At 40.3% G+C, this 59,446-nt stretch overlaps 1 protein-coding gene across 3 annotated transcripts; it reads right to left on the minus strand.

Annotated features, from left to right (window-relative positions):
* Positions 1–5,476: 5,476 nt before the first annotated feature.
* Positions 5,477–57,722, minus strand: LOC119744858 (Golgi apparatus protein 1-like). Of its 3 annotated transcripts, none has more exons than XM_038221047.1 (24): positions 56,954–57,722; positions 52,607–52,627; positions 37,812–37,844; positions 36,507–36,593; positions 35,621–35,839; positions 34,826–35,077; positions 33,624–33,807; positions 30,638–30,861; positions 25,389–25,510; positions 23,734–23,835; positions 23,106–23,247; positions 22,652–22,792; positions 21,826–21,975; positions 20,915–21,028; positions 18,710–18,798; positions 17,408–17,522; positions 15,787–16,017; positions 14,320–14,399; positions 12,715–12,913; positions 11,969–12,004; positions 10,746–10,922; positions 9,421–9,541; positions 7,465–7,571; positions 5,477–6,859 (listed from the first exon to the last, which is right to left on the minus strand). In XM_038221047.1, exons 1-24 carry the CDS (start codon positions 57,584–57,586, stop codon positions 6,692–6,694), a joined length of 3,747 nt encoding a protein of 1,248 aa, XP_038076975.1. In that variant the 5' UTR covers positions 57,587–57,722; the 3' UTR covers positions 5,477–6,691. The 3 variants fall into 3 exon arrangements, with proteins under 3 accessions (XP_038076975.1, XP_038076966.1, XP_038076983.1); XM_038221038.1 differs by having other exon boundaries at positions 52,607–52,630; XM_038221055.1 differs by lacking the exon at positions 52,607–52,627.
* Between the last annotated feature and the right edge of the window lie 1,724 nt (positions 57,723–59,446).

A 59,446-nucleotide genomic window follows, 5' to 3' on the forward strand; every position in this document is an offset into this window, starting at 1 on the left:
CCTTATTTCAAGGAGTGCATACTTCTGTGCGCTATTTGCCGTATGACTGGCTGCCAGTGAGCCTCGGCGGCATTATGACATGACTTGGTGTATCGTGAGTTTGAGTCCCCTTGTCAAACGAAATTCCGAGATTTTTTTGACATGGATGGAAACCTGGATGGTGTGGCTACATCCTTCGAGAGTCTGCAGTCTAGAGATCAAATTTAACTGGAACTAATGGGTTATAAGCGTCCATGTTTTGCTCGAGTTTATTGCTGTACGCTATTTCCCGTATGACTGGCTGTCAGCGGGCCTCGGCGGTCTATGACATGACTTGCTATACCTTGAGTTTGAGTCCTCTTGTCGAACAAAATTCCCAGATTTTTTGGCATTGATGGAGACCTGGATGGTGTGGTTACATTCTACGATAAGTTTGGAGTCTGCAGACTAAAATCAATAGGAGATAATGGGACACAATTGACCATGTTTTGCTGGAGTTTATTTCCGTGCGCTAATTCCCGTCAACGGGCCTCGGCGGTCTATGACATGACTTGCTATATCTTGAATTTCAGTCGCCTTGTAAAACGAAATTCCCAGATGTATTGACAAGAATAGAGACCTTGAAAGTGTGGCTAAATTCTACAATAGGTTTGGAGTCTGCAGACCACATTTTACTGGAGCTAATTGGACATAAGCGTCCATGTTTTGCTCGAGTATATTTCTGTGCGCTATTTCCCGTATGGCTGGCTATCACCAGGCGTCGGCGGTCTATGACATGACTTGCTATATCTTGAGTTTGAGTCCACTTGTCAAACGAACATCCCAGATTTTTTTGACATAGATAGAGGGCTGGATTTTGTGGCTACATTCTACAACTAGTTTGGAGTCTGCAGACCATATTTAACTAGAGATATTTTACATAAGCGTCCGTGTTTTGCTCGAGTTTATTTCTGTGCGCTATTTCCTGTATGACTGGCTCAGTCAGCGGGCCTCGGCGGCTGACACGACTTGGTATATCTTGAATGTCAGTCGCCTTGTCAAACGAAATTCCCAGATTTTTGACATTGATAGAGACCTGGACAGTGGGACTACATTCTGCAACAAGTTTGGAGTCTGCAGACCAAAGTTTACAGGAAACCATTGGATGTTTTGCTGGAGTTTGTTGATGTGCGCTATTTACCGTGTGACTGGCTGTCATTAAGCCTCGGCGGCATATGACATGACTTGCTATATCTTGACTTTCAGTCGCCTTGTAAAACGAAATTCCCTGATTTTTTGACATGAATAGAGGCCTTGATAGTGCGGCAACATTCTACAACAAAGTTGGAGTCTGCAGGCCAAATTAAGCTGGAGATAATTTAACATAAGTGTCCATGTTTTGCTCGACTTTATTTGTGTGCACTATTTCCCGTATGACATGGCTGTCAGCGGGCCTCGGCGGTCTATGACATGACTTGCTATATCTCGAGTTCGAGTCCTCTTGTCGAACAAAATTCCCAGATTTTTTGGCATTGATGGAGACCTAGATGGTGTGGCTACATTCTACGACAAGTTTGGCATCTGCAGACTAAAATCAACAGGAAATAATGGGACACAATTGACCATGTTTTGCTGGAGTTTATTTCCGTGCGCTAATTCCCGTATGACTGGCTGTCAGCGGCTCTCGGCGGTGTATGGCATGACTTGCAATATCTTGAGTTTGAGTCCCCTTGACAAACGAATTCCCAGATTTTTTGACATGGATGGAAACCTGGATGGTGTGGCTACATTCTTCAATAAGTCTGCATACTACAGTCCATACTACGTTCTAGCGGACGACAAGCGGACATGCATGTAAATACATTTCTCTTGCGCGCGGAGCATAAAATAAGATCGAACGTTTTCGACTTTTCCATTTCTGCTTTCCTGCCACCTGAAAAGCAGATTTTATTCAGGTACATTGCCGAAAAGAGGCCGCCTCCTTTTCACCTTTCAGAGAGGCAGAAAAGCCGATCGAGACAGCGACGCATGTCCGTGTGCGCGTTTTAAATAAGCGAATGTATGGAGGACGAAAACGTGAACACTCTACTTTTCGGTTTTCAGAATAGCAGAAAAGCAGACTGAACGTTTTCAAAGGTTCCCTTTGTCTGCTTTTCTGCCTATCTTCCACCAGAAAAGCGGAACAGAATCCTATTTCTGTGATTAACTACTGGACAAGACATTACACTCGAGTCGGCAAACAATTACAATTTGTGGAAACATCTTTTTTTTCCTTCTAACTCTACCATTGTGGATCACGACACATATTTTGTTGTTTTATTCCCCCTCCAATGTGTAGCGATAACAATCATGTACGAAATAATCTACAACGTGTTTAGTTTAAACATGTTAGACTTTCTTCCCTCAGAAAAGCTGTTTTGACAAGGAGAAAACAACCGACAAATAAAAATCACATGACGGGTTATCTCAATCACGGTGGATGAACACACAGAAGGCAACAGAACGTAGTCTAAAATTAGCTAAATACTTTTTTTTTCTACTAATGTCTACAAAGTAACCAATTACATCAAATACCGTAACACTTGAGACTTTTAGATAACTACATGCACCAGAATCTTTGAAGGAAGGTGGAGATATCCACTGGCACTCACAGCGTCTCAAAAAATTAGACTGAGATACCAACATTTAGCTTCCCCCCCCCAAAAAAAATCATTCGGTGCAACTACAGGAAATATTCCGCCAAACATAATTATACCATTAACAATTATGATACAGTCTTGGATTATGTATACCCCTCTTTTCAATCTGTTTTACAGTAAAAAATAACTAACATCATCAAATAATCAATATCAGGCTAGCAAAAATAAGTTCTTTTTAAAGTCCGTTACGGAAAAAACAACAAAAGATATGACTTCAGAATATTTTTAAAACATTCATTTCTAACACACCAAGAATAGAAAGAAAATGCGCGGCTTTGGAATTTAGTTTAAGTATGTGAAAAATGTCATTAACAATTTAAAGCAATAAACAAACGAGACAAAATCAAGACGAAATGACTATATATTTTGGGTCATCCTGCATGATAATATACAACAAAGTTCCAAAAAAAGGTGGGAGGGGTATGGAAAAAATGTTCTTTCTTTTTTTACAAAAACTCCATTGCCCATCTTTCCCAACCAATTTCCGATCATAGCAAGATTTTTTTTTTTTTTTTTTTAAATTTTCCACATTAATTTCTAAAACTTTTCCTTCTCAACTATAAAATGAATGTATAATGTATAAAAAAAGTTGACAACAAATTTCTACAAATGAGGGATCCACAAAAAAAAGCTGCAAGAATGACATTTGAGGTTGCTGTGTAGTTAAGGTCCGGCAAATATTTCCTGGGTATCGCTGCAAAAAAACACTGGCAAAAATTGTACCAAACTTTGACTGCAAAGCTACCCCAAAGGTTTTGCCTGAATGGCACATCCCGACTACAATCAAGAAAACTGACAAAAACTGCATTTACATTTCTAAAAAAATACCTCTTTAAAGAGAAAACATCTCAGTAGTAACAAAACCTCTCTGGACCCAAAAGCCCCGTCTTGCAAAACAAAACAAAAACACAAAATTAATCCGGAAAAACAATGCCTTGCCGATTTGAATACGAACCAGTTCTATTTCTTTGAAAGAGAAAAACATTACGTCATTTCTATTCTAATCCTTTGGCAGTTTGTCCTTATATTTGTCAGGAGCAGGTTGTTTTCCCCCAGGAATTCAACCACAGGTTTTCTCTGCACATTGGTACAAAAATATATGGCCTACAATGATTGCCGTGAATGATTTGGCACACTGCCGATTCAATTCGTAGGCAGAATAGCGCTTGTGTCTACTCCGTGCACTGAAGAACTCACAAATACCCTCTTATTTTAGATTGAAATACTCTAAATACACAACCAACTTTAATAGCGGAAAACTGCGTTTCAATCTAAATCCTTGTTCTCTTTGGAAATAAGAAAGTAAGCAAATAGTTTCCGTTTCTGACACCATTTCGTTGTTTTAGTCGAGTCCCTTACATGTCCATCAGTAGTCCTCCAGCCAAGTCACAAATAAACTATGACAAAGGCCTGTTGTAATATTGTTTAGCATTTGCTACCATGGGCGTCGTCGGGATTTTTTTCTAGAGGGGGGCAAAACATATTTTCCCCCAAAAGTTCCTGTATTTCTCAACAAATTCTCAATTTATCACTTTTTAGAGGGGGACAGGGACATTTTGCCCCTCCCCCAAACTCATTAAATTTACACCACTATGACTTCGCGCCTCCTTTTCTTTCCTTCTTTTCCTGGTTTTTTTGGCCCTCTTTTTTTTTTTGGGGGGGGGGGGGTTGCTTTTCCGCGGGGGAGAGGGGGGGGGGGGGGCAAGTGCCCCCTTCCCCCCCCCCCGCAACGCCCATGTTTGCTACTTGTGTGACTGGACTTGTAACTTGACTTGTAATTTAGTTTTGATGTGATCATGGTCTCGTGATGGTCTTGTGATGGTCCTGTGAGGGTCTCGTGAGGAACTTTCGATGGTTTTGTGATGGTCTTGCGATGGTCTTACGATGGCCTTGTAATGGTCTTGTGATGGCCTTGTAATGGCCTTGTGATAGTCTTGAGAGGTTCTGGTGATGGCCTTGTGATAGTCCTGTGAGGTTCTTGTGATGGCCTTGTGATGGCCTTGTAAGGTTCTTGTGATGGCCTTGTGATAGTCTTGTGAGGTTCTTGTGATGGCCTTGTGATGGTCTTTGATAGTCTTGTGAGGTTCTTGTGATGGCCTTGTGATGGCCTTGTAAGGTTCTTGTGATGGCCTTGTGATAGTCTTGTGAGGTTCTTGTGATGGCCTTGTGATGGCCTTGTAATGGCCTTGTGATGGCCTTGTAATGGCCTTGTGATAGTCTTGAGAGGTTCTGGTGATGGCCTTCTGATAGTCTTGTGAGGTTCTTGTGATGACCTAGTGATGCCTCATGATGGCCTTGTGAGATTCTTGTGATGGCCTCGTGATGGCCTTGTAAGGTTCTTGTGATGGCCTTGTGATGGCCTTGTAAGGTTCTTGTGATGGCCTTGTGATAGTCTTGTGAGGTTCTTGTGATGGCCTTGTGATGGTCTTTTGATAGTCTTGAGAGGTTCTTGTGATGGCCTTGTGATGGCCTTGTAAGGTTCTTGTGATGGCCTTGTGATAGTCTTGTGAGGTTCTTGTGATGGCCTTGTGATGGTCTTTTGATAGTCTTGTGAGGTTCTTGTGATGGCCTTGTGATGGACTCAGCTACATCTGAACCAATTCTATAATTTCAGTAATATTCGATTTCTAAGATTTGGAGAGACTTTTCCCAAGTATCCTTTATCCACTGGATTTTTCCCATAGATACAGATAAAAACTTATGGCCTTTCCATACCTTTTCCACGCTTATCCCGACACTTCCATTGCTTTTCTGTGACCGTGATGGCTTTTCCGTGATGCCCGACTGCCCATATTAAATACCCAGGACACTTCCTTGTGTATTTTTGTCACATTAAGTACATTGTTTCAACCCTTCCACCAAACCTTTCCCAAACAAAACTCTTCCGTCACACTTTATCCACGATAGCAGACAAATGCTCAAAAGAAAATCAACACAAACTACAATCTAAAACAAGTGGGAGGCACTAGACAATTAACAACTTAACAAATCTGAAATTAACTCCATCCGGTGGCCCAGAATTAACTACCATTAGTCTTTGGAGAAAAAAAAGAAGGTAAAATTAATTACTAATTTAAGATTTTACTCCGAGTATGCAGCAAAAACTTGCAAGAGCTGAAACAAAAGAGTATTAACACAAAAAGGTATTACTGAGCACAACGCATCACGGGCCGACTTCACAACAAAGGAATAGCAAACGGCAAAATTCTGTGTAATATTCAATTGAATTACTGATGCAAATATTTACAACTTGTTAAACTGCAATTCATTCAACTTATTAAAAAAAGTCAAAAAAAAAAAAAAAAGTCAAACAGTGCCGTCGAGGTAAGAAGAAAATAAAAATTGCATTATTAATGTTAGTATTTATTTCATTTTTGGGGGGGATCTGGATCCTGAGAATGACTGCAGCGATATTTTCCCCTCACATGCACGAATTTACTTTTTGTGAAGAGAAATAATCAAGTATGCAAATGAAATTTAGCTATGCCAAGCACAAAAAGTATATCATACTTCGTGCTTTCAAAGATTTCGTACAATGGAAACAAATTCAGTCTGAATAATAATACAGTCGACTCTCTTGTTCATACAAACTCATCCGGACTAAGCTAAAATGTTTGTTATATCAGAATTTTGTATTAAGCGGAGTGCCTGTCCATGTTTGCTATAACCAGAAATTGTATTAAAAGTGTTTACATTAACGAGAGTCGACTGTAATAATCTAACATATCAATAACTGAGTAGATTTCAAAGCACTCAACTCCTCTAAGAAATTTTAATTTCCAAATTTCAGACTGTATCTCTGGCAGGCATACTTTTGATCATTTTCAATTTTGCCTTTGACAAACTGCATGTGAATTCAGAACGCAAGCAGGCCGACAGCAATGACGGGAAAAAAAGCCCCTTCCCACAATGCATTGTGCTCCGGCTTTACTCATTGCAGATTATTACTTTAAAGTGGAAACAAAAAATACATAAAAAGAAAAGAAATGAATCTACAAAACCAAAGTATTTCCTTTTAAGAAAACCAAAAACGATCACTTATTCTTCAGTTCTGCTCTGATGCGCTTGGTCGCCCGTCCGCAACACAAGCCACCAAAGAAGAGAACGCCTATTATGACCAGCAGCACCGTGAGAAAGTAACCCCTGGCTTCTGAAGCATTGACCATGGCCGCGAGATCACTCAGCGAACCCGGTGGCGATTCCTGGAGTGAGGGGGTGGGGAGGGGTTAGGGGGAAACAAAGATGACGGTGAAAGAGTCAAGTCAATTGTTGGCGAGTATTAGTCCAAGTCTGGAGTTGTTTTTGATCCCCATCATATAGCCAGTGCCCAACATGACGAATGGAATCACGTCTTGGGAACTTCCGCAGGACCACCCAGGAAATAACGAGCATAACTCAAGCGCACTGTATTCAAAGCTAATTCATGTGTGTGAGGTTCACTCGAAATTTCCTGGGCAGCACTGCCAAAGTTCCCAAGACTGGAAGTAACTGATTCTGTGGAAATAGTTGGGCAGATAGAGGAAAGATTTGAAGAGATTGTTCACTTTTGGGATTTTTGACGGATTTTAAAAATACAAATTCTGGGCTATAAAACTTCTTAACTTGTATGAATACATTTACGTCAGGGGCACTTTGTCTGGTCAACTTTACAAAACAGCTCACATTTTTTTTATTTTCTATTTGGTAAAATGCTTTTTGGATTTTTCGATGGTTGATCGAATGTTTGAATATATTCGGTTTTTTTTTACAGCACTGCCCTAGATCAAGCCAGAAATTGTTGGAGGCAAGGCAGATAGGAGTTGCTTACTTTGACTGCGTAACTCCACGTTTCCTTTCGCTCGGCCAGCATTCGTCGGCAGTCGGGATGCAGCTTGATGGTGGTATCCTCTAACGCTTCCAGTATACACGACATCTCTGCTCCCGAGAAAAACAAACCCACACACATACAAAATAAACAGAAAAATGAATTATTTTGGAGAATCTTGCCTGACAATCCGAGATGCAGCAGCACAGAATGTTGACTCAAGCATTTTCGTGGACAAAAGTGTTTCAATTTATCAATACTACAAACCCCAATGGACCATTTGTGACCGGCTCCACAAAAAGGCTATTAAGTCGCACTGTGCGTTATTGTGTACTGGCCCGCTCAACATTGAGAGGGTGAAAATGTTGTCAAAATGTGATTTTCTTTTTTTGTCATGAATGACATCTTTAATACCTACAGTTTCAGGTTTCATTCACAGAAATTTTAATTTTGATGAACAAAGTGGAGGAAACAACATTTTTATGTGCATCGTTCTGTTGTTCAACAACAAAGCCAGCTATTTTAAGGCCTGTTTTCTCAGTTGTGCAATTTGAACTCTTAAGGAAGTAATTAATATGCAAATATGTCATATCTCCAGAACGGGAGGGGCTATGGAGCTCTCTACTATATATCAAATGAAAGCTTACATTGTGGGCTTTCCACACATGTATATAACTCAATTTCACATTTGTGCGACATAATACCCTTTTTTGTGGAGCCGGTCACATTTGTATATGTGGGTCTATCTATGAATTTGGGGTCCACTTTCTTGCTGTCCCTGTTACATCTGACATCTAAGATTTTATAATTTTGGGTGCACTCCTTTATGCAGTCGTCCTTTAAGAGTGATTATGAATAGCAAACTACCTACCCAACAAATAACATAACTTGTTTGAAGTCAGTTTTAATGATCCTTAAATGGCAAATTACAAAGTACCAAGGTAACAGGGACAAGGAGAAGTCGCACTTTAGACCCTAAATTTGTAGAATGATCCGTATTCAAGTTCACTGATTTCATGAAAACGAGGAAAAGAAGGATCAAAAATAGATGAAATTTTGGGGTTTTGACTTTTTGGTTTTTACGCCAATGTGAATTTGCATATTCATGAGCAAAACTGTGATATCATTCCAGGCAGAAACCGCATTGTTTCAGCTATTTCAGCACAAAACGTTGCTAAAATTTTGGATATTTTGCTGGCATAAATTTCCTTTTCTTTCGTGATTCATTGTTGTGTAAGTACATGACAGTAAGCCAATGACCAACCCTCTCTCACAAATGTTTTCAATGAGCAAATTTTGGGTTCACAATTTGAACAGAAAACTCCTAAAACTGAACAGTGTCTTCCTGAAAAGACATCACAGTAATAGCACCCTCAGTTGTCAGGAAAAGCATGAATTGTTTTAAATTAACCAAAAAGGGATGTCAGATAGTTTTCATAGATTTAAGAGGAGCAGAAAAGTTGCACAAAATGTGTTCCTTAGAAAACGTCATCACATGGACCCTTTAAAGAACCTTTTGAAAAGCAATTTGTTTGACTGCAACGATTACTAGGGATCCAAGAGTTCCGTTTCTGCAGACCCAAATTTTGTGCAGAAATTACATGACAACAGCAAAGTTCCAAGGTATAGTTGTGTAAACGATCATTTTCTACTTTCAAAAATTTAACAATATTCCCAACTACTTCGTGGTACATGTGGTTTCATATTTCATGGTTACATACTCATACACACCAACCATCTTCGTAAACACCAGCAATCGTGGACCCCCTATTCTCCCTAATCCTCATTCCTTTGTTTGTACTCTAACTTTTTAACAACAGCTCTCATTATCGTGGACGTGTTGTTTGTGCCTTAACCCTTTTGTCCTAGGTCCACGATTGCCAGTACTCACAGAAGGAATACGCGATGGCAATATCCCCCTGTCTGACTTAAAAGTCAGAAGGATAAAAATGTACTTACGCCGGCCTTCCCCTTGCGGTATGCCGACACAGAAGTGCTTAATGTCCAAGGCACAGGCTTTGTACAGGAGTGTATCTACGTGGATGTCAGCGCGGCCTTCTTGCAGCAGCCGAATTACTTGCTGGATGATTGGAAAGAAATAAGAAAGTCGTTCAGGTCGTGTGACGGGGAGAGCGACTTTAAGGTAGAGTAGATCATTTGTGCGTTTTTTTTTTCATTTGAAGCAACAAACGTGCTCAAAATCTAAAGACAGGTGCTTAACAACCAACCTGATGAAGTTTTAGCAATATTTTAGGATCTCTGTTTCAATTCAAAAGTTGCCGCAGCATGTTTTGAATTGCGCCCAAAAATCATTGTCCGGGACACGTTCTCATTCAGCTGAATGCAGCTACGCGATGTCACGCACTAAATTGAAAAATAATAGCAACTGCCCGCACGTGTGCCTCTTGTCAACGCTTGCGCGTGCATCCATTCACGGATTCGCTGAATTACACACCAGCCACTAACGGAAATTTCCAAAAGTGCGTCATTTGACGAATTGTCGGAAATGGCCTTCTCGTATTGCTTTCTTCAAAATGATAGCATGCCAGAAAGAATAATTTCACAGGGAGTTTAGTGCCATTACTATCAATAAACTAATAACAATAATTTCACCAGTTAGTTTTTGGATAGCTGCAAACGATATACTCTACTTTTGAAGCTGAAGGACTATTGGCTAAAACCCTGTTAGACACAACAATTGCAAGATGACAAGCCTGCTCAGTGTAGCAAGATCCATCAGGTCAAAAGTCTCCAGGCCCAAACTGCCTCAGAGTCTGTGGTCACCAACTGCAGCAGGATACAACCATGGCATTGTTCAATGGGACTAGCTCCCTTTGTCTCAGAATGAGCCGTTTATGCACTGGTATTGATGGCTCAATGCAGCAAGGTCCCAAAGACTATTCCACCTGATGTACTCTGTTACGTCTGGTAGGGTTAAAGTTGAGGCTTTCCTCACCATGTCGGGGAGTAGTGTGGCCTAGTGGTTAGGGTTTGAGACTAAGGATCAGAGGGTCGAGGTTTCGAGTCCAGCTGCTGGCCATATGTCGTGTCCTTGGGCAAGCCACTTCACCCCCACTTGCCTCTCTCCACCCAGGAGTATGAATGGCTACCGGCATTAGCTGAGGAGTAACCTGCAGTGGACTGTTACCACCCATCCAGTTGGAATAGAAATATCCTCAGTCGTTTCATGCCTAGGAACCCGCAGATAATCCGCGGCCTGATGGGCCATATTTGCTTGTGACAGACTTAATTTATTTATTTTTATTTTTTAAACTTTTGCTTACCATTCGGCACTTGATGTCGTGAACCTTTCCCTCGTGCAGTTTACTCTTGAGGCATTCCTCCACCTGTCCTTGGCCTGGGGATTCCATCTGCTCACCGCATAGCTTCCTGGCGGTATCCTTGCAGACGCGGTACAGGATCGGGTCCATTCTAATGTCCAGCGATGCCTCTTGAATGGTCTAGACAAAGAGGTCAGACTTCTTTCAAACGTCATGATCTACTGTTACAGTTCTATCTCAAGGCACACTCACTGACAGTGCTGTAGTCAGGTATTTTGCCATGAGTACTAGTGTGAGTACTTTGTCCTGAGTACCGGCATGTGTACAAGGCATTTTTTCCCCATGAGTGAAAGTACGAGTACAAAAAAATGTACTCGAGTACGAATACGAGTATGAGTACAAATACGAGTACTTTCAACAAGCAGGAGCAAATTTCAATACGTGACATGTTTTCAAGAGCTGTTGGCAGTCAAACTAGGCATTACACAAATGTTAAAGCCCCCCAAACAGTAGAAAACTGGTTCTTTTCCTGCATGTAGCTCTGAAAAAAATTGTTGAATTCTTGCGGAGAAAACATTTGCTCGAGTGCGAGAACCAGTACTTTGTCAGAAGTACGGGTACGAATACTACAATACTTCGATACTTTGATGAATTTCAAACGATGTCACGACCAGTATTCATTATTTGGTGAACAACCTTGTTAATGACAAAAAGACTTTTCAAAAACCCAGAGCAGTTTTGGAGTCTCAACCCGCAAAATATATATTTTGGGTTTTTAAATTGCTTATTCTTCTAGCAATACCAAAGTTATTCACTTTTGAATGAGTCATCGAACAAAAAAAAAAAAATCCACCCACGTTCAGTGATGCAATAGTCACTTCACAAATTTCCACTGAATTGCTGCCAGATAATAACTCGGGCGTGTCTTTTGTGCAACACAAAATAGAAGCGTATTTTCAGAGATTTCAAATTGTTCAACAGAAAAACACATTTTTGTATAAATAAACACATAACAAATTAAAAGTTTGTCAGTAGGAAAACAATTGTATATGTTACAAAAAAATATTGAAGAGCATCGGTCAAGCAAATATCCAGATAAAAAACAACACATGACAAATGTCTAAGAGACAATGATACACAAATATTATAGAAAACTCTAAAATTCCTAGAAGTATCCTCAAAAGCTTCGTAAAAGCAAGAAGTCAAAGTCGATTTTTTTTACTTACATCTTTGACGTAATTCTCACAGTCTGGAGACAGTTGCTGTAGGAACAAAAATAAATAAATAAACTTGAGGTATTTTACAAAAATAAATAAATAAACTTGTGGTATTTTGACATCAGATTATGCGAGGACATGGCAGGAAGATGTAAAGTGACACTGGAACAAATCAGCGAAAAATTAAGTTGTCTACTTTACAATGAAATCAATCAAATCAATGAAATCTGCTCTGTTTACATATGAACTGAGGGGGGGAATAATTCAAATGTCAAATTTTTACATGGGACCAAATTATCGTTTGTTTTCCATTATTGTTACCAATATGAATGATTATAATTGAAAAATGCTTTATTTACCTAAAACCTTGCTTATTTTTGAGGCATAAACGTCTCTACTAGCATACTAAATTTCATAAAAATTGGTCACTGCATTACCCACCAGCTGAAATGTGCCCCCCCACCAACCCCCTGCTCTTTTAGGATTACATGATCTCTGAATTCTGCAGAGCTAAAGAAATATGAGTGTAAAGGATGCTTCATACTTCACACAAATTTGAATGCAGAGCGAAACTAGCATCAAGAAGCATTTTGCTGCAACATTCGCAGTAGTTGAAATGTGTTCACTGTTTGCAACTTCACAGCGCTAAAAATATTTGCCGTTAATCACAAATTTGGCATTCGCCTTTGCATTCACGCCAGTAATGAACAGGCTTTTACATCAGAATGATGGCAACAGTGACTGTAAAGTCCAACCTTGACAACAAATTTGGTCTTCAGGCATAGCAGCATTTCGCCTTCCATTGACTTTTCTTGGTATTCCTTCGTCTTGGACTTGTCAAGGATATCGTTGCAGAACTTGGGCATGTCTCGCCGGCAGGCCTTCTGCATTCGTGGGTTGAGGCGGAAATCCTCCTTCTTCTGGATGGAGCGCTTGGTCAGGACCGCTTTGCAGCTACACAAAAATAATAATATTTATAATTCTTTCATCCTCCTAGTCTTCTGTATTTCACAACCCTTCCAGTTTTGCAAAACCACATTGGCCGATCAAGAACAGCATCCTCACTTCACTTTCCCTCTGTGGAGTATGGATGACACTTCCATGTCCCTGCACACAATTCTTTTGTGTGGTAAATCTCAGGGCCAGCCTTGGTCAAGGCGTTCGTCGATGGTGTCCCTGATGGTAACTGGCCGCAAACATAAACACTAGCCACGCACTACTTGATGCACTGTACGAAGCGTGAACAGGGACCTCACACGGCTACAATATGCAAACAGACAGGGCACAACGAACACCTAAGGACAACGGCTTATCTCTTTCTTTATTTGTTACTGGATTTCCAGCGAGACCTCATACACCTGTATGTGCTACCGTAGGCGCATACAGATGAGATTATTATTCAGTAATTGGTCGTGGACGCTCATATTTTTACGTGGATAGAGGACTGGACAGTGTGGCTATATTCTCCAACATGTTTGGAGTCTGTAGACCACATATAACTGGATATAAATCTACAGAGATGAAACTGGCCTATAGATGGAAAAAAAACAATCAGAAAACAGGCTGCACAAAAATCTGTGTCCGAAATCTGGGCTGCACGCATGATGTACATACACATGTACAATAAACTTAGTGCCCAATTTCCGGACCTCGCCAAACAAGATTTTACGATGTGACAAATGTTCAATGTTTCCTCAATTAAAAAGTCTGAATAAAGGTAAGAGTAACTGACTCGTCAATAAGAAATTAGGTTATTTTTTTTACTTGAGAACGTCGAGGAAAATCCAAGCACGGAACAAAACAAGTGCACTGTTCAATCAAACAGCTTCACTAACATACATTTTCAACAGCCATCAATGAAATTTGTTTTTCATGATCTCTTCACCATGCCCAAGATCGTGATTGTTATTTTTAAAGCACTGCATTTTTTACAACTAAATCCAAATTCTCAAAAAATAATGCTACGTTTTGGATTTCACTGCAGTTGAACTCCACATGCAACATGAAGCTATGTGCATAGTTTCAGACAATGTGCGTAGTTTCTTACTTATGCGTGTCTACCATGTCTGTGTGCTGACGACAGGTAGAACAGATTAAAACTGCACTCGCAATACAGATGTGGCTGTGCCGTTTTTATCAAATTCGTTAAAATTCAACTTTCAAAATCTGACTTTGCGGGGGAAACGTCATCAGAAAAAAAAATCTGAATTTCGGATATAAATTTGAAAAACTTGGCAACTCGGAAATGTTTCATCTCTGGAACTAAAGTCTCTGGAACTACGTCTATTGCCAGCCTGTTCCCACGTGGTTGTAATGGACGAAGACCGAGACAAAAGCTTTAGTTGACGAGAGACACTTACTTGGGGTCGAAGGATGGCTCATTCTTGTGAGCCTTGAGGCATTTGAAGAGACTGTCCGGGGCTGTACCAGGGCAAAATTGCTGCAAGAAGGAAAGTTGAGCAATGTTTCAAATTAGTTAACCCTAACAGAACTCAACCCATCAAACCCCAACGGCATGTTTTGTTGGAATCTGTCAGGATGGGTACAGCACCCCTAAACTGACAGTCTTTTACATTGGATTGGTACACCTCCAGAATTTAAGTCAGACATATGTGTGTGCAGTTTCCCATATGGTGTTGGAATTTGCCAGGATGGGTATGGTTCCTAGTAAATCATGCTAGGGAGTTGGGGTTAAGAGTGGGATTTATAAGCACTATCACTCAGTGCTTTCAAAGGGCATGTGAGAAAGTAAAAATTGCAAGAGTTAAAACTTTGATGAGACTTTAACCAACCACCTCAAGCATTTTTAATATTTATTTGTGTTTAAGTCACAATATTTTGTAGGAGTATTTACCTATTTTTAGACAACTGTCAAAATTATTTGTTTTAATTGATGAAAGTCTACCTGGGGGAATTTCTTTTTTTTCTAATAGATTATAATTTTAATTATTTCTTATCACACAATCGTGGCCCACAAAATATAATATATATATTAAATGTAATTATTTTTGATCTGATTGCAAATTCTGAGGTTACTAATCCAGTTCAAAGATGTCAATGTTTTACAAACGACGGAACAGCAGTCAATTTCAAAGTTAGAGTCAGTCCCAAAAGGGCATAATGTTTACGGCTACAGCTTTTCACAGTGCGGTAGGGCGTCAATGTCTAAAACTGAAGCCGCAATCTTACGACTAGTGGACGTTGGATTATGAGGGCATATGAGCCTTCAATTAGCTCAGCTTCCTTGGCTAACCAGTCTGACTTTACCCGAGTTGAATCAGTGAAGCTACTGGAATGCAGCATACGTGTGTTAGGCCAAGTAGAAAAATAAACCACTTTCTCGTCCCCGCCCACTTCCCTTTTTTTTTTTTTTCTTGGTAATTCAAACATTTGCAATATATTTGCAAATCTATTGTCCAGATATTGTCTTTTTATTTGTTTCCAATAACATTGTTGCTATGTAAAGAGGCCGTCGGCCATCATGGCCCGCATTGTTCTACATGTTCTATGCATTGTTTTATGCGCGGAAGCCGACCGGGGCATATCACGTCCCTAGACCAACTGTACCGTAAATTTTGTACACAAGCTCAGATGAGTCGTTTATCCTTGTGTAGAGGATCCGTGATTTTATGGAGCTGCTAAAGACAGAAATTTTTGCCGAGCAAAAAATAAAAAAAGTTCATCTGCCAAAATGTCATGGGATGCATACATGCACAGGGAGGCAATTGTAGTAAATTGTCTTGCCCAAGAACACAAGCACCATATTCCCCGTTAGGGTTCGAACTCACGTACACCGTAACCACTGGACCACGGTGCTCCACACGTACCTTGATCATTCTCTGGCAGGAGTGCATGAATGCAAAGTCCGTCTTGACGTTCTGGGCCTGCTCCTTGACACGGTTGAAGAGTTTCAGGTGGCACTTTTCGCCCAGCTCTTTCCGGTGGTCTCGCAGACACTCCAAGATCCTGGCCTTGCCAGCCTTCAGGTTACTGCATAACTTCTTGACGTCGTCCTCGCAGCCTTGGAAGAGCTCGGGATCCAGCTTGATATCCTCGGACTGTTGGAGAATAAATACAATTTGGGGAGAAATGTATCACCCTTTTTAGAATGGCATTCCGAGAGTGGTGCCTAAACCATTAGGATAAGGAGAGTCTCAGGTCAGCCAAAGGACAGTTCCAAGCGTTATGGAAAGACCGCTACCGACTGACCAAATGTTTACCCTGTCAGACAAAATGACCGCTTTTCTGAAATGTAAATATACACACATTTGCATTAAAATCAACTACGAACCTTTCTCCATGCCTTATAAGCAATTACTCACAATAACACTCGCAAAATTTTCAGCCGAGGGTTGCAGATGCCCCAATTGAATAAAAACATTACAAATTTAATTTTTTTGAAGAGCACAGGGCACGCACCCTTAAAGCAAATCTGAAAAGACATCTTGAACTGCTTGAGTAAGTTCAAGTAGACAAACACACACACACACTCACAGTCGTTTTTTGCTATGCTTCCGAGGATTGGCTTTGTGTTTTCCTTTGTTCCCTGATCTAAACCTTTCCCATAGACTTAGTGCACAAACCCGGCGTTCGAGGACAATAGGCACCGTCGTTCGAGGATGAATGGCCCCTTTGTGCTCTTTTTTTTGTCTGTCCTCGAGCGTAATACAATACAGGAACACACACACCCGCTTACATAGGCATAGAAGTGGGGTACTTCCTTTGTTCTCGTGTTCTAACATTTTGCAACGTCGCACACTTATGTCAAAATGCTCTTATTTTAACCATAGTTAAATTCCTGGGCTGAAATTCGGACTTTATAATATCCCTTTTCTAAAACTCTTCCATTTGCGACAGATCAACCCACCTTGGAAATTCCTAGTTTTTGAGTAAAATCCATATATCTATTTCGTGAAAAACTTATGGGGTACCAAAACGGTACCCCGCAAGTCAGTGGGCATTCCTTGTTGGGTACCTCCCATTGTTCCGGTTCCCCACAAGCCAGTGGATGTACACGCACACCCACTCTCGAATTTGTATCCTTGTGGAGACATTTCTTTGTTCTCGTGTAGTACAGTTTTCGAGTTTGAAAGTGAAGTTTCAAAATGCTCTTCTTTTAACCAGAATCAATTTCCTTGGCTGAAATTTGGACTTAATATCCCTTTTTTTAAAACTCTTCCATTTGCGACAGATCAACCCACCTTGGAAATTCCTGGTTTTGAGTAAAATCCATATATCTATTTCGTGAAAATCTTGTGGAGACGTACTCATCTATAGAAATTTTCCTGTGGAGACGTATACAATCTTTTGTTCCCTATTGTGCACACGTCTCTAGAGGGCACGGTGTACCAGAACATACACACATACAAGAGTTCAAGCTGGGCCACATCTCCTTTGCTTGTTCAAATAATAACACAAATCCTCAGTGATGGGACTACCCTGACTTACCCTCTGAAGGAGTTCAGCCTTGAGCTGTTTGCGACATTCCTCGCTGATGTTCTGCGGATTGTCCTTCAGCGTATCATCCCGGACTTTGGAGCTCAGACAATTCACTATAGAACTCCTGCACAGAGATGTTAAAAAAAACACATAATAACCTCATGCTTTGTAAAGGGCCAATTCCAGTGCTATGGAAGAAAAGGTAATGTCCGTGACACAGCCAATTTAACCATGATATCAGAGAAATGATCCAAAACTCCTAGTGGGTAATCTCCTTGACCATTACTAGATGATGTATATAAGCTTTGACAAAAACATTTTCAGGCTTATTCACTGAGCTCTTAAAGAGAATATACAACATTTGCAAACATCGAAAAATAAAACTACCAAGTTTTTACGAAATACCTTACTAGGATGTTGGTAAATGACAGTCTAAAGTATCCTGTAACATTATGGCACCTGGTGTGAAGTCATTTTCAAGAAAATGGTATTTTTGTATACATTTCCAGCGGTGGTCGGCCGACCACCATTGGAAAAACCTAACCATTTTGCAACTACTGCTCAAAATTTACCATTTTTTATTCAGTTCAAATTTTGTTTGCTATTGGTTACATATTCATGAACGGGTGTAGGCCAGCTAGACTTGTTCCCTTACCTTGCAATTTTCCGGCATCTGGAAATTGATCCATTTTATCTTTAGTGGAGTCAGGGAACCAGACTACTTGAACAATTTTTGTTTTTCTTGGTTTTTCAAGCATTGTCGAACAAAAAACTTCAAACATGTCAGTGTAACAATATTTGATCTATTATACTAACCCCTCAAATAGTTCATTTCTGAAAATTACAGCAAAAAACAATGATGTACATTCCCTTTAAAGTACCAACAAATGTCTGATTTGTAACGTCCGTAACGCTTGAACTGCTGAAAGACTAATCTGGCCGCATGCGTTCTTTGTTTCACACGTGTGAATTTGAATACTTTTTGTCACGGCGAACTACGTGTGCACGTACCACCTCTGTGCGAGCTTAGTGTAACCTCGGTAATGACTTCTAGAGACTTGAATCATGATGACGCCATGCTTTGTTTACATGTGCGCTTTCGTATAGGAGCTTTGTGGCTCTTGTCCCCATCTGGGTCCCATAGGAAAGCGCTCATTAAAACAACACGTGACATCATTATACTTCAGGCCTACTGTGGTCGTTGGATACATGTAAGTGTATTCCGATTAAAGTTTGTATATCGGTCACTGGATTGGTATGTGCACAAAAATAAAATCACACCCAAAGAATGTTTGGAACAGTTTTGCGTACTTGTCCTTGGAAGTTTTGCAGAAAGCGATGACGTCCTTCCTACACGATTCCTTGAATTTGAAGTTGAAGCGGTAATCCTGTAGCTGGATCTGAAGAAAAAAAAGTGGACGGAGAAAAAGGACTTGAAATCAAGTGCGGTTTTTATTTACATCTTTTTTCTTTTTTCAATAACTATTCTTGTAATGTTTAAGGATGAAGTCAACTTAAAAAGTCTGAAAATTGGAGGAAAGGTCTGAAAGATGCATTTCTTTCTACACTGAGAGTGTTTTTTCTCTCAGAATCAAAAAGTCTGATTTTACACTTAAGTCCAGAAAAAAATCTCATGCGTGATCAGGGGGACCGTAAGGTCATGGCCAAATTCTGCTAAATGCACTTCAAAAATCTGTCAGATTTATCAAAAATCTGCCAAATTCCCATGAATTACTCGAAATACTCTATAAACACTTAGAATCACATGCAGATGTTGAAATATTGCCTTAATTAAGGTTCGAATTGCATTATAAACAATCTATAGTCATATAAAGGTGTTATGAAATTGCGTTAATTTCAGTCAAAACGACTGGTTGCATCACGACGAAATCCGATTCCCAGTGAACCCTCAGCACATAGACAAGGCAACCTGTCCAATTTTGCAAGGGTTTGTTTGAAAAGATTTAAGCTTTTTTTTAAAACAAATCTACCTTTTTTTCAAATTTGCTATGTTTTTTTTGGTCAAATAACCATTTATGCAGAATTCTGCCAGAAATCTGCCCAAAAAAATCCATTCTGTCAAATTTTCTGTCAAACTCGTTTTTTAACAAAAAATCTGTCAAATTTAGCCGAAAATCCGCTAAAACGGTCATCATGTGCGTGATGTTGAAGCAGAAAAACATGTTAATTTGTTAAAGCAAGGTGAAACAAAGATCTTTTTGCGTTGTTACTATAAGCTATGGTATCACATGAACCCTTAGTGGCCAAAGCTTACAAGTAAAGCCTCCATTTGCAACAGGCGTGCAACTGGGAAGTCACAAAAAAAGGGGAAATTCAAATCTTTCCCAGACTTTGTACAGTGTTTTTCTATTTTCAATGGCACACATTGGAAGTGAAAAAAGAGGAAATTAGCTGATCCGAGGAAAAGTTGCATGCCTGTTGCTACACCAACTGTACAGATAGCTCAAAGATCACAGCTATACTTTAAAGCACTTAAGGTGTAGGTTGGTTTGTTTTTGCATTCAAGAGGGGACGTTGAACAATGGATGACAATAAGGTCCAGTACTCCAGAAGGTTCACAATTGACGAACGTGTTCAAAACATTTGGGAGGTCTTCCTAAAAAGATTGAGTACAAACAAAAGAGGGACAATAGGGGTCCACGATTGAAGGCGATTACACACTTGCAAGTGTATATATGTGCCCTGTTCTATACCGTGTTATGGGGAATTTTTCACTTGTTAGGCAAATTAGGACCGAGTTATGGGGACTTTCTGCTGTCCCCACAGCATTTTCAGTCCAGACAGTGTTTTTGGTCCCCACAAATACCTCGTACAGACGAGTGTCTGTCCCCACAACTTCGGAACAAGACAGTGTACGTGTTCTACATAACCCCCGAGGACAGACACACAAAGGGAGAACAAAAGATCCTTTCAGTCCTCGGGCGTTGGGTCTTTTGTTGGAAACGGTCCTCGATCGTACGTTTACGTGCTTAGTCTATGGGAAAGTGTTAAAGTACAGGGACAAAGGGAAACACAATAGGTTGTCCTCAGGCGTATAGTAAAACACAACTGTGTGTGCATATGTCTGTGTTCACACGTTGATCGTTTACGAGTTGATCATACGGGAAGTGGGTGATGATGATCAACTGCGAAGTCTGCGACTTGGCTGCGAAGCCTGTGGGGAAGTTTTGAAAGTTGATGCCCACTTCCAAATGAATTAAGACCAAATTATCTTTAAAAAAGGCGGGGAAGCTGATTCAATGGCTTTTTTGTGACCAATATGAAACTATAAAACATTGGAAGATGCAAAAGCTGTGATCGTTCTTGTCCCAAGATGTTTAAATTAGTGAAAATTCTGTGCGGCTAAACCAAGACTTGTGAAATTCCTTGCAAAGAAATCGCGCAGCTTCAAAATTATTGCGTAAATCCTAAGAATGGCGTAAGTTATGCATTATTTCATGGAATCAGCTGTAGGCTACAGACTGTGCAAATAGCGCCGTTGATATTTGTGCTCACCAACTGAAAGTGTTCAATGCCAGCCTGGCATTTCTCGTTCATTTCGTCGTCGTTCTTGTGGTCGATCAAGCACTGAAGGGCTGCACCCTCGTCCACTTTCTTGCTCAAGAAATCCTGCAAAAAGCGCATCACCAAAAATACAAAGATGAAAACAACTACGAAAATATTGAATGCCTGTGTATAATAATGGAGTCTTATACAGCGCACGTATCTACCAACAATTAGGTACTCAAGGCGCTGGAAATTATGTCAATTATTAAAGAAAGGTAAATACAGTTTATGAGAAATATGAGACCTATTATGTAGCATCTTATAACGGTTTACAAGATGCTGCGGCGCATACTGCAGCCATTGCCAGTAACACCGCTGCAAACCCCTTCTCTTAGCGATAAGTGTTACTGGGTTCTTTAACGTGCATTACACAACACACGGGACCTACGGCTTTACGTCCCATCCGAAGGACGAATCAATAGTGGTAAAGTGCCTTGCTCAAGAGCACAAACACCATGTTCCCACGGTCAGGATTTGAACCCATGCACCATCCGGAGGACGAAGCAATAATGGTAAAGTGCCTTGCTCAAGAGCACAAGCACCATGTTCCCACGGTCAGGATTCGAATCCATGCACCACGGCACATGAGTCGAACACAGTAACCATTGGACCACAGCGCCCCACATTGGACCACAGCACCTCCAATCAGGCATGGTGTAACCTTAGTAATAGCTTCTAATAGTGGTTGGCCATAACAGTCTATGAAATCTGTAGGGGTAATGATCAAATACATCAAATATTCAAACATCAACTGAATATTTCGATGGTGCTCACATATGTGGACACAAGCGTCATCTGCTGTTCCTGCATGGATTCCGTAACGGCTTTTGTTTTAGGAGACTACCAAAACGTGACTTTACCTTGCAGAACTGTTTGATCATGGGAGCACAGGCCGCCATGAGTTTGCGGTTCATTTTGATGTCCTCGGCTTCCTCTTCGGTGAAGCCACCAATCTTGCTCTTGCAATCGTCGCTCAGTTCCTTATGATGTTCTTGAAGGCACGACAGCTCCTGAACAAAGGCAAAAGGGAAACAAAAATTAGCTCTCAGCAATTTAGCAAGGTTGAAGACAGACCTCCGAATTTCTCACGGATGTTAGAGTCTGTGACTGGCCAGCATGTCGTTGGCCAATTGACCTGGGACGTGTAGGTCAACGTATTTCAAATATCCATGCACTTCCGAATGAGGAAATGCACGCCACAAGCACCTGCGTTGAGCTGGAAGAGAAAGCCAATCGCATTGCAGGTTAGACGGTGTAGTCATCGCAACCAATCAGATTTTAGAATCAATTGGGACTTTGCTAATCCCAATAGACACACATGTGATATATCAGGTCATGTCTCCAACCCATTATTCCTGGACGAGAGACAGAGGCAAAAGGCCTTCAATGCCCTGTGACCAAGTTCACGGAGTCTGCAATTATGACCCCAAAAGGTGCCGAGCAAATTAATGAATGAAAGAGACATCAATTGGGACCCAATGACTGGCACCTGTTTTTGCTAAGAAAATGTATTATGCACTTGGTACATGAATGTGCTAAACATCTCCATGAATTAGGGCTTGGTGTCAGTTGGTCTTGGTGTTTGAACTCATCTGTTTTTAACGCAAGACTTTCATTCCCCCCAAAAAGTAACAACAATCGATTCCTGGACAGATGGGGAAATTGTGAATACTATAAAATCCTTACCTCTCCCTTGCCCGTTTTGTCTGCACAGTACTGTCCGATGTCTGAGCGGCAGTTGGCCTCGATCTGTGGGTTCAGGTGGACGCTGACGGCTCGCTGCCGTAGTAGGCGATGGACCTGCGCCTGGCAGCCTGGTTGAAGAGTCTGTGACACGAACGCACTAAATTATTCCGTGTTCCACTCGCACTCGTGGGATAACTAATGCTGTTATATCGTGTGCTTGAATAATGTAATTTCATTGGTCTAGAACGGCCACGTGTCAGGTCAATAAAAAGGCATGTATAACAAAGTAAGTTACAACCACTTTCGTTTTTAGCCCTCTCAGGCGCATAGCACCCCTCGGGTGATAAAAACTTCATATCCCATATATCACAGCAGTCAACAATTGTTAAGTGTTGAACTTGCAATTTCAATTGTGACGAACTTTTGTTTAAAAAAACATGTGAATGAATTTTACCATTTCTCTATCGTCCGGATGAAGGTGTCTGTGCAGACATGCAAAAACCACCCCTTCGGGGAGGTTGCTATTTTCGAAGTCCTCTGTGAAGCATAAGTCTTGAACGTCCCTCTTGCAGTTCTTGTACAGAAGTGGATCCAGCCTGTGAGTGGACACAATGGACAATTGAGGGGTTAGGCTGGAGACCTGACCTTGTATCATACCGACTGCGCACCCTGATGGTGCCGAGCAGTACGCTCCCACCACCGTCTGCCGGGCCAGGTTTCGCCGTGCATTGTGGGAGACGGTCGACAAATTCGCCATCGCGGGACACTTAAAATTGTTAGTTTGTCGGTCAGTAGTTTCGTAAGCATATGATTCAAGTATTTTTTTTTCTCTTTTGGTTTCTTTTCATCAAGTTGGTGTATTTTGTGGGGTGGCAGACTGCTATGCTCCGCTCAAAATAGTTGTCTACTGACATTCATTTAAAGCGGCCATGTTTTTTGTCGGCTGTAAAGTTAAAAAAAATATAATCGTCATTGCAAACTTTGCGTGGCGCACTTGTATTGGGAGTCGCCCGTATTCAAGGTTGCTTCCTAATGAGTTTTAAAGATTAATACTGGAAAATACTGTTACAAAGATGCCTTACTTGAAATCTCTGGAGACAAAGTATTGCAGTAGGAGCAGCTCTGTCTCGCATTCCTTGGTCATCTCTGGGTCGTAGATGTGCTCCATCAGGCAGGACAGAACTCTACGGGTGGCAAAACACCGATGAAATTAACTTTAAACTGTTAAATTCTAACAACAACGTTTGTTTAGCTTGGGAGAAGTTTGCGGATACACAATGCAAAGCTGTTTCGTAAAGCCGAAAATCTAAAAGTCGGTCATGCATTGAGCATAAAAGTGCGTAATGCGTGAAACATAAAAATAAGTTATTACTACCGGTATGTACATGTATCTGTACTGCGCATTCATGACGCATGCAATACACATCAGGTTTTTTTGTGGGACACTTAAGGAAATGATGTATTGGTACGGTGAAAAGTGAACTATTATAAGTTGTCCTAAAAGGAAGCCCTTTGTATTAGAATCTTATTTAAAGGAAGTTGGGCCTGCCTTGATTCTAGTTTTTAAATTCTCCCTTAAAACACCGAATGAGTACTTTGGAATTTTAGTACCACTACGGAGTTACGATTCCAAAATAATACATTATTTCTATAAAAAACCCAAATGTTTCTAAATTCAAATGAAGATCCTACAAATAAATGATATTTTGCATTTTGATTTCAGCGTTTAAGTAAAAGATGTTTTTTTTTGCGTACTTTTGAATTTTAGTACCACTACAAAGTTATACAGAATAAAATAACTGTATTTCTATAAAAAACCCAAAATGTTTCCAAATTCAAATGAAGATCCTACAAATAAATGATATTTTGCATTTTTGATTTCAGTTTTTTTAGTAAAAGATGGGTTTTTTTTGGGGGGCGGGGGATATTTAGATTCAAATTTTTATTTCATTTTTTAATTTCAGTTTCAATTTCAGTTTCAATATCTGAGCCTGAAATTGTTCTACAAATTTCTGTTTACACAAGCCATGATAAAAACCTGCGTTTGTCCAAAATATAACTGGTTGCCATAACGACGGTTTATTACACACCAGATGAATGACTACAACAATCCCAAAGAGCATGTGACATCTCTTAACCAATCAAAACACAGCCTTATTAAAACTACTATGGTCAAAAACTCAAGAGTGAGCCACGTACAGTCGGAAATGAACAGCACAGTAAGAATATAGTGAGCATTAGAAAAATGCCTATTTAGTAAAGAAATTTATTTTTTAGGCCAAAAAAAAAAAGTCTCCGGTTTCTGGTATGCGCGCGCGTCGCCGTAGCCATGCGCGTCGGCAAAATGAATAAAAAAAAAAAAATTTCAATGAAAGATGGTGTCTCAAAACCGCCAAACTCACTGGTTTGACTGGAATCCTGCTGCTGCACAATTTTAACGTGTTTTTAGATTGGGTTATGGTCGAGAATAAACTTTATGTGGCCTCTCTGGACTCCCATATATTTGCACTAAGTTTAGTCGGGCACCATTTGCAGTCATCAGCCGACATTTGAAGCAAAAAAATCAGGTAAAAAAAAAAAAAAAAGCCGCGTCGCCGCACCACTTTTTGGGCAAGCTCCATACCAGAAACCGGAGACTTTTTTTTTTGGCCTTAGTGATGAAACTTGAAAATAGCATGGGGAACACAACTTTTTAAACGAGTATTAGTGTGACTCATCTGAGTTTTTCAACACTCACTTGGCATCGCCAGCTTCTACCTCCTTGCATATCTTGTCGCGGACCGGCTTGCAGGCTTTGTGCAGCGCCTTGTCAATGCGGTAGTTGGCTCCGGCATCTGCTGTCTTCACCAGCTGCATCAGCTGTGAAAAGACAACAAATAATTCAAATTACTGAGAGACACTATCTCCTTTCTTTAGGACTAGGGCTCTCGTTTGTTCTCATAGTAGATATGGTGAGACTACGGCATCATTACAACTGTACATTTCTTTCATTAAACCTTCCCATTCCTTCATTAAATTACCTAAAAAATGTGAGGGAAAAAAGTTAAGTTTAAAAAAAGAAAAATACAAAGGAGGGATAAGAATACATTCATGTATAAAACAAAATAAATTAAAACAACAAATATCAAACAAATCTATCAAATCAACACTGGGCAAAAATCCATTCAGTTTATTTTCATACTTAGTATTTATAGTAGATTTCTGATGTGAAACCCCCCCCCCCCCCCTTGTAAATACATGAACATGTACATGTATATATTTAACAGTTGTTGACTGATGTGATGTGGGATATGACGTTTTGAACACCCGAGGGACGCATAGCGCCCGAGGCGAAGCCGAGGGTGCTATGCGTCCCCGAGGGTGTTCAAAACGTCATATCCCACATCACATCAGTCAACAACTGTTTTGTCATGCCTCTGTCTTGACGATGTGTTTTACTTGTTTTTCTAAGGGAAATTAAGGGTGGCAAACTGAAGGAATCTTTGAAAAATTAAAAAATTAAAAAATTGAAAAAGTGTCTCGAAACGAGTGTCCCTGCCCGTTTCTTTGCAGAATTATCGTACAACGCGGACTGCGTAGTCGGTACAACATTTGGTGTTCGTTGAGTCTTGTTCAAAAGCTAAATCTTTTATTTGTTGTTTGGAGCGGCTCAATAACCTTTTTTGGGGCGGAGAATCTGTGCCTCCGGGCTCAGCTGACATGTTGAGGCTGATGAGGATCGTATACGAAAAAACTAACTGTGTCAGCTCTGCATTTCCGAAGTTCTGAAGGCCAAGGCACCGTTACTAGAGTCAGTCAAAACGTAAACATAATCTTAATGCCGCTCCTCGCTGGCCGCCAAATTAAAGTAAATATCGTCTGCAAATGCACTGCTCCCTCACTGCTATACATTATATTGTGGAACGTGAAAGTACTGCGGGGTACCAGTGAGTACAAGTATAGTCTGGTTTAAACGCGGTCCGCGCATGATGGTTTGGAATGTGGGGCGGGGACTAGTCTACATGCATGTGATATCACAATGTGATATACAACGGGAGTGTGCCATGCATATTTATCGCCCGGTCAGGTGATCGTCCTGGGCCAATGAAAATACAGTATAAAGACAGAGGTATGACAAACACTATTGCCAGACTCAGGGATTATATATCATTAAATAAGGAAATAAATGTGTGTTTGGGAGGTATTATAACACTCTGTTTAAGACCAGTTTGAGTCTGGATGGGTGTTCGCCTCGGGTAATTATCATAAATTCATTAATACCTTTTCGGTCCAAAAACCAAAACAAGTAAAAAACTAGACGTTGCCAACCATTTTGTTCAACAATTTTACTGCACGTTTTATGAAACACCCCTCTGACTTTAATATGGAATGTCCCTCTACAACTCCTTACCTTATAAGGAGATTGGCGCGCGCGTCGCGCGTACTGCGCGATGTCGCGCAGAATGCACCTGAGGCATTGCGTTGTGAATTTAGGACTATAAAATACTATAAAATTGCGCATGCCTACGTGAGAAATTGTGAACGTTCAACCAATAAAACGGTAAGAGGCACTGGATTTTTTAGAAGTCCAAATTTCATGTGACACTGGAAAAGTGTTTGAGACCAGCTAGCCATGTCTTTATCATCGTGTAAGACCGGCCACGTGACAGGCTCTCGACCAATAGGAATTGTTAAACTGTCTTAGGTATTTATGAATACTCATTTAAAGCATCCCATAAACATCGGAAAACAGACAATGTTTGTGAAGGATTATTTCAGTAATCCAATTATTTACATAAAACCTCCATATATGAGACAAAGAAATGTTGTTTGGTTTTAAGGGTGTAAACGACATTTCTAGACAAAAAAAATCCGCCAAATTGGAAAAGAAAATTGATCTTATTCCAAGAAACACGGACACGTGTACAAGCTTCTCATGAATTATTCATAACCAATTGACAGCGTTACATGTACACTGTCGAGTTTCACCTGTTTGCATAACAACAGCAAGGCCACTGTGATCATTTGTTCTGGGCAGTGATGCATATCACAATCAAGCACGAAGAGAACACATCCAGTGTCGAGTGAGTGTCATAAATGAACATGATGAAACTTCAATCTGAGCATGCTGTCGCTGTACTATACTCTCACAGATGTCCTCTTCAAGGGTATAATGCATTTTGCTTGCTATTGAACCAGAAACAAGCAGGAGTGCACAATAGGCTCTGGCACGCACTGAAAATTGACCAAAATAAGCCCCTTAAGATTCCCATAAAAATAGCTCGCTACATTACTGCACATTATGTTGCCTCCATTTACACAATTTTCATAAACAAGTTTACGTATTGTTACAAACAATTTTTGTCAAATATTTCATTTCTTTTGTTTGCTTTTTTTTCTATAAATTAACTTTGGTAGTTATATTTTATTGGAAATCTAGGGGGCTCATATTTGGTCAATTTTTCCGGGGACAGACACACATGTACCGGTACATATCGTCGGTCGCACCACAAACCGGCGTATCTCGATTTTTTGCAAAATTTAGTTTTTGTCATTAACGTTATTATTTCATCAAAGTGCTCATTCTCAGAAAATTTTTATTCCGATCGGAGTTCTAATTAACTAAGAACGCTAATTAGACTGTGTGGCGTATCTCTAAAAAATGAAAAATGCTGCACCACGAAGTGGCGTATCCCGATACGCCACTTTACATGCTAATTCCCATAGTGCTATGACGTCACAAAGGATCGTCGGCATGAAAAATTGGAATTTAGCGTTTCACGAACCGACGCACCGGTATCTCCGTATCTGGCACACGGCCACTATTACGCGCGTTGTATGACATGCAATAAACATGATAAAAATCTGTTTCACGAAGTGACGAATAACTTTGGAACTAAATTTCTCAAAAACTAAGCAACTCAGATGCACACGGATTGCATACAATAAACTTCAATCTATAATTTAATAGCAAAAAACGAAACAGCTTGAATTCTTACACAGGGAGTATATGGAATGAGCCTACAAAATAATGACCAACTTTTAATCGGTTTTTCTCGAAACACAAAAAAATGCAATACGTTCGTGGTGCAACCGACGATATGTATGCGAAATAGACGCACATGCCAATCGATCGAGACAAAGCCTGTTATCCGATAACTTTCATCAAGACGACGGCATGGCATTTGGTCAATTTTTGGTCAAATATTTTTGGTCAATTTTCGGGGACAGACACACAGACAGACAAACCGACCGACTGACTGACCAATAAGTGAATGTAGAAGCTCTTTGCCAGAGCTTAAATATGCACCATGATGGGTTATCGCTTCCAATACAGAGCACTGTGCTAGCTACATGTATTGTCAGATAATCCGTCACGGGGCAGTTGGTTTGTACAATAGCGTGCACAATGGTTTCTCCATTGAATGAGGCCTGATCACTTATCCTGATTCGTCTATATTTTTGAGACGGAAATTCTACGGCTTTATTCGCCTAAAAATGCTGTGCACATGAATCAATTTTGTATGTTTTTCTGCGTGAATGTTCGTTTATTTTTCATTCCATATGAGTAAAATTCAAAGAGATATAGCCATGCCAAATACATATATTCCACTGTTGTATTGATGCTAACTTTAGCCGTTCACCAGCTGCACTCAAATACTGGACGAAAATATGCAAAGGCATTTGACCGTGAATTTTTTTTTGAAACTAATACCAGTATTTCAAGGCATCAATTTGTACACCACAGATACAGGCAAGGCAAACATGTACAATATCTGCTTAATTTCTGCGCGCCAGTGCGGACAAACCACACAATTAGCATTATTACGTGGACAGCTGCAAAGCCAAAGCACCACGGCAACCACCTGTGAGACCAGCCGGGTCGCCATGGCAACTGTGCCATTGGCACGGCAACTTGGAAATGTTAGTTCTCTGCTTGAGTATTTTTTCTTTCTTTTTCCGGTTAAAATAGGCATATCTATCACTAAAAATAGAACATAAATAATTACTGCTTATCAAATATGTCCTAAATCGTGTTTCAAACATCAGAGCATTGCAAAATTGTCTGTCAATTTTGCCACACCAATTAAATGAAAAAAAAACCCTCTGAGACAGTACAGGATGCTGACAAATTTAAATTTTATGTTTTTGTATTTGTTGTAGCACATACACACAATGGGTAGGTTTTTTTGGTTGGGGGGTTGTTTGTTTGTTTTTTTGTTAGGACACTTCCTGGAAAAAAAAACAAAACAAAAAAAACCCTCCCCCCATCCCCCCCCAATCCAACCACTAGAGTATCTTGGCTTTAAAGCCTTCTCATTGCAACTACACATGTTAGTTGTCACAGTAAGAATCATGCTCCGGGTGAACACGATCCATCAGGCCAAATATCTGAAAGCCGTTCGGCCATGTTATAGTCTGAGCCTGCTATTGAAAAAATCTGACACCCAAAATCTTCTAAGGTAACATCACGGTCAACCAATAGGGTTTTCCAATGACACGCGCGCCTCAAATTTAGAATGCGTACTACATGCGCGCGAGTGTTGCACCACCACTGCCAGGTTGGCCATTAAGCAAGATTTTACCCATTTCAGACTAACATTCTAGATTTGTGCCGAACCAAATGATTCCAAAGATTTGAATTATAAGCACATGAACAAATTTGACATGTTTGAAACATTAGAGCGACTGTGTCTGTGCAGTGATTCCATATTTCAGAGTCTATTCAATGGGAAATTAATATGTTAAGTTTGCCTGTCTTTGGAGCAAAATGTACTTGGGTCAACCTCAGGCACGCCCACAATTTTGGTTCAATGGCGCTACTCTGGGTCGCCATCTCAAACGGGTGTTGCACTACCCCTTAAATATGGACAGGGGACAAAAGTTAAGCAAACTGTCACTTTCAATGCCTTTCCTTGACAGACGGTGCTGGGTGAAGCTCACCAAAGCACCAAGCTGATAAACGAACTAGAAAACTGAATGACTGACTGAACTATTTCTGCTTACCGCAGTTTCACAATTGTCACTCAGCTTCTTGGGGTCCTTTGGGTTGCCCTGGGTGAGTTTCATCAGACAGTGGAGCGTCTTGCCTCCGCGCTGGAGCCCCGAGCATTGGTTAGCCATCTCCTTCTTGCACTGGGTGATGACCTCCGGGTTGACCATGAAGTCTTCCATCAGGCTCTTACGGGTCTCCTCCAGTTCTGCAACGCAGTCCCCGCTCAGCTTTACATCTGTCCAAAAACAAAAGGGGGCGAAAATTCACATAATTAATTTAAATGTATGTGTACATGTCTACACCGTCTGCCAGGTACTTCGGGACAATGAGTACATGTACATTGTAAGTTAAAAAAGTGAAGTTTATCATGAGCCAATACGGCCTGTCTGACTGGTATTATCTTAGGTTTCCTTGGCATGAAACGACTGAGAATATTTCTATTCCTCCTGGATAGGATGCTAGTCTGTCGCAGGTTACTCCCCAGCTAATGCCAGTACCCATTTACAATGTATACTTCTGGGTGGAGAGATGCAAGGGGTGAAGTGGCTTGCCCAAGGACACGACATTTGACCAGCAGCTGGATTCGAACCCCTGACCCTCTGATCATGAGTCCTGACCCCTAACCATTAGACGCCACTCCCCTATTGCCAGGGCTCAAATTTTAGGGGGGGAAAAAACAACCTCACTACAAGGCAGGAGGATAAAACATAACAAACAAGAGTTAAATGCAACATGTTTAAACTATATTCTCTTTTAAAAGTTAATTGTATGGTTGAGAAAAACGGTGGGATTTTCACCGTTTTGGACAGTAAGCTCTGCCTATCATAATCTTCTGAGCAAATAAATTGTTAGTGTCGTTTGTCTGTGTGATGTGCATGAGGGTGTTTACGACCTATTTCCTTGAAAGCAGGAAAACAGTTGGCAATTTTTTTTTTTTTTGTAATTAGACATTTTCCCAAATTCTCCAGTAACATAATACACAAGCCATGTTATATGTAATGTGCTCAAACTAAATGAATCTCGGCATTACTGCTGTGAAACTGCATGCTGATACCATCTTTAGTTCAAAAATTATGGAAGCTGGAACACCAAGAGATGTGATGAAGTGATGTGATGAAGTGGCCCTATTTTGGCTTGAATCTCCAAATGAAAGTTCCCGACAAACGACTCATTCAGCTTGATCACATCACATAATGATATTTGCCTTAATCCTTTGGGGAATATAAATAAATTAATAACATAAATAAGATACATATAAACGCCCGAACCTTGACAGGCCACGTAACACCCCCCCCCCCCCTGAAAAAAATTGTATTGAACAGAGAACTCAACACACATAGCAAACAATGTTTGAATCCTGGATCATAAATTCATAATCATCACCCCAAGAAAAAAAATCGAAATCGAAACGATTGGAATATAGATTTTTGTGGAAATGAAAGTCAAGTTTGTGATTCACACACTCCAATGGAAATATAAACATTGATGATTATGACCAAAACAGCTGTTTAAGCAAAATAAACAGCTGTTTAGGCAAAATAAACAGGCTGGTTACATAGAATGAATATTAAAAGACCTTATATTATAGGCCATCAGCCTCGGTCCAAAATTTTGGCCACCGGTATCAAATGAGGGGAATAATCGTCATAGCGATTTTCGGCAAGGCATACACCTTCAGAATTGGAAAATATGTGATAGCATTGCAGTGGTGGCAGCTTTTTGGGTGTTATCACCCTTTTTTTCTCCAAATGGCCATCAAATGCTTGTTACCACTCTAGGGGTGGTATACCTTGCGCATGCGCACTATAATCATTTATGTCCTGATTTGATACTGACAAAACCCCCAGGCTGATGGCCTATTATGTGGAAATACGTCATGTGCTTTAAAACAAATAACAATGAAGCATTTGTAATGCGTTTCAGGTATAACATTATCAAGTGTCTTGGACAGGATAAACCGTAATCTCAATAGCCACACCCAAACTGAAGTTACCTGAAAAAGTCATCAACCCCGCCAGGCAGACCCTGACGGAATTAATTTATTGGTTTTCTAGTACAGTATAAAACTTTGGACTTGACTTTGTCAAGTGTAAGAATGTAAAACGTAAACTGGCCTGCAGTTTTTAAGCTCTGGCAGGAGCTTCTAAATGTCACTTGGTGGTCGAACTTTTTGTCCCCGGAAAATTGACCACTAAAAATTGACCAAGTTTCAAGTGAAATATAACTATACCAAATTTGTATTTTCAAAAAAAAATAGCTAACAAAATGAATTAAATACTTAACAAAAATTGTTTGTAACAATGCAGAAAGATGTTTATAAAAAGTTTGTAAATGGAAGCAAAATATGTGCAGTAATGTTATAGTCGTGTGGTATTTATCACACATCGCTATCAATCAAATCTGAAGCATGGTGTTCCATATGTGCCATCAACGTTGCATTTTTGGGCGTTGCATATTTAAGCTCTGGAAGAGATCATTTTGATAGATTTTATGTAAGACTTACACTGCGTTTCCACTTGAATAGGGAAAAGGTTGATCAAGATCCAGCATTTTGGTGTGATCGTTATCTTACCGCAATGGAACCGCAAGTCGCGTTCCCACTTATGCTTGATCCACCTTTTCGAACGGAAATGTCGAGTCCGAAAGGTCACCGAGTTCGGAATTACGCGCGCTCTGTGGGACTGCCAGTGTTGCATGCTAGATTTTTGTTGGCAACGGTTCATTGTTTTTATCCTTTCAGCAGGTTAAAGCCCTTGACAGTAATAAAATACCTACTGCAAAACACTCCACATCGATCGCCGCAATAAAATAGCCTTGAACTCGTACTCGTGGCAAGGTACTCATACTTACTTGTATTCGTACTCACGGCAAACAACTCATACTCATAGAAATGTACTCCACTACAACACAGGTCTGAGTACAATCTAAATGTTGACACAATTTTTCTGTCGTCATATTTTAGTCATCAAATTGGTCCCTAATCTCTGGTCCACTCACCGTTGTGCTTGGCTTCTTCCAAACAGATCAAGAGTTTGGACAGTCGGAACTCTCGGCCCTGGGAGTCCCTGAGCTTGGCGCACTTTGTCTTCTTCATGTCTTCCTTGCATTTACGGATGAGCCGATAGTTGGCCTTGTAGTCCACGCTGGCCACTTTCTGTCTGGTGGTCAACTTGTTGCGACACTGTGAAAATTGAAAACAGGAAACAAAAGTGTTATAGAATGAACGTGAAGTTCTGTACTAGTTTTTAATGTTCAGAAATCCATTTAAAGAGTTAGTATCCCTTGTTGTTAGTGCAACTCTAAAAGAGCCAGGGGGTTTGGTCATGTAACAGCCAAGGAGTTGGGAGGGGGGATGGGGACGAGAGGCGTGGAGGTGCGGAGGGGGGGCTGTAAGGTGATCTTGGAAAATGTAAGGACCAATTTTTAAAAAACTTATAGGCCAAAAAAAAAAGTCTCCGGTGTCTGGTATGGAGCTTGCCCAAAAAGTGGTGTGGCGACGCGGCTTTTTTTTTTTTCCCCACCTGATTTTTTTGCTTCAAATGTCGGCTGATGACTGCAAATGGTGCCCGACTAAACTTAGTGCAAATATATGGGAGTCCAGAGAGGCCACATAAACCTTATTCTCGACCATAACCCAATCTAAAAACACGTTAAAATTGTGCAGCAGCAGGATTCCAGTCAAACCAGTGAGTTTGGTGGTTTTGAGACATCATCTTTCATTGAAAAAAAAACGTTTTCATTTTGCCGACGCGCATGGCTACCGCGACGCGCGCGCATACCAGAAACCGGAGACTTTTTTTTTTTGGCCATAGGCTAGCAGAAACATTATTACTATTTTGTCCATGAATGACGGTTCTTCACAGTAGACAATTTTTTTTTGGAAACAGTCAAATTTTTCAAACTTTCTGTCAATTTGTTATGACATTGGTGTCCAAACGTCTGCAAGACATTAATCTGAAACTTGTGAAGGCGTGGAAAAAATTTGTGACATCAGAGAGAAAAAAATATTTGAGGCCCCTTTCCCCACCCTTTTTTCAGGGTTAAGTGTGAAGAGAATGACAAAAAAATATAGCATGACAGTCACAATTTAAGCAATTCTGCAAAAGGTCTGCAGGACAGCATTTAAACGTTGACATGGTTGCAGGGCAGTCCATCCTCAGACCCCTCCACCCTCCCAACACCCTCAGAAGCTGTCTTACATTTTCACTCATGTCCTCCTTGAACTTGTGCTTGAGCAGGCAGTTGTAGATGGCCCCTTGGCCTGCCGTCTCCGCCTCACAGAATCGCTCCCGGTCATCGCGGCAGGCAAAGAACAGAGCCCGGTCCGTATGGTAGTCCTCGGCTGTCAGCTCCGCGACGCGCAAGATCTGCTTCTTACAGGTCTCCCCCAGCTCCTCAATTTTCTTCTCCAGGCAGTTGATGGTGGCACCTTGCTTGTGTGGCAAGGCAGTCTGAATCATGGGACGAAAAAATATTGAACATAAAACGAAAATAACAAATGATATCAACATTTGAAACAGACCCAACCATAATTACCCCTAATCTCACCTAAAGTAAACTGTAGTATGTAGTACTTAGCCCAAAAAAGGGCCAGGGGTGTAATCCGCCCCCCCCCCTGAACTTTTTACTCTTTTTCCTTGATAACCTTAAAAAAAAGTTTTTTTTGCGACCCGAGCTGTTCTGACTTTTTAGCCTCGAGTCTTGCTCATCTTTTGATACCAAAAACATAAAATTCGTATTGGAAGGTGACATACTTCACTAGGATTTGCTTCGGGGACTAGTTTGTCAAGTTCAAATAGCTTAGGGATCTAACATTGACTATCCACCCTCAATCCATGTTAAATTTGTATACTGTACTATGTTCTCCGTTATCGCTCATCTCAGTTTAGGACTCAAATGAATGGGTTTTATGTGGGTAACAAGTTACAAGATGTTTTTACGGGCCAACAGCTTAAAAGAAGCTGTCTGATTTTACTGATTTGGTTAATATTCACCTCCTCTCCTTTCTTGTACACAATTCCGCACCCCAGTTTGTCTACATCACTTTGGCATTGAGTGTAGAAATCTTTGATGAGCCGATAGTCGCTGAACGTGATGGCCTTCATGCGGTTGATGTACTGGCGGCACTGCACGGTGGTGATGTTCTCTGCGACCTCGTACAGGCACGGCAGGAGGAGACCCTGTCCCTTCTCTATGGCGGCACATTCAGGAAGCTGTGGACGGAATTTGAGCATGATATAATTCAGAAGGGACTTTCAGAAGAACTCATGTTTCTGAAAGCTTGCTTCATACAAACACCGGTAAGCAATGGTGGATGGGGTAGAAGGGCTGCTGATCAATGTGACCTCGACCTAGTGGTTCTTGATTGAACACGATTTGTTATGAGTCTCTTGTGGCCCGGTCGCCCGATAATGGCCCTCGCCTTTGGTTCAGGCCATTTATCGTTTTAAACCAGATGTTTACAGCTGCTCCACAGAACTATTATTCCATTAACGTCCTATGCAAAGGTACATTCTGTGCCAAGTTGTCCTTTCAGTCAAAATCAAGCAGGTGACTGTTTTCGACAGTTAAGAGCTCCCAGCCTACACAAAGCAGGACTGACTGGCTGTGACTGTTTATGTAACTTGATACACAGGTGCTTTGACTGTAGGTGATTGATGACAACTGTGCCACCAGTTTCCTGCTTTTGTCTCTTGACTGAAATTGACTAGTTAGTCAGAGTGCTTGCTTGAAATACGATCCGACTGTTTGTGACTAGCCTGTGTAAAAGGCATGGCAGGACTGTCTGTTTAAACAGTAGGAGGGTTCTAAAGATAACACTTTATCAAAGGCCAATAATCACAGTAAGTCGAGCAGCAGATCAAGATTATTACAGTTTACCTTTTTGAGGTCCGGCTTGCAGACTTCAAAAGCGGCCGAGTCAAAGCGAACGTCCCTAGTCAGGTTGTACTTGTAGCTCCACAGAAACTGTTAGAAAAAATCAAATACACTGATTGGAGTACGATTGTGGATGGAGTCCAGAGTAGTACATGGGCTCTCTACGAAAGCCACCTAGGATCATTTGTAATTACCCCGGAAAAGGACCTGCCAACTTTAAATGAGAAACCTTAAAGTGAAGATACAGGACTGGTATCAAATACCTTGTGAAACAATTCCGCCTGAAATTGAGTTACAACAGAATCTTATGAATCCAGTTACAAGACCCCACAAATTCTGCATGTTTTCTTTGTTTTCTCCGAATGTATCTAGCATCCACTTGGCTAAAACTTGGACAGTTTAGTTGTTATGCCCTTACTTCATATACTTGGGTCTTGAGCACTCCCGTAGCTTCAACCCGACCAACGATGCAAAATGTGAGCAATTACTGATGTCAAACATGAAAACTATTTAAGATGTAGGCATGGCTCGAATTTTCGTCGGAGAGGCTAACTGGGTTTTTTTTACCTATGATATGATTTTTGTTTTCATTTAAAGCGAACATTTTGTTAGATATTGTAAAATTTGTCCAGATTTCTTCTTAAAGGGAATGTACAACATTTGCTTTTGCTGCAATTTTCAGAAATAAATGGTTTTGGAGGATTAGTATGTAATAGCAAATATTATTAAAATGACTTGTTTCACGTTTTGGGCTTGTAGATGCTGGAAAAACCAAAAAAAAACAATCTTGTTCTTGTAGTCTGGTTCCCTGACCCCACTTAAGATGAAACGGATCAATTTATAGACTTTGGGGAATTGTTGGTCAGAGAATCAGTGTAGCAGGCTTGTACCCCTTCACAGGTGTGTATTCAATTGCAAAGAAAACGCGGAAAAACTAATTATGAAAAATTAGGAGCAGATTTTGAAAAAAGCCAGTTTTCTTCAACGCTGGTCGGCCAACCAGCGTTGGAAAAGTACCAATTTTCTTGAAAATGACAGCACACCAGGAGCAACAATTTTACAGGATGCTTGAGACTGTCATTCCCTAACAATCCAGTAAGGTATTTCGTGATAAATTTGATCATTTCGTTTTGTGATCTTTGCAAATGTTGTATCTTCCCTTTAACGTAACTCACATTCTGTCTTGCATATTCCACACATTTTCAAAGAATTGCAAGTCTGAATTCAGATTCTATGTCAATTGAACTTGTAAATTTTCAATTTCTTTCCATAACAAACTTGCGAACAAAGTTGACAAAATGCACTTACCTGATTACACACATCACTGAGTTCTCCTCCGTCCTGGTTACGAGAAAAAGAGAAAAAGAAAAAATGTTTATCATCTCAAACAAATACACATTATATACAATTGTGTCATGAGTACTTTTGAACAATCTTTTGATGAACATTCGCTTCAGAAATACTTTCTGACTGTTAAAAGTAAATTGTAAATTGCAGAGTCTATAAAAGCATTTACGTCATTTTTAAGTCTTACTTAAGTGCGTTTAGGCAGGCACTGCTATGCATATTTATGAAGGCGCTGATTTGCATAATTCATCAAAATGTTAAACAACCTACCAGACTTTGCGCTCAAAAATAAGAAAATAAGTTTCCAATAAACCTGTTGTTGGGTATATGTGGTGGAGATAATGGTTTATCAGGATTTATCAACTTTAAAGAAATTCTAAAATGTTTAAGTGGGATTTCCAAGATTTATTCAAGTGCGCCATGTTAGGGAACACTCGGCTGAATTTTTGTCCCAATTTCCGGACGCCACCGTTTTCCAATTTCGGACTAAATTTCATGACACTGAAGTTGTTCACAAAGGGACAAAAGCAAGCATTAGGGGCCTATAAGGGTAAAAGTACCAGTATTTCAATAACTGAATTTATAGTTTTTCAACAAAGACGTTTGGCAACACTGCGTGAGGAAAGTCGAGGGAAACGTCGAAGTGCGCACCGTTAGTGCACTCCACTATATAAGCATTGAGTTATAAATTTCTGCTATAAAATGATGTGAATTGCTTAGAAATGTTTGCCATGCACAACCACAAAAATAAAATACTCAATGAACCTGTGTAGGCCATTCTCTGTTTCTTTCCGGTTTGCTGTGCAAATACCAGACAATACATTGAAGCAAGTGAACCGTGTACAATTGTACAACAGCACAACTAAGGTATGCACAGGTAGTACGTGTACATGTGTACGTACAATGTACATGTACATACGGTATGTCTGCATACATACTGAACATGTACATGTACATGTACTACTGTGTACATGTACATGTACATGTACTACTGTACATGCGCAGAACTTAAAGGTACAGTCCATCATTTGTAATTTGTGCATTTTGTTCGTTTGAAGCAACAAAAGTGCTCAAGATCTAAAGAAGGGTGCTGAACAACTAACCTGATGAAGTTTCAGCTCAGCTTTAGCTGTATATTTCGAGAAAAACAACATTCTAGGATCTCGATTCAAATCAAAAGTTGCTGAATCATGTTTTGAATTGGGCGTGAATTCAGCGACCAAGACACGTTCTCACTGAGCCGATCGCGCACTAATCCGACAAATTATAGCAACCGCGCGCACGTGTGTGTCGTGCCAATGCTTGCACACGCTTCGCCGAATAACAAAACGAACTACTAATTTGAATTTCCTACGGTGCTCCTTAAGAAGCACTGTTGGAAAGGCCTTCTTTTGTTGATTTCTTCAAAATGACAGCTTGCCAGAAAGAACAATTTCACAGGGAGTTTTGTCCCCTTACTATCTTTCAACCAAGTATGTTTTTCAACAATAATTACGCCAGTTACTTTTTGGATAGCTGCAAATGTTGGACTCTGGCTTTAAATGACAAAACTTCACAAAACATGTTGGTCTGTGTGATGTAAACCATGACTGCATGTTCATGTGTAAACTGGGCAAGCAAGTTTTAAAAGCAGACTTTAACAGCGTTTACTCTTGTGAAATGGAATTCCACTTTTTGAAGCAAGCCTGTTTGTGTTTGTACATGTACATGTACTTGGCTTTTACCAGTACTGTAAATGGGAAGCACACAAAATGAATTCTTGGCATCTTTAGATTCTGTGCACTGCTTTTAATAACAGTATCGTCCAACCAAACATTGGGGGAACACTGTAACACAGAAGTTTGGCAGCAATTTTTAGCCGACTTTCAATACATAGCAGTTAGATTTGAGGGCAGGGTAACAGATGACCCCCCCCCCCCAAAAAAAAATTACAGATAAAATGGAATTTAGGAGGAATACTGAATACCCTACATGTATTGTTGTTGTTTTTTCTAGGAATTTAAATGGGGATCGTATCTTATTGCATTTTTTGTGGAAATTTTGTATTAATTAATTTTTTTGTTTCTTATGGTTTCACATTATATTGTCATCTGAATTCGGCATGTGCTGCCAAGATGATTTTGAATAAACCAGTCTATATCTAGTATACCCGGTATTTTAAGTTTAAAAACAAACAAACAATTGCCTGGTTTAAGGGCACCCCCGAGCCTCCGTAGTTTGTCATGTGTGTTGGATTTTTGCTGTAGTGCACAGTTGGCCATAGGGGCCCACCACACCGATTTTCAAACCAAAAACTTTCTTTTGTTTTGGAAAGGGATGTCTTAGATCTTGATTGGGATGTACATGTACACGAAGTCAGGAAAAATACAAAATGTAGGAGTCAGCACAACAAACCTTATCAACTTGCATTGATTGTGTACTACTGTGCTCATATCATATGAGGTATTAATAAAAAAAGAAAAAGAAGGGTCTCAAAATTCAGATATTTCAAATCAAGTCCTCCCAGTATTATGTCAATATGTAAATGGGTCATTCAATAAATTTGGGGGCCGCTTTTTTTCCCCTATCCCCGTTATATCTGACGTCTATGATTGTATTATTCCGGATGCCCTGCTTAACTAATGTAGTGATTATGAAAACTAAAAAAAAAAAAATTCTTAATGATACTGGAATGGCTAAATAAAAAATTCAGAGGTAACTAAGACAGGAAAAAATGTCACACTTTGGACCCTTAATTTACAAAATGCCCAAGAGAGAATGTAATCCTTTGTACAGCTCCACGGTAACAGTGTTCATTGCTGTTTGAATGGTGTGCACGTGCTTACATTACTTCCTTCATTGGAAAAGTGTGCACGAATGCAATTTAGTTATTACGTGTATTTCACAACACTGAAATCCTTTCATTTCGAGATTCATGAACTACATGTACACGCATGTATGTCATCAATCATTATCCCCAGATGTTCTTTCCTTTTCAAAATGCCTTTTGTGCATTCAGTGGGACACAAAGAAAATGAAACAGTCTCACTAATGCATTCCCAGCAATTTCATTGCGCCCCTAATTAGTATTTCTCGTCAGAGAATGTATTCACGACTTTTCTTTGTTAGTGTCAGATTAGTTTTTTAAATTTTGTATGAGAGTCACCCGTATGACAAGGCCCTATTATAAGGGCTACTTCAGGTGAGGGCTACACATGGAAGGGATAGAAAGGATCTAAGAAAAAGAAACATTACTTCAAGTAGAAAGAAAAGTATTGATGTTACACGTGAGCTTGTTTGAACTTGAGTTTTGGGTTCGTAGATATGCTGGAAAACCAAGAAAAACAATCATCTTTTTGCAGTCTGGCTCCCTGACCCCACTTGAAACGAAGCAAATTATAGACATTGTGGAAATGGAAGGTCAGGGAACCAGCCTAGCTGGCTTGTACCCGTTCATAGGTGTGTAATCGATTGAAATAAAATGCGGACTAACTAAATACATGTATTGTAAATTGGGGGCAGTAGGCCTATTTAAGAAAAGCCATTTTTTTCACCCAACAATGGTCGGCCCGACCAGCATTGGTAATTGACTCCAAAAATAGCACTTTTCTTGAAAAGGACAGCACACCAGGTGCTTCATGTATGATTTTACAGGGTGCTTTAGACTGTCATTCACTATCAGTCCAGTTAGGTATTTCATAATAATTTGGTAGTTTTTTTTATGTTTGCAAATGTTGTATATTCCCTTTCATGCATTCCCTGCAATTTCATTGTGCTAGTAATTGGTATTCTCGCAAGAGAAATTTATTCACAGGTTCTCCTTGTTAGCGCCAGACTTAAAAAAAAAAAAACCAATTATGAGAGTCGTCCATAAATTTAGTATAAATAAATTTTATTAGCATTTCAGGGGAAATTTAATTTCCATCTGATATAAAATTTAAGAAGGGCATATTTTGACAATTTTTTCTATAACTTGACAAAACCAAGTATTGGTCACTCACAAGGAAATTGTTCTCCAGAGATCACAACAGGAGATTTAAATTTATATCCGACATTTTTGCACCATGAGCCAAAATTATGTCAACTTAAAGGGAAGATACAACATTTGCAAACATCAAAAAACGAAACGATCAAATTATCACGAAATACCTTACTGGATTGTTAGGGAATGACAGTCTAAAGCATCCTGTAAAACCGTGGCTCCTAATGTGCTGACAGTTTCAAGAAAAAGCGTATTTTTCCAACGCTGGTCGGTCGACCAGCGTTGGAGAAAAATGGTGGGTTTTTCATGTGCTCCTGAATTTTCATATTTTGTTACTCCGCATTTTCTTTGCAATTGATTACACACCTGTGAAGGAGTACAAGCCTGCTAGACTGATTGTCTAACCTTACAATCCCCAAAGTCTATAAATTCCTCCGTTTCATCTTAAATGGGGTCGGGGAACCAGACTACAAGAACATGATTGGTTTTCTTGTTTTTTTTTCCCCAGCATCTTCAAGCCCAAAACATGAAACAAGTCAGTTTAACAATATTTGCTATTTTATAGCTCCATGCTATAACATACTAATCCTCCAAATCCATTCCTTTTTGAAAATTGCAGCAAAAGCAAATGTTGTACATTCCCTTTAAATACATGTTCAGGCTGAGAATTGTAAAAACCAGTGGGAACATTTTGATGTACCGACCGGTACATGCATTTCTAGAGGCATTTTCTCAATTTAATTTGACTTCCCAGGTAAACAAACATGCAAAGAAAATCAAATCCACATTTAAATTTAACAAATTACACTAATTACAAAAAAAAGGCTTCTCGCTCAGGCTTTTTGAAAAAAAGAAGGAGGCGGTCCTTTTCCCCCCCCTGAAGATGGCGTACATTCCCCTGAAAATATCTTGCAATTTATGATTTAAAAGAAAAAAGGGGGGTGGGGCAGGTCGGGGATGGAAAACTGCTCTTTTATTTGGCTTGGCTTGAATACGTCTCTTTCCATTTTTCCTGAACAAGCCCATATTTCATGCCAGACTTGAGCAGTCAAAGGTTACGGATAAAAGCGCAGTACTGCCTGCTTTCAATAACCAAGCCCAGTCCATTCATTGTCCTCACAAAAACATGCGATGGCGTACATTCCCCTGAAAATATCTTGCAATTTATGATTTAAAAGAAAAAAGGGGGGTGGGGCAGGTCGGGGATGGAAAACTGCTCTCTTTTTTTGGCTTGGCTATACATCTCTTTCCATTTTTCCTGAACAAGCCTGTAATTATTTCATGCCAGACTTGAGCAGTCAAAGGTTACGGATAAAGCGGAGTACTGCCTCCTTTCAATAACCAAGCCCACTCCATTCATTGTCCTCACAAAATGCCTGACATTTCGCAACCTTCACACCTCACTGAGCACACAGAGGGAGACCATATAGTTGGCTCGGTATTGCATGTGTACATGATGTACGTGTACACCATCAGCCGTTCACTCGCCATTAGAATAGGGTGAATGTACATTGTGTTGAAGAAGATTCATAGCACCACGATGATCAAACAAACGGGCCCTTCCGAACAAACAGATCGTTATGCTGTGGTGATCCACAGTTTATAGACACGTGGCAACAGTGATGGGGCCAGTCCTATAAAGCTTACGTAAACCATCCACCCACATGTACTCGTAACAAGATTACCCCGTTCCTTTGCACACAATAACCTGCAACTTGTGTTGAAGATTTGCACTGCTATGTTAAACAATTATTGTCAGGTTAACAATCCTCACAACAATTGTCAGGTTAACAATCCACATTCTTGTATAGGACATCCCACAGTGAAATCTTTTCTCTTTTTGAAAGAATTTTCATTGCTTGTATTATCAATCTTTACATGGTAATGAACCAAGTTAACAACAACAACAACTTGGGCAAGGTGGGGCAAAACTTGTAACTGGAGCCTAATATCTGAATATGAAACTGCTCAAGGGCAATTCCACGGTTACTCACGCTACATTTTTGATGTACTTTTGAGTTTCCTTGGGCTGTAATTACCTTACTGAAAAGGTTAGATAACTGTTATACCCACGGTAGATAGAGTAGACCTACCGGGTAGACCTACCTAAGCACCAAAGATGACATCCAGACAAATGTGTTCTGTATGATAAACGAGATGCACACAATCGGTTACTCACGTTACGAAAATGTAACGTGAGTAACCGTGGAATTGCCCTTAAGAATAAGATGTACTTTTTAAAAAGTTGGACTAGCTGTAACCTCGGGTTCACACTTTTTTCTTTTGCAACGTGACTCCCTTTGAATTTTTTTGTTTTAATCCGACTGCAATTTTCCTGGGCCTTATTCACGAGTTGGCCATTTTTGTTGAGTTCCCTCAATGCATTTCATTAATTGTTTACTGTTGAGTGGGATGGCACCAGACTATTTATGCAGGCATAATACAGCCTTATTTTACTGTCATTTCTTTTTAACATCTGGCTTTAAACATTAGGGAACGTTTAATTACAAATTTGAAAGTATTCATTGAAGCAGACTTGAATTAATAAGTAATTAACTTGCTTTCATTTCTCTGCACAAGTTCCAGAAATCAAGATTTTATCTCACTCTCAATCCAATATGGCCGTCTCGTGAATAAGGCCCATGGTGAGGTTGACCCAACTTTCTGATATTCAGGAATAAGTGCATGTCATTATGTACTACAACGATCCTCCAATCATGCCTACTGGATGAGCATTCACACAGTCAAACATTTCTGCCCCTTCCCCTTCCAAGCATTTGTGTAAAAAAATAACAGTCAGAACATATTCGTGTGACTAGTCAAATTCCATCAACAGACAAAAAAGGGAACAAATACAATGCACATGTAGGCCTATACAGCTGGCATATCAACCACCTCCAGACAAAGCATGGCTGTATGAAATTAACAAGCGGAAATTAACCGTTCAATTAAAAAATTGTCGCTTGATTGATTTAGATTGAGCACAGCTGAATTTGTAAGGGCAGCCAGAAAGCGAGGATTAACTGAATTAAATTATAAAGTCTGTGAGTGTGAGCTACCTTCTGTTTCCAAACCATCTGCCTTAAACTCTAAAAAAGAAATTCCTGTTCTAGTATTATCACAAGCAGTGGCTTAGTGGGTAGCTAATAATAGAATTAGTAAGGTCTACCAAAAAAGATTGCATGCATGTTCCGGACCAGTGGTGTAACAAGAAATTTATCATGGGGGAGGGGGAAGGGTTGCTGAGGCACACTGTTTTCAGCCATGCCTGCATACAGCGCACCGTGCGCAAGCAGTGCCTGTGCAGACAGCGTGGTTAGCATGATCAGATGCATGGCTACCCCTCCCTCTATCGGCCGACCAGCATTGGAAAGTGATACAAAAATACCACTGTTCTTGAAAATGTCAGCACACCAGGTGCCATGATTTTACAGGATGCTTTAGACTTTCATTCACTAACAGTCCAGTAAGGTACATGTATTTCAAAATAATTGGGTAGTTTCGTTTTTTGATGTTTGCAAATGTTGTATATACCGGTATTCCCTTCAAACTCACACTGAATCAGTTACACATGGTTTGTCACTGTATTGTGATTTTCTTTTTTTGGGGGGGGGGGGACTATATTTTTACATGAACTTGTTATCCTGAGACTTACATGTAAGTGAAAAAAACCAGCTCTTTGTTTAGCTGACATTACAATGAAAAAAAGTACATCAAAGATGGCTGCTGAATTCAAATGGTCTAAGTGCATTTACAATGTAAATAAACATGTATTTGTCTACTACATTTGTGTACATGTGTACATCTATGCCTATGAGCTTCAAAAATTATGTCATTAGAATTCCTGTTAACATTGTAAATGACGACTTCCTTGATTCAGGAGTTGGTTTGCATTTGGTTTGATTGAATAACCCAAATATGGGTATTAAACAGCGCTTTGTCAATGGTACACTTTATGATGATTCATTGTGCTAACTATGGACTTCCAGTTCTATCCAGTCTCTGACTATTCACATGTGTCCACGTGTACATGTGCATCATACCAAGCATTCATTATGTACCGGTGTGTTAAACACACCACAGTACAAGTGTTAACCAATAAGTCTAGTTAGCACAGTGGTTCTTTACTGGCCTTCCACCTCTATGGCCCGGGTTCGATTCCTGCCCTGGTCCACATGTTTTCAGTGGGTTTCCCCCAGAATATTCTTCTGGGGTTTTCCTCCCACCTCCAAAACTGTAATGTCTTCATTGTCTCGCCTCTACGGTTTTTGTTCAGGCTTGCAAGCTATAAGTGCCTGAGGTGCTTGGAATAGTAATGGTCACTGTACATGTACATCTAGTTCCCAAAACTGCCCTGCCTGTCACCCCTGCACAGTAGCACCAATAACCACCTGAGCACTCTGGTTTTATGAATACATTGTACATCAGTGAACAAATACAATGTAATACAAGGTATACAACTGTTAATGGGTTAATGGGCAGCCATGCAGTTTATAGTGAGCAGGAAAACAAACATAGAGCATGAAACACATGAGTTTAATTCAATTACAGTAGCAAATGAATTTGACAAGGATTAATAATTGGCCAGTTAACAAGCAATGCAATGGGGTATTAATCATGATCAGACAGAAGGCAACCATGCGGAGAAACAAACAGCCACGCACATACACACACAATAGGGAATGATCCAGTAGGCAGAAAGCAAGCCATCATGCATGTACAAAGGTATGCACGCTTGACAGGATACTGCGACCTTTTATAGTGTCAAAGTTTAAGTGTAAATCATGTTTGCTATGTTGGCATCATGACCTACACTGCACTTGGAGTACTGCCAGTATCTAGTCGTGTCCCTAGTCGTGTCCGGGTTAAAGGGAATGTACATTATTGGCTTTTGCTGTAATTTTCAGAAATGAACTATTTGAGGTGTTAGCATAATAGATGAAATATTGTTAAACTAACATGTTTGAAGTTTTGTGTTCGAAAATGCTGGAAAAACCAAGAAAAACACAAATGTTCAAATAGTCTGGCTCCCTGACTCCACTAAAGATGAAATGGATCAATTTATAGATGCCGGAAAATTGTAAGGTAAGGAAACCAGTCTAGCTGGACTGCCTGCACCCGTTCATGAACATGTTACCAATACATGTAGCAAACAAAATTTGGACTGAAAAAGGGTACATTTGCAGCAGTAGTTGAAAAACAGTTAGCTTTTTCCAACGGTGGTCGGCCGACCACTGTTGGAAATTTATACAAAAATACCACTTTTCTTGAAAATGACTTCACACCAGGTGCCATAATTTTACAGGATGGTTTAGACTGTCATTTACCAACATCCTAGTAAGGTATTTCGTACAAACTTGGTAGTTTTGTTTTTTGATGTTTGCAAATGTTGTATTTTCCCTTTAAGCCACTTACAACATGTAATAGCCTCAATCCATCAAAATGTTGCAGTATGTGGAGTTGTGGATAATTGAGCCGAGCCATAATTACTTTTAAATGAAGCCTGATGTCTTAGTTTGAGGTTAATTTATTTAAAAAAAATCACTAGTTTAGCCCTCTCCCCCCCAACAAATGTTGTTTCCAGTAACATTATTGCCAGAAAGGGTCTAGGGGTTGGTACATACAGTGCATGTATGTAGGTAGAGTATTTTTTTTACACGCATGTACAAAATGCAGGCCTACTGAAGGACAACTGGAAAGATACTTGTACTTGAAAAATGGCACTTTATTGCATACTTCAAAGTAAGTTTGTATTTGGGATATTAATTTTGTTTCACTTCAAAAAGCATGCATACCGTTATGTACGAATAAAATAAAAAGACAATCAACAAAATAAAAATTTTTAAACAAATAACTGCCGACCGTATTTACAGGGTAAATACGGTTGGTAGTTATTTAAAAAAAATTTAAACCCACAATAATTTGGTCTGCCCAGTTATCAAAGAACAACACTATTATTATTATTTTTTGGCCATATTGGCATTGGACTTTGGCAGAGATTGAGGGTACTCACGGTACTTAAGGTTCGAACAGGTGGTTTTGGAGTATTTTGTAGGTTTAATGATTGCACCGCCAAGCCAATGTACTGTTCGACAAAGACTGTGTCATTCGTTGTGATACGGTGGTGAATTTTGAGGACTTAGGTATCAGTGGATTCCTGGCAAGAAGGCTTGTGGAGTTACGGACTCTGCGCACAAGTACCCGCAATAGTTACAAGGGGGAGTTTGGGGAGACCACTGGGCACAGGTCGGAGTGGAGAAAAATGCAAAAACCCAATTGGGCGATTTTGTTTTGGTTTTTCAGATTTATTGATATTTGTTATCTTTGATAGGCCTATGTCTACTGCGCATATTTTAAAGAAATAGTCTAAAAAAAACCTGCTATAAAAGTGTTTCAAGGAAAAACAATTGTCATCTTTCATTTCTACCACTACATAATTCAAAACTTAAAAGGGCTTTTTCTCAGTATTGTACTTTTTTGGCATGCGTGTCGATAAATGCGATCTTCAAACAGCCATAATTTGTCAACAGAATGTTCGATTAACCCAAAAAGGGCCGGGGGGGGGGGGGGGGAACCCACCCCCACTCGACTTTTTCCGCGATGGCCTTGAAAAAAAAAAAATATTTGCGCGACCCGAGCTGTTATGACTTTTTAGCCTCGAGCCTTGCGCATCTTTTTATATCACAAACATAAAAATCGGACCATGGGTCGCCGCGCAGAAAATTTGTACAGCGCTATGCGCCGTGAAAACTGAATTTTTCCATATACGTCGTGTACACAGAGCATAATTACCATATGAATAATTAATTAGCCATAATTCCACAACCCTTTGACCTATAGTCATGAAATTTCTTGGGTATGTTCATGATGAGTTGCTCTATGCATATACCGAGTTTCAAAATTTTTCGTCATTCGATGGCCGTGATCTTGGGGGGGGGGGGACACGAAATCCCCCCCCCCCCCCCCGACTGAGAGATGGTCAAAATAACCCGGCCCTTTTAGGGTTAAAGTGCAACAAACAGTAAATTGTAAGAAGAATGATATTCTCTTAACTAATACCCATAAACTCTCATTTTGACCTCTGCTCAGCTACTGATCATGCATGGAGCTCCAAATTGAATTCCGAGACAATATTTGGAAGTTTCTTTTTATCTTATTCGTACCACAGAACTTCAGGAGACATTGCAAAAGGAATACGCTGGAAGCTATTTCTTTCTGAAAAGGACTGAAAAACCCAATCCACATATTGGACCAGACGTGATTCAAACCCGGGTCAAAGCGGTGGGAAGCAAGGAAAGTACCGCTACGCTTTAAGTGGCTCCAAGCACATTACACTTCCTTTCATAATGATGGAATTGCCCAAAAGTAATATCATGTACCGGTACATAAAACTTGGTAAATCACAAACTAAACCCTTTTAATTTTTTTGTGGGGAGGGGGGGGGGGGGGGGGGGGGGGGAAGGAAGGGGCCAAGGGGTGGGTAAGGTTAGCTAGAGAGGAAGTTTCAATTATAACAAATGAGACAGACTATAAAAAAATCAACAATAAAATTCCCCCCAGACAAGAAGTTAATATGTCTTTTGATTAATATTTTTGCCTAAATTGTCCGTGCAAGTACATGTAGCTGTTTACCTAAGCACGTTGGAACAATTCGATATCAAACCCTTCTGTAATAGAAATCTGTTTGTTCAATTTTTCTTTAGCTCTGGAACCGTACAGATGAGCAAACTAAGTCTCCAAGTTTTCAAATGACAGAAAGAAGAAAAAAAACAAAAGAACACTCATCTATGGACTTCAAAACAATAACGAATTTGAATGGTTTGTGCAGTGGGATGAAATCGGGGTGGTTAACTCTTGCAGCCACGATTAGAAAACCTAGTCATTCCCATCACCACGGGTATTACAAAAAAAGTTAGATTTGGATTATTAAACATGTTAGATGCTACAGGTTGTTGAAACTCTTAAGACAGTCGTGTTTAATCCGACGAGGCCCCCAATATTCAAGCACGGCGCTCGCTAGGCACTATGAATTCCAAACCACCCAGGAATTAGCTTTCGACCCCTTGAGCAATTGATTCGCTCCAGGCTGTACAGCTGCATGGTGAGGCATTCGCCGCGCAAGCCGCACGTGCACGCGTACCAAGACGTGTAAATGTCAGGTGTAATATAAACATTCATATCCTCCTGATTCTTAGCCATTCAGAGTGCTCCGTCCAATTTTGGTAGCATTTTCTATGCCTTGTATACAAACCGGGGTGCAGATTATTCAAGTACAGTCAAGTCTCGTTATAACAAACTCGTTCGGACCTAGCCAAATTGTTTGTTATATCAGAATTGTGTATTAAGAGGAACATCAGTCCCATTCATTGTGCACATACATTTTTGTAAATGCACTGTCGACCAAGGCTTTATGTTTGTTAATGTATAACCAGAATTTTGTATTAACAGAGTTTGTACTAACGAAAGTCGACTGTATACAACATGTATGTAATTAGAATCGATGTACATGTACACTTATATGGGGCCAAGGATGCAGGAATCGTTCCCACTTGTTATTATACCGTGTGGTTCACGTAACCCCAGGAAGGTACACGGTAGTCAACGCCGGTGGTATGATGCCGTACAAAATGTACGCGGCAGCGCAGGCCGACTCAGCCCAGCCGATTACCGACTTGATTTCAAGTCTATTGAAACTCTAGACTTTGAACGCTGGCCAAAATGGATGCACTGTCCGAACTCTGAATCCATGAGAATGTCAGTGTTCCCTCCCCCCCCCCAAAGTTGTACGCAAGAAAAATGCAGGCATCAAACATGTCAAAAAAGGGCAAAGAGGGTCGTTGAAAGTAATGAGATGTTTAACGAGAGTGTAGGGATGGCTGTGCACATGTAGGGAGCAGTGCCAGGAATGGTGAGGGTCACGGTGGTGATGTAAAGTCTGGAGGACCCCTGATTTTTTGCGCTTCACCAGGAAATGGAACGGATTTAACAGGATACACTTTCTGAAACACAATTCAGCTTTTTTGGAAAACACCTATATTGTACAAATGTATGCACAAAACGAAATAGAAATTGAATTACATCGTATTTCTGTACACGTTTTCAAATGAATCATCATACACGGGCAGGTTTGTTTCTTTACATTCTGAAGTGAAAGTGTTTGAAAGAAAACTATGTTCAGTCGTTTAAATAGTGAACATCCTCTGCATGACACATGAAGAAGCAGCAAATAAATTTTTCTTGCACAATTTTTGGATTGAAACAAAATGCACTTTACGCTCCAGTGCACACCTTGGAGTATTGAAACATACATGTATACATGTATAGGCCTTTTCACACTACGAAAAATCTCCGTGTTGTGCACGGGTCCCGACACGTGTAAGCTAGACTGACCTTTTCACACTACGACATTTGAACACGACACTGACTCGTATAGAGCACTCGACACGTGTCGAAACTAACCCTGCTCGGGAGGTGGGTTGAGAACTCTCGACCCGTGTCGAGAATGCCGACACGTGTTGAAAGCCATAGTATGAACACTTCTGGGTTACGCTCGACCCATGTACAACCACAAATCGATTCATCGGACAGGAGTACGAGTACGATCGAGTGCGTGCATGCAGCATCACACGCTGTAGTTGTTACTTCTTAGCAACGATCGTTTACAATAACCTTTGACCTGCTGCCCTGCTGCGCCACCACCGGTGTGATAGGAAAATCGGACTCTATGAAAATCCGACACCTTTTCCTTTTTATTGGTTAAACCCTTTCACGTGACTGGTCCCTCTCCTAATTACCTTTGCATGAGCATGCGCAATAGCACCAATGAGTCCGTATTTCATAAACCTAAATTCACGCTACACCTGCCGACCGCGCTTGCTTTTTCGTAAGCACTAGGCGGCCGACCACATTCGGTTCTTCGTGCGTTCTTCGCATATAATTTCGATGGTGCTAGAAGTTCACAGAATATTTTATCTTCCGACGTAAAATGGGGCCCGAATCAGAAAAAAGACTGACATGAAGTGCAGGTCCGTGGTTGGGCTGACCATCCATGGAGCTATAAAACATGTGTAGGGCGGTGTTGCGTTGAGTAGTGTGAAAACGTAGTGAAATTGAACCGTGTTGAAATTGTAAGAAGTCGACACGGGTTGGAACCGTGTAGATTCCGACACGGATCGAACGTACATACATGTAGTGTGAAAAGGCCTTATGGTTTCGGCAAAAATATCAGTATCGCGAATCAGTATTTGTAGATCTGGCTGTTTATCAGAAGTTGGCTGGAAAATTTTGCCTTCTGCTATAATCGAAATTGTTCGGCAAAAATAATTCCGGCGCGAAGTGGTTAAATGCGCGGAGTCCACAGCTTTTAGACATTGTTAGCGACAGCAGGCTAGAGCGTGAAATAAAGTGAACCGTAAAGTTTCAGTTCTGCACACTGTGTAGCAAAGCTCCATGTTATTTGTCAGCACTCTAGAGCCACGTGTTCTTAAATGATCACTCAACCGTTTACTCACAATAGTCTGTAAAAAGACCCCCCAAAGCAAATTTGACTGTTGAAATTCTAAAAGCTACATGTAAGAGAAGGTGCAACTGGTTTATTCTTTGAAGAACAGAAGTGCTGGGAAAAAATATCAGGAGAGGCCAAAGCAATTGTTATAATAGTTCAGGTTTCAGTTTAGTATAAAACCACCCAATTGCCGCAAGCATGAACTAGGCTTTGAGAGTTAACCATCCGAAGCTACATGTACGAACAAAAACAAAAACAATTCAAAGTGATACATATCTCCACTGCTCTAACCTTCTTGCCAGCCCGAGTGTTCTTCTGGACAGAAAAGAAAAAACATAATAATAATAATAAGCATGCAAATAAATTGTACCGGAACATTTACACAAATATCACAACAAAAATATTTATTTCGAATCTCATCAACAGATAGGCCCTACAGTACGATTGTCACTTTCTCATATTCTCGCACTTCAACTCAGAAACAAGCCTGTATCAAGAAGCACTGGCACTATACTGTACATGTCTACTCTGATAACTTGCCGCAGTGAGCAATATGAAAGGCCTTGCTGGGCACCACATCACATTAGGGTGCGCTGTTCATGATACACATGTGCATGTTACAATGTATGTATACCGATTACTTGCACCTCTTCACATCAACATGTTTGAGTACTGTAGAATGCATTTTGGTTGATGGGAAGTTCGCAAAAATACCTCAAAATCCGCCTTTTTTGTATCTCACCACCAAAGGGTTGGGGATGATCCCATAGGGCCCCCCCCCTGTCAGAAAGTGGGTTGGAAAGACCCCCCCCCCCCCCGCCCCGGAATTTCGCCCCGGAATTTCGCCCCTGACTGAGCTACATTTGTACATTATGTACATGTACATGTATAATACATGTATCCACCATGAACTGTATAAATTCAATCTGATAAATGACACTGCTTGATAAACATAATAAATTCATAAATGCCTCCTAGCAGAACAATGTACACATTTCATTCGCACCTTAATGGTACATGCAAGCGTACCATACCGGTACCAGCACATGTACAAGCCCATATACTGGCTCAGATTGGTTATTACAAAAAGGTGTGCCTTCATAACAAAACATTTCAAAACGAATCATTTTTCAATATAATTGAAAGGCTTTAGTTTCATTCAGGCTCTGAGGCAAGTGGAGTAAGCCGCACATAAATGGTTAATGGTACGTACATGTATACACATGCATACAGAATGCACATGTAAAAGCTCGCTTCCTAATATCCTTGTATACTTTTTAAACCTTTCCTTACAAAAAAAAGAGACGATACACAGCACAAGGACTGAGTTGAGTGTTAACCCTAACCTTCCTCAATCCTCCTCAATCCTCCTTGTGGTTTTGGAGGATTTTGGAGGATTGAGGCTGAATGGTATTTTTTTAGATAAGGATTTTGGAGGATTGAGGCTGAATGGTATTTTTCAGAAAAGCATTTTGGAGGATTGAGGCTGAATGGTATTTTTTTAGATAAGGATTTTGGATGATTGAGGCTGAATGGTATTTTTTCAGAAAAGGATTTTGGAGGATTGAGGCTGAATGGTATTTTTTTGGATAAGGATTTTGGACGATTAAGGCTGAACGGTATTTTTCAGAAAAGGATTTTGGAGGATTGAGGCTGAATGGTATTTTTCAGAAAAGGTTTTTTTGGAGGATTGAGGCTGAATGTATTTTGAGGCAGGACTGCCTGACGATTTTGAAGGATTGAGGTGCTGGGTACCCTTCGTTTGAACATAAGTGCAACATTTTTGGATGAGGAGGATTTTGGAGGATTGAGATGAATGTATTTTGAGGCAGGACTGTCTGAAAATTTTGAAGAATTTAGGCACTGTTGTAAAATTTGGGAGGATTTTGGAGGATTGAGGATGGTTCCTAGCAAAAAGGCCTAGGGGGTTAGGGTTAACATTCTGGATTTCAACCTTCCATCCATCTGAACACACCCATCACTAACTGCACGCTTAGCAACATTGGACATCTATTGTACATCGTGGACGCACTGCGCTTGTTTCTTGGCAACCTCAATAAAGTATTTATATCGATGGCATACAGTATGAGGCTTTTTGTGTCACAGACACAAGTGTGAAGCATCATCCAATAATTGGACAGGGGTCAAGTTGAGGTCGACCTCGATTAAAAAACGTGTACAAAACCAATGGGAGCTGTTGCAAAAAAACCAAAAGATCAATGAAGATCAATGAAGAGGAACAATAACAAATCCTCGATTTACACCCATAAACAAACATCTGCGTGTGTGGGGGTTGACATGTCTGATGCATAATTCACAACGATCAAGTTAAACCAGGGTACATGTACTTCTGATACTGGGAGTGGCTACATGTACTTTAGCAGCCAGTAATCCTGGCTTTGCTGCTGTGCGTGTTCACTGAGCCATACTGTTTCTCACAGAGGCCTCAAGAAAATCTGACACCTTTGGCACTAAATGGAGATGTTCTGCAACACACAGGGTATCAGGACAGGGTCACTTACCACATTGTACTCATGTTATTACACCTCACCGTGTTATTCTAGGCCCCAAAAAACCTTGAACAGTTGACAATGGATGTCCAATGTGAACTGTTCAAGGTTTTGTTCATGGTCAACACACACTGGTAGGGTCCATTATGGGGTCTTCCAGTGTGCATTGACCAATCAGATCATGATGTTTGGTCAGGTGACAGCAGTAGCTCAGACAAACTTGGTCACGTGCACCGTGACTGGGTGAGAAATGCACTCACAAAAAAAGGTAGGCGGGGTTTATGGCAAATTCAGAAACAACCATTTACCATCGAGGGTCAAATGTTCATGTAGTGGTGTATACTAGAAGGGTTTTATGGTGTATTCAGAAGAGCTCGGCCAAAAATTTGGCCTTGGATGCTTGATGAGGTACATGTCAACTGCGTGTACATTATGTGGGAAAACTTGCACCATTGTGCAAATTATGAAATTATAGATTCTTCTAAAACAAATTAGCAGTTTTTGACATCTTTTGACTGCTATGGCCACATGAACAATGTGCACACTTCTGCAGTGCTTTCATTGGCTTGGAGTAAAAGCTCCCTACATGTATTCCCAAGACATTTTTTTTGCCAGGAACCTTTGTAGATCCCCAAAAATGATCTAATGTGCTTTGCAGCAAAATTATGACACATGTCCTTTTTAAAATATCTGATGTCTGACCGATGCATATATGTCACTCTCCAGATTCCTGTTGAAAGTTGTAAAATTAAAATTATGACACATGTCCTTTTTAATTTTACAACTTTCAACAGAAATCTGGAGGGTGACATATCGGTCAGACATCAGATATTTTCTATCTTTACCTTGTTATTTGTATTAATCCAAACAAAAATAAATGACATATTGGCTGGGCCATTCTTCTGCAAAATAAAGTTGGACAAAAAATGTCCAGACATGTTCTTTTCAAGCCTTTTCTACACTTTAAATAGGCCTGTTAGGCCTAAAAGTCAGTTAAAACTTAAATCCTACATCATATCACGAAGGAAGACAGATTTTACATCGAAAAAAGTACACTCTACATGTACAGTCTACCCCTAGAACTATGGGTACACGTAATACCCATAGGTAGACATATCAACGCGAACATGCTGTATACTCCACGAATAATATGGAAGTGAGTTTTGGAGCGGCCGCTGTATATGTGTACCCCCGGACTATGCCCAGTACTTCTTGACACACTCAAGTTCATTTCGCTAACAAGCATAAGGGTTGAATCGACCCTGATGGTGCAAAAAAATGATGAAAACAGTCCCCTTTCCGTACCGAAGCTACAGCTCCCAGACCAAAAGGCTATGACGTCACGCAAACAACGCTTCGCGTGCACGTTAAAACGTTAAAACTCAAGCTGTAGCTTCGGTACGGAAAGAAGCTGTTTTCATCATGTTTTTGCACCATCAGGATCGATTCCACCCTTATACTTGTTAGTGAAATGAACGTGAGTATGTCAAGAAGTATTGGGCATAGTCTGGGGGTACAAATATACAGCCGCTGCTCCAAAACTCACTTCCATATTATTCGTGGAGTATACAGCATGTTCGCGTTGATATACCTACCTATGGGTATTACGTGTAATACCCTTAGTCCTAGGGGTATGTACAGTCATGACAGTTTGTGACCGATGATGAACATTTAAAATTTACTGTGGGTTAATAAGGTGGCGAATTTACTGCATTGTACAATGTTAGCTGGAGATCTCTGTGTAAAACAATCATGACAATGCGGAATTCTATTTCTAATACACTATTAGTCGCAAATATTTTTAATGAATCGACTGCATGCATCAAGAATAAGCGATTGGGAAAGATTTCCACAAGCGTACGCCACTAGTTTTTCCTTGCAAATGACTTATCAACCATCAGTTGAGTGAGTTTCTTCACTCAAACAGAAGCTAGACATAAAATTTAAAAGTGATGTCACAAATCATTTGTAGTATCGTACCAAAATAGCTATGGTTCAACATTTCACAAGTTTTCAACCATGTCAACTTGCTGTGACCATGGACATCACAAATAGAATTTGCAATCGTTCCAAGTATAAACGAGCTCTTATTTATGTCACGTAATCAACCCCATATAATTGTACCCACCTCTCCAGCATTCTGCAGGCACTCCAGTATAGAAAAGTTGTTTCTAAGTGCATTTTTACCGCATAAATTTGCAACATCGTCATGGCAGGCAGGACTCTCGGAAATCCTCATGGGCCGATTCGGTCCAAGTTTCGGCTTTCCTTGTGGTTGCTGCCCCCCTTGCCATTGCCCTTGTGGCTGCTGACCGACTGGTTTTGGGGCCCATTGACCCTGCCCACCCATGCCACCGGGTCCTGCTCCTGGTCCTTGACCTGGCAATCCCACGTTTGGTCTTTGATTTCCTTGGTCAAACTTTTGATTAGGATCAAATTGTCCGGGTGCAGGCTTCTGAAATGCTCGCTGTCCCGCTCCCAATCCTTGTCCAGGATTTATTCTCAATTTTTGCTGTTGCTGATATTGGGGTTGTGCTCCATTACCGACACCGGCAGCAATTCCGCCAAGAGGGCCCTGGCCCTGCCCCCCGGCCACAGGCGCAACGTCACGCTTCGTTTGTTGCCAGCCCGCGGCCGCCGGAATCTGGCCGGCCCCGGGGTCATTCCTCACGCCATCTTGTTGGCCAAAAACCGCACAAATCGAGGAAAAGAGACACAGTGTAGTGTACGTTACCAGGAGGACACGTAGATCGGACGCCATCTTGGGCAGCAGATATTACATGTTACGCTATCTGTACTGGAAACGAACAAAAATCGCACAAAATTATCACGATTCGCGACACGCAGTGTACAACATGCAATGACATGAATGATGGCGTGGAAGTGATGACGTCCTCCTTATTTTCCTAAACTTGTTCAAGTCCCTTATTCTGATCACCTGCAAGTCCGCTTTATTAGCGCCCTCACACGGTCCAGCCCATAACGTAATGTAGAACGGGTGGTCGTCAAAGTAAAAAAAATAATATGTATTACTATTACTCACTTACAATTAAAAAACAAACAAACATTTTTTGTGATGGGGAATAATTTTTCATGTATTTCACAACCAAACGACGGTAATCCTTATCTTTAGGACACCTCTAATTTCACGAGTTCTGTTCAAAACTGACTTTTGCAGATGACTGTCCAGTACCAAAGTGACCTTTGCAGGCTAAGCAGTCTTTTTTCTTCAGATAAACTCATGTTAGCTGTCATATTGAAAGCACTTTCAAAGAAAATGTGACTTTCCTACCTTTTTTGCAGTTCGCCATCTTGCTTTTTAAATATATTTTCTGTTTGTCATCGTCGTATTTAACCCCTCATAAATCAAAGCCCAGCCCTCTTCCTACAAAATTTAACCTGCTGATATTTAAGAAGATGTCGTTGCAAGTTGTTCAAATGTGTCAAGAAACATCTGAATGTGACTTTTGAGTGTCATTTAGTCAGCTGTTTTGGTGAGTCTTTTAACCTTATATAGAAACGGGGTCCTAAAAGTAAGGATTACCCAAACGACAATGTCTATAAACAAATTAAAAAGTGAGCCAAATATAATGCATTGCAATGTTATTCTCCAAACTGTATACAATTTGTATTACATATTTACAATGTCATAATGAGGGGCCCCAAAACCAATTCACAGCAAATACCTGACTCATACCAATGACCAATGATGAATCCCGAGGCCCGTGCAGTGGGATGGGGCAGATAGCTAGGGGGGAAAAATTGATGATAGCACGGCATTTGGCATACAGAGTAATGACTATATTTCATATATAGTCGTGTTCCCTAACGTGGCGCACTTCGAAGTTTACCCAACTTTCCTCGTGTAGTGTTGCCAAACCTCTTTGTTGATAAACCTCAAATTCATGCAGTGAAATGCTGGTACTGTTACCTTATTAATGCATGCTATTTAACCTCTGTGAACAATTTCGGTTTCATAAAATTTAATCCGAAATGCAAAAACGGTCGCGTCCGGAAATTGGGCACAAATTGGCGGAGTGTTCCCTAACGTGGCGCACTTGAATAAATCTCAGAAAATTCCAAATTAACATTTAAGAATTTCTGTAAACTTGATAAATTTTGATAAATCATTATTATCTTTACTTACAAACCCAGCCAGATGTTTGTCAGAAAATTATTTTCTTATTTTTCTGGGCATTTTCAAAGGGTTCACTTTGCACTTGAAAATAAAATCGGAAAATCACGCCAAAATGATTTTTTCTTTTAACTTTGTAACGGGTAAATAAACTCGCGATTTATGAACGGGAGTGTTTAGAACTTGATGAAATTTCACTTTCTGTGAAATTTCAGTTAAAACTTTTGCTCTAGCTAGGCGCTACAGGCGAAAAATAAAAGTGCGCCACGTTAGGGGCCGCGCCACGTTAGGGTACATCAACAATATACGTCGCCATATGGGCGTCGCCAGGAGGGACGGGCCCGGGCGTTCCCCCCCCCCCCGGAAAAGCAGGAGAAAAACAAGGAGAAAATAAAAAGAGAAAGGAAAAAAAGAGGTGCGAAGTCATATCGCTGTTGATTTCATGCAATATTTAATTGCAATGAATGCACAAAAGCGGCTCATCTC

Source organism: Patiria miniata, unplaced genomic scaffold (assembly GCF_015706575.1).
Source record: "Patiria miniata isolate m_02_andy unplaced genomic scaffold, ASM1570657v1 HiC_scaffold_12, whole genome shotgun sequence".
Taxonomy (NCBI): domain Eukaryota; kingdom Metazoa; phylum Echinodermata; class Asteroidea; order Valvatida; family Asterinidae; genus Patiria; species Patiria miniata.

Excerpts from the sequence above, each read along its gene's own strand:
- LOC119744858 (XM_038221038.1), bottom strand. The coding sequence starts at position 57,586 with ATGGCGTCCGATCTACGTGTCCTCCTGGTAACGTACACTACACTGTGT. Across the intron at positions 36,594-37,811 it reads TCAGTGATGTGTGTAATCAG|TTTCTGTGGAGCTACAAGTA; the intron begins GTAAGTGCATTT and ends TTTTTCTAACAG. Across the intron at positions 17,523-18,709 it reads TGCAAAACTTCCAAGGACAA|GAGTTCTATAGTGAATTGTC; the intron begins GTACGCAAAACT and ends ATCTCTGTGCAG.